The sequence below is a fragment of the Pleurodeles waltl genome, chromosome 3_1, assembly GCF_031143425.1.
Source record: "Pleurodeles waltl isolate 20211129_DDA chromosome 3_1, aPleWal1.hap1.20221129, whole genome shotgun sequence".
Classification (NCBI taxonomy): domain Eukaryota; kingdom Metazoa; phylum Chordata; class Amphibia; order Caudata; family Salamandridae; genus Pleurodeles; species Pleurodeles waltl.
In genome coordinates, this window is record NC_090440.1 from 1,385,958,894 (window position 1) to 1,386,030,982 (window position 72,089).

Consider the following 72,089-nt stretch of genomic DNA (forward strand, 5'->3'; position numbering starts at 1 on the left):
GAGATCTCTCTGGTCTCTGACTTAACCATGCCAAATCCTATGCATTCTACTACAAATAACAAACTAGGGGCAATGTGTTATCACTGGGTGCATCTGATATCTCAATCGCCTTCCATAGCTTTTGTTACCTGGAGTACAGATCTACCTAGCCTGGGCTGATTTAATAGACGGTAATTTAATTAGATAACTATATTCCCATTTTACGGACCTGATATGGGGCATGGGGAGGCATAGAGTGACCGTTCCCAGGCTGCAATTCCCCCCGGAAAGGGGTGGTATGGGTGCACCTGATTTTTGGGACTATTGTTATGCAGCTCAACTACAATCATTAGCTTACTGGCAGGCAGGTTTCCATTTAATTAAAATAAATTATACTCCTCAAATGCTACGGCAGGGTAGATTACACACGCTACTGTTACCAGGGGTACCACATGCTGCTCACTTACCATTGCTCTTAAACAACGCCCTTACATACTGGAGATAAGCTCTTAAATACACAACCCCCACGGCACAGTAGGCACCAAACATGCCACTGCAGGGGTTGCCAACACCAATGGGCCTACTTACTTCCCTTGTACTTGTACCCTGGAAATCTGCTGGCACTTAAACACTAGGAGACCTATTCACCAATAGAGGATTAATGTCCCACCAAGACCTGACTCAAACTCATAATTTACCCACATCCCTCTTCTTAACACATGCAATCATTTCCCAATATATTTGGAAATACATAGCTTCCACAGGCACAGAACCTGAAATGCGCTCCTTTATCTAGGCAATAAATGAAATGGGCTCCTGGAGGTACTTAGTTAAATGGTTATACAAGAGATTATGTACATATCTACAAGTCTCCCTAACACCTCTTCGTACAATCTAGGATGGGGACCTGGGTAGAGCTCTGAATGACAAGGAATAGCACTTCTTAATGGTATATCACACTATGAGTCCCCAAAATTCTAGATTTGAATTCATTCAGTTCTCATTATTGTGCGGGGTTTATTTTATACCACAAATGTTACATAAAATCTTCCCTACGGTGTACCCCAACGGACCCAGGTGTCATATGGACCAGGCAGATCTACATCAAATAATTCGGGCTTGTCCCTCCCTCAAATCCTACTGGACTGAAATTCACAATTGCTTGATAGAATTGGTGGAGATCCCCGCCAGCCCCCATTGGAATACTATGCAACATTGTCTCCTGGGCTTATATCCTAAACAAAGTAAAACGTTGCCACATTTTATTGATTTAGTCCTTCAGTTGGCCAAACAACAAATCACTTGATGCTAGAAATCGCCCCATCCCATACAGTCGAGTGCAGCAGAAGGCCAGTCATTATGATGGAGGAATACCTTGGGCTCAGGGATTGCCCGATTGCCAGGACATGCAATGCTTATTTAGAATCATTTAATCCCCAAACAGATGACGGCCAGGGTTCGATATTCTGAACAGGGTGTTCCACTATTTACTATACCAGGTAACACACGGACATTCCCACACACACCATCTCCATGTGGCATACATTTAATAATGTCAACAGATTGATAGATCCCCTGTGTGGGCAACATCTGTGTTCTTTCCAGTGCAACATATTTTGCACTGGAAAGTAGATTTGAAATTCAACAGTTTGCACAAGTTGCATCACTTTTTTAATGTAACCCCGATGTACAGAATTAATAGAATCACTGCTTAATTTGTAACTAAAAATGTGCTGGTGCCCAAAGCTCTCATTTGAAACATGTACCTGCAGCAATTAAATGTGTAAGTACGGAATACTGAGGCAGTGTAATCCTGACGCCATCTCGGGCATCTTCAATTCATTTATAGCCACTCTCTGCTCACTCTTGCAGCTTTCTCCCGTTGTGAAACCTTTTAATTTTTCCCTTCCCCCGCCTTTCCCGTATTTGTCTTTTGCTTGGAGGAGATGCTTGTGGCAGAAGATTAAATGCCAGCCCTCAAAAATAAGTGCTGGTCCCCCGCACCAGAAGCCACAGGCTCAAAATTAAGCACTAGATAGAATTGCCCCTTTATGAAGATAATTTCCAGATGGCATGGGGGTGAGAAGGAATACCAAGGATTAGCTACTTAAGTGTCCTATCCTTTCCTGCACCTTTTTGTTTCCTATTTTACAGACTTGCAGCAAATTAACTTAGTTGAGTGGTCAGTGAATGGATTTGGTTCTACCTTCAACACGTAGTCAAGGGTGATAATGTGCCAAGAAAGCTGCATTCTGGTGAAGTTGCTTAATCAAGTTTGTGAAATTTCAAATGAGACACGACCCCTCACCCACACAATCAGTTACCTTTTGCTATTTTTTTAAATTAAAAATTGGAGAAAATAAATCATGCAACTAAAAAGTGTTTTCAAGGACAGATTGTTTTCATTATATCATCATCACAATAAAGTTGCCCCCATATTCACCTCCTCCAAATAGGTTGTCAGACAATGGTGATTCAGAACAGTTCAAACTCAAGGCTCAACGCACCCTGTTTCTGTGCACTTTTAATAATTTTTCACAACTTCTTATTGGCTGTCATTAAGTGGAATGCCCTACCAGTCACTGTTATGGACAATCGTGTTTTTGTTCAATCATGCCTGTTATGTTTTAACGGCTCTTCCGTCGAGGGATTAGTAAACGGGGAATGATGTTAATTCCCCGTGAAGGTAATCATCGATGGTAGAGTCCGTGACGTTGCTAATTACTTAATTGTTTAATTATTGGATGGTGTGAGGAACAAATACCCTTGGGAGGCTTTCCTCGTGTGTGGAGCAACGGAGTGTGTGGAGTGCATTTTTCTTCCGGTGGTGTTGTTATTCCAATACAACAGATTGGCCACGAGGGTGGCTGGCCTGTCTCGTCTTTTCTCCCCGTGGCTCTCCTGCTTCGTGCTGGAGGAGCCTTGCAGGGTTGCAGTGCCGGAGGCTACTGCCTGCCCAGCGTGTGGAGTTATTCCGGTTTGGACTGCTGCTTGAAGGATTTAGCTGCTTCTTTCTCTTGCTTCAGTGCCGGTGCCGGTGTTTTGGTCCTGCCTGGGGAGGGGTTTTGGTGCCCTCCATTGCTGGTGTCCTGGGAGGTGCAATTTTTTTGTTTTTGCTTTCCAAGGACGTGTTTCAGGACTTTTGGGGGGGCAGTGTGATTGCTGCCACTTCTTTTGGATTTTTGTGGGTGGTGTCATTATGGCATCTATCCCTGCATTGGAGCCTTTTATAATTGATGGCCCTCCATCTGCTCTTGCTGCCCGGTGGAAAGAATGGGTGGATCGTTTGGAGACTTATTTTGCTGCAACGGCTGTGGAGAATGATCGACGCCGTCCCTTGTTGTTACATCTTGGGGGTGCGGCGATTCATAAGCTGGGCCGCTCTGTGGTGGAGGAGGGTCCGCCATTTACTTATCAATCATTGAAACAGGCACTAACTGCGCATTTTGAGCCTTTGGCAAATCCCGATTACGAAAGGTGTCTTCTGCGACAAGCAAGGCAATTTACGCATGAGTCAGTGGATGCCTTTTATGCTAGGCTTAAGGAGTTAGCTCGCACTTGCACCTTGGTGGATGTGGAGGATGAAGTGCGCGCGCAGTTTATACAGGGGTGTACCTCTGTGAAGTTAAGGGAACATATATTACAAGTACCTGGGATGTCAATGGTGAATATCCTCACGTTGGGATGATCTAAAGAACTTTCCAAGGTGCATGCAGCTCACATGGAAGCAGCATTACAGACTCAGGTAAAAGTGGAACCGGTGAATGTCGTCAATACTACACCTGGGGTGAGGAGGAAGTACAAATCAAGGACTTCTACGTTGCCCCATTTTTGTTATTCTTGTGGGGGTCCTTTTCCTCATCAAGGGGTGTGTCCTGCGCAAGGCAAGACATGTTCTAATTGCCAGAAACTCAATCATTTGCGAAAGTCTGTAAATCCCTGTCCCGTTCTCGACCACAGAAATGTAAGACTGTTCAATCGGTGCAGCTGGTCGTTGTCATGGATGATGACGATTTGGATGATGATGGGAACGGTGATGGTACAGTCCATATGATACATGCACTGTAGCCTGGTGGGCATCCTAGGAAGCGAGTGCCAAGATGTTCAGTCTTACTGGCGGGTCATAAGGTTGACGCGCTAATTGATACTGGTGCTTCTATCAATGTTATAGCAACTTCAGGTTTGCAGCGTATTCCTTTTCAGCCCCATTTACGGCCTACCACAACTCAGGTTTACACATTTGGATCTGCAAAGCCTTTGCCGTTGGCGGGGGTGTTTACTACGTTATTGTCTCACGAAGGCCAGTCGATACCAGCAAAAGTGTTTGTTACCACTATGGGGTCAGACATGTTATTAAGCTGCCGGACTGCATAACAGCTTAATCTTATATTCATTGCCTTTAGTGTTCATTTGGGGACTGTGGATAACTTACTGCTGGAGTTTCAATCCTTGTTTGAAGGCATAGGTTGTTAGAAGGATCGTATGGTGCATTTACATATTGACAAATCTATACAACCCGTGGCTTTGAAGCATCGGAGGGTTGCATTCCATCTGAGACCTAAGGTGGAGGAAGAATTAAAGAAGTTGGAACTCGCTGATATTATTGAAAAGGTGGATGGACCTACACCTTGGGTGTCACCCATTGTAGTTGCGAGGAAGCCCCGTCAGCCAGGGGAGGTGAGAATCTGTGTCGATATGCACCTGCCCAATGTCGCTATTAAGCGTGTGCGGCATTTGACACCTACTGTGGATGACCTTGTTGCTGAGGTGTCAGGGTCGTAATGGTTCTCGAAGTTGGATTTAAGGGCTGGATACCATCAATTGCTATTACATCCGGATTCTAGGGACATTACAACGTTTTCGACTCATATGGGTCTTAGGCGCTATAAACGGTTACGTTTTGGGATCTCTAGTGCCGCTGAAGTTTTTCAGGATACTATACGTGGAGTGCTTGCTGGTCTGACAGGGGTCATCAATGTCAGTGATGATATTTTGGTGCATGCGCCAAGTAAAGAAGTACATTTAGTACGACTGAGGGCCATATTTCAGAGACTCCATGAAAATGGTTTGACACTCCATAAAGAGAAGTGTTAATTTTTACAATCAGAAGTGGCTTTCTTTGGATATCGGTTTTCGGGAGATGGAGTGTTGTCTGACCCAGATAAAGTTAAAGACATTCAAACTGCTTTGGTGTTCGCAGTTATTTGGGTATGCTGAATTACTGTGGGCGCTTTATTAAGAATTTGACAACCTTGACGGCCCCTTTGAGATATCTTATTAAAGCTGGTACTATTTGGTAGTGGGGGCCTGCTCAGGAAGTTGCTTTTCAGGCCACTAAATCCGCACTCTGTGAATACACCACCCTGGTTTATTTTGATCCTACTAAAGAATCGGAACTGTCGGTTGATGCTAGTCCTACAGGATTGGGAGCGGTGTTGGCCCAAAAACAGATGGATGGGGAATGGGCTCCTGTGGCACATGCCAGTAGAGCTTTAACAGACACTGAGCAACGCTATTCACAGATTGAAAAGGAGGCTATTGCCGCACATTGGGGCTGTAGACACTTTCATCTATATTTGTATGGTCAGCCATTTATTGTGTATACTGATCATAAACCTTTGATTCCGTTGTTTAATGGATCTTCATCTAAGCCACCACCACTTATTGAGAAGTGGATTTTGCAACTACAAGATTATCATTTTTTGGTGGTATTTCGTCCGGGTAGCTTGAATCCTGCTGACTATCTATCACGACATGCCAGACCTGCTACGTCCCGTGAAGTTGTAGATGCCAAGGATGTTGAGGAATATGTACGTCTGATTGTGGAACGATCTCGCCCTTTGCCTATGTCTCTTGAGGACATTCGATTAGCCACGAAAGAGGACGAGTGCTTACAGTTGGTGATATCAGCTGTAGCATCTGGACAGTGGCATTCCCTTTTGAAGAATTTGGCTCTTAGGACAACTGCAGCACGTACCATGTTGTCCTCGTTACATTAAGTTCGGCATGAACTTGTTATGTCACCTGATGGATGTTTGTTGAGAAGACACAGGCTTGTCATACCGTTAGCATTGCAACAGTCGGTTGTGGACCTGGCTCATGCCGCCCATCAAGGCATGGTGAAAACTAAGACCAGATTGAGAAGTAAGATGTGGTTCCCGGGACTGGATGATCATGTGGAGCGGGTGGTACGGCAGTGTATGATGTGTCAGGCTGTTGGTCCTGGTGAACGGCCTCCACCGATCATTACCGAGCCCATTCCTCCTGTTCCCTGGTTTAGAGCTAGTGCTGATTTTAGCAGTTTACCAGATGGTCGTCACACCTTTGTTGTGATAGATGATTTTTCAAAATATCCAGATGTGGAAATCATTGACTCTGTTACTGCAGCTCAAGTTATTCCACGGCTGGAAAAGATCATGGCCACTCATGGTCTATTGAAGGAGATTCGTACTGATAATGGCCCTCCATTTTCTAGCCAAGATTGTGCTGATTATTTGTCATTTAGAGGAATTGTACATAGGAAAACTACTCCTCGGTGGCCTCAAGCAAATGGAGAAGTGGAGAGATTTATGAGGACTTTGAATAAGTTACTGCGTATAGCCATTGCTGAAGGTCAGAATGTGGACTGTGCGGTATATTCATTTCTAAGAGAATATCGTTTGACCCCGCATAGTGTTACTGGAGAAGCACCAAGTACTATCTGCGTTAATAGACGAGTGCGGGATACCATTCCTAGTATTTTAGAACATAATGATCTGTACCAACAGGTGGGGAAAGCTTTATCACAGAGGAAGGACAGAAATGATAATATGTCACGGAAGAGGGGGGCTAAGAGACGTGACATCTCTGTTGGTGATATGGTTTTGGTAAAATGTAGAAAAGGGGGTAGTAAGTTTGTACTGCCTTTCAAGAAGGGTCCTTGGATAGTGAGTGATGTCAGAGGGACTATGATTACTGCTAAGCGGGGTCCGGAGTCAATTACCCGAAACTTTTCATTTTATAAAAAGGTATATGCTACGGATGTTTCAGTACCCATAGACATTAAATCTGGGGATCAAGATTACGATAATGTAATGTTGCAAAATTCAGAGACCAATGATACATTTCTTGATGGTAGTTTGTGTTCTGATGTTCAGGATTCTGGGGTGGTATGGTGTTGGATCATGGCTCAGGTGATCAGCTGGTTGAGGAATCTGTTACATTTGGATCTGGATTGGCTGATCAGGTTACCTCAACCCGTGGGGATGGTCCATACAATTTACGTCCTCGTCCACAGTGTTCTACTAGGTTTCGTGACTTTGTAGTGAATTGATTTTATGTTTTGTGTAGTTTTGTTTTGTTATTATTGTCTGATATATGATATATGATTTTGTACTGATTTAAAATTTTGGGTAAAGGAGGAATGTTATGTTTTAACGGCTCTTCCGTCGAGGGATTAGTAAAAGGGGAATTATGTTAATTCCCCTGTGATGGTAATCCTCGATGGTAGAGTCCGTGACGTTGCTAATTACTTAATTGTTTAATTATTGGATGGTGTGAGGAATAAATACCCTGGGGAGGCTTTCCCCAGTGTGTGGAGCAACGGAGCGTGTGGAGTGCGTTTTTCTTCTGGTGGTGTTGGTATTCCAATACAACAATGCCCAATAGGTCTACCACATACACTATGACGTACACACAGGCACAAAGGAAATTTAAACATCTCGCTCAACCTTCCTAATGCTGAAAAGATATGGATCAGGAAGGGCAGGTGCATCTATTGATGGTTACTAGTGGGAAATGAGACACAGATATTTACATTTACATGTACTTGGGTTTTACATTCTCTGAAGAAGACAAATCGTGTCACCATCCATCTAGAGTCTCTAATACCTTTCAAATAAAAGTAGAGCCATTAATCTACTCTTAATATAATTACTGATCACAAGATTATAGCCACTATCGGAAGGCAGACTCTGCCAAAATTAAATGTTGGAAGTGAATTCTAGAGCAGTTGTAGATGCAAGGCTAAAATGTTTTTCAAACATACCTCTAACCGCTTTGACATGCAATGATAAGCACAAAGATGTTGTATAAACATGCTTAGGTAAAGAACTTGTTGACAAGTAGCAATAGGGAAGCTTAGAGGAGATATCCGAAGCCTCATCTATGGGAATAAGATCAATTGAAAGATTCTAGAGATACTGCCACATTATGGGTGGCACAGGGTTTCCAAACATAGCCCTAGCGAATTCCTAAGACTGCAAGTCACCGACCGACTGCAAGGTTGCTTACTTTGTACCTGTTGTTGACAAGCATGTTTTATGCTGCATTTGTGGGGGTTCCGAACTCCAAGAGATCTCCCAAGAAAACCCTCAAACTGCAAATCAATTGCTGAGCACAATTCTTGTGCATCGCATAAAAGAAAGACCATAAACTGTTCTCTTCACCCTGCCCGACCAAGACGCTATCCCTAACCCATTTAACTTGCTGGTGAAGATATTTGTTTTATTTTTTTTTGTTCTAAAGCTGCACCCTTTTTAATGAAAGTGAAAGTTCACAGACTTGATCTAGGTTGCTTTTGCAATAATGACCTGCAACACTAAAAAAAGTGTCAACAGCAGACTAACAATGATTTTATTGCCAATCTACTGTAGCTTTTACAGAGGCTATCCAATCCTATAACGCACATTTTGATCTGCTTTTAGCTATTGTTTATTTCACTTATGTTAGACTTAGAGTTCTTGGCGTGGTTTTCCCCATAGCGTTTTGCCTTCATACCTTCTGTTTTGCTTACTTTGTTTTTGCTGACCTTAGCAGTCTGCACACTTTACCACTTTTAACTAGTACTGAAGTGTTGTGGCTCGCTCATTAAAACATGATAAAGTTGGCTTATACTCAATTGGCACATTTATTTTACGTGTAATTCCCAGGTTCTGTAAATTAAATGCTACTAGTGGGCTTATATCACTGATTGTGCCACCCAGTTAAGGAGTCTGTCATGGCAGCCTGTGTGTGCTGTTGAAGCTGTCATGTCGACCTGGCAAAATAAACATTTTGCCAGGCCCAAGCCTTTCTTTTTAATACATATAATTCACCCCTACGGTAGGCCCTGGACAGCCCAGAGGGCAGCCTGCAGTGTATATAAAACATTGGACATGTACTTTTATGTTTTACGTGTCCTGATCGTGAAAAAGTCTTACATTTGTTTTTCACTACTGCAAGGCCTACCTTGTCCATAGGATAACATTGGAGTTACTTTATTACATTTTATAAATATTAGTTACAAATGGGAACAGACACACAGTTCATGTTTGGTGCCTTTAGAATTGAAGTAAAAAATCCTCATTTATAGTGAAATCGGAATTTGAATGATCTTGAAAATGCCGCTTTTAGAAAGTTGAGATTTTCATGCCTTATCCATTTGGTGCCTGCAGTCTGTGTCTGGGTCATATGAATGGGCGCAGTTGACAGTGTGGGACTGCAACACACAATGGGGATCTTAGGGGGGACTGAATGGCCATCACTGGCACGATGGGAGGGAGGAGATGGGCCCTTCCCTACTTACACTTGAACAGACCGTACCCTGTCTCCACACAAAGGGGTGCATGTTTCCTGTAGTTAGTCTGGAGCCTGGCCCAGGAAGGCAGGGTACCTGTGCATGTCAAAGGTATGCCTCTAGGACCTTCTATCCTCCTCAAAGATGCAAATGTGTATAAACGCTGGACCTCAGACACCAACTGTTCAGAACACTTCTGGACCTGTTGATACTCTGTCAGGAAGGACTGCTGTGTTGCTGAAGGGCTTCCAGACTTCTGGACTGCTAATATGAAGGACTGCTGACCTGCTGTGCCATCCTGCTGCTTGCTGTACTCTTGCCTAGGTGAGAGGGACTGGACCCGCACCTCTTGAATTCAGAACTCAGAGTGACTCCAAGGGCTAGTTGGCTGGCCTCCTGATCTAAAGCCTTACCGACACAACAGGTTCCAACAAACTAGCACCGGCACCTGGGCTCTGCCATCTGTGAGTCTGCCATGCCAAGTGGTGCTGCCCTATTCCTGGACCCTTGGAAGTGGGCTTAAGGTGACTGCCAGCTTTTGCGGAGCTAGCAGAACTGATGCATCTCCTTTACTGAGAAATGCAAAGCTGAGCAGAACTGATTTATCCCCCCCTGCTATGTGGATTGGACGAGTCACAAAGCTCCTCCTCGCCTTGACAGGCCACTGTGCCTTTTGAACTACTGTTGCACAATGCTCCCTCGGTGAAGGCCCTCTCTTCTCTCATTGGTGGCAGCTTTAACAACAACACAGTACTCCGCATTGCAGCCTCATAGCTTCTCGGAACTGATGAGTCACGCTGACAGTGGGGCACATGCTTGACACTAGACTTTGCATTGCAAGCCCCACCAACATGATCCTCGATGATGACGCAGGCCCTCTCATCGCAGCCTTGCTGTTTCTCAGAACCAACGCATTGCTTCAACTGAGTGACACATCTTTGATGTTGATCCCCACAATGCTCTGCAAATCAGGATTTGAGCTAACTGGGTCCCTGTACCCAGCCTGTACTCCTTTGCGGTCAACCTGAACTTGTGACTTTGTCCCAGTCCAGCACGACCCGGTATCCACAGTTGGTGATTTGTGATGTTATTTTCACTTAAATATTTTTAATTGATTATCTCCAGTTCTACTGATTGGATTTCTGTTGTTTTAAACTTGTTTTATTTATTAAAAAATTCTATTTTTCTAACTTGGTGTGGGGCCTTTTTATATGGTCCTTTCACTTTATAATGTTTGAAGTGTTCCACAAATACTTTACACATTGCCTCTAAGTTAAGCCTGACTGCTCTGTGCCACAATATCAGAGGGATGAGCACAGGTTTAATTTAGGGTTGGCTTGTGTCTCACCCTGATAAGGATTTTGGTTGATGCGTTGACCAGGACTCAGACCCCAGTCAAAGAACAACCCCATTTTTTACACTATGCAGTGATGTCCCCTTTTCAGCCTTAGAAAACACTGGGTGCACGGGTCACCTAGGGCGAAACTCGTGTTTTCTGAAGTTTGACCACTTACAATGTGAAAATATTGCTCATAAATAGGGCACATTACAAAGTCTGCTTTAAGTATAATAAAACCATTAAATAAATATCCTAATTCATTCTCTAATGATTTGTACAACACATACTGTGATAATTTATACATGACACTAGGGCCCTCATTACAACCCTGGCAGTTGGTGTTAAAGCGGCGGTAATTCCGCCAACAGGCCGGCGGTAAAAAAATGGGATCACGACCACGGCGGAAACCACCAAAACAAACAGCCACTTTAACACTCTGACTGCCACGGCGGTAGCAACAAACACTGTGGCGGTAACCACCAACAGACAGGCGGAAGTCAATGTACTGCCCACCCCATCACAACCCGCCCATCCGCCAGCTTTTCCGCGATGGTACCAACTCCATCAATACGTACAGCGGAAACAGTTCTTGGAAGGGAAACCACTCACCTCTCGACAATCAAAGAAGAACCAGGACGCCATGGAGCCCGAGCTGCAAGTCCTCCCCATACTGGTCTACCTCCTCATCTCCCAGGAGTACCAACGGCGGTGGCGACAACCACAGTGAGTACTGCACCTAGTACACATGGGAGAGGGGGAGGAAAAAGAGAGTGACACACACACGCAACACGCCACCCACCCAACCCCACTGTTACCCACAACACCATACACACAAACACATGCATCTTCATTACATTTACACCACCTAATCCCCGAAAGAACGCAAGGACAAATGGAATAGAGTAAATCAGTGATATTTTAGAAATAGTCAGATATACGTAAGATTTTTAAAAACAGTATTTACAAAAATATACAATATATACAAAAGGCGGTACATTGTCCACTCAGAATGTCCGTGGGCCACTGGGCCAAAACACATAGGCCAAGCCCACACTTGACTCCTGCCTCAATACGAAGAGAACACTGCAGGGGCATCAGGTTGAAAACACACAGGCACCTCAGGGGGAGGGTGAAAGGGGGTGCACCTCAGCCAGAAGATGGTAAAACACCACTGCTCCTGGAGGGGCTCCATGACCACACCGATGTCCTGGGGAGTGCAAGGTCACAGTCTCTCAAGTGGGTGGGTTACCCACAGCGATGCCCTGGGGAGTGCAAAGCCACAGTCTCTCAAGTGGGTGGTTTGCCCACTGCTTGGTCCTGGGGAGCGCAAAGCCACAGTCTCTCAAGTGGGTGGTTTGCCCATTGCTTGGTTCTGGCGAGTGCAAAGCCACAGTCCCTCAAGTGGGAGGTTGGCCACTGCTTGGTCCTGGGAAGTGCAAGCCACAGTCTCTCGAGTGGATGCCTTCTTCCACTGGTTCTGGAGGGGGCTTTGTGCCCAGTGTGCTTCATCCTGCCAAGGACTGAGTGAGAGGATGCATATCTCCACTGGTTCTGGAGGGGGCTTTGTGCCCAGTGTGCTTCATCCTGCAAGGATAGGGTGAGTGGATGCATATCTCCACTGGTTCTGGATGGGGCTTTGTGCCCAGTGTGCTTCATCCTGCCAAGGATTGGGTGAGTGGATGCCTTCTTCCACTGGTTCTGGAGGGGTCTTTGTGCCCAGTGTGCTTCATCCTGCCAAGGATTGGGTGAGTGGATGCCTTCTTCCACTGGTTCTGGAGGGGGCTTTTTGCCCAGTGTGCTTCATCCTGCCAAGGATACAGTGAGTGGATGAATATCTCCTCTGGTTCTGGAGGGGGCTTGTGCCCAGTGTGCTTCATCCTTCCAAGGACTGGATGAGTGGATGCTTTCTTCTACTGGTTCTGGAGGGGGCTTGGTGCCTAGTGTGCTTCATCCTGCCAAGGATAGGGTGAGTGGATGCACATCTCTACTGATTCTGGAGGGGGTTTTGTGCCCAGTGATGCAACACTTGAGGTGTGGCACTGATTCATGCCTCAGACACCCAGGTGAGGGACTGTGGCAGTTCACAGTCCCTCACCTGGGTGTCTGAGGCATGAGATTTGCAGGGACCAGGTTCCATGATAGTACATGGAGGCAGGGCTAGACTCCATCCGGTGACGGCTGCAAACTGGTGGTAGTGCCAGGGCTGGTGGGGGTGCTGCCAGTGGTGGAGGGAGGCTCCAGCCCTTCTCCTGCAGCCTCGGATGGCTGCCCACTGGGGCTGCTGCTGCTGGTAGTGGTGCTACTGTCAGTGGTGCAGGTGGCAGTGCTTGCGGCAGGGCCTGCGGCGGTGCTAGCGGCGATGCAGGTGGCGGTGCTGGCCGTGGTGGTGCAGGTGCCAGTGCTGCAAATGGTGGAGGGAGAATCCAGTCCTTCTCCTGCAGCCTTGGATGGCTGCCCACTGTGGCTGCTGCTGCTGACAGTAGTGGTGCTTGTGGCGGTGCAGGTGGTGGAGCTTGCGGTGGTTCTAGCGGCGGGGCTGCTGGCAGTGCTGCCTGCGGTGCAGGTGGCGGTGCTAACGGTTGTGCTGGTACCCACCAGGCCTTCACCTGCAGCCTCGGACAGCTGAAGTGCCTTGTCTAGTATTTTCTGCCCCTTCCTCACCTTGGCAGATGGTGGTGTGACCTTGAGTCTGGTAGTTGGAGTCTTTGATTTGGCCTTGCTGGGTGGTTGTGGCTCCTTCTCCTTGCTGGATCCTGTCCCCCTCTTCACCTTGCCAGGTGGCGGAATGGTTTTGGCCTGGGAAGGGGTTGGTGGCACACTGGCTGGGCTGACGGGTGCCCCCTGTGAGCCTTTGATAGCTGCAGGAACCACAGCGGATGCCGATTTGGCGGCTGAGGTGCTGGGCTGGGTTCTGGCCACCCTGGCCCGAGGGGAAGGACAGGGGAAGGGGTAGGAAAGAGGTCAAAGTTGGCCAGGAAAAGCTTCTTAGGGACACTGGGGCTGGAAGAGGGAGAGGGTTTGGGAGTGGAGGAAGATGGAGTGGTTGTTGGAGGTGTCTATCTGCTGAGTTTGGGTGCAGCTGCATGGGCTGGATGCTGTTGTGAGGTGGATGGCTGTTCGGTGGGTAGGTGCTTACGTTTGTGTACTTTGGGGGGAGGGTTCACAGACACACTGGGAGAGGACACAGGGGACGTGTGCATAGATGTGGGGGTGGTGACCTACCAGTGAGGGGTGTGTTGTGATGGGCATTCTGGTGATGGAGGTAGTGGATGAGGATGTAGTGCATGCAGGTGTGAGTGGAGATGCTACTGGGAGGGAGGTGGATGACAAGGAGGAGCGGGACACAGTGGAGGCAGTGGATGTTGGTGTGTCTGCTTGGGGAGGGTGCTTGTGTTAGTGTCTGTAAGATGAAGTGTAGTGCTTGTGTTTTCCTGAACGACTTTCGTTTGGTGATTTGGGTTAATGCTGGTCTGAAGGTGTGCTTGGGATAGGTTGAGTTTGAGGGGATTGGGACTGGGTAGAGGAAGTTGGAGGAGGGAGGCTAGAGACAGGGGCAATGGCTGCCATCAGTGCTGAGGCCAGAGCCTTAAATGCTCTCTGTTGGGCCGCCATGCCAGAGAGAATGCCCTCCAGGTATGCATTTGTTTGTTGCAAATGCCTCTCGACACCCTGGATGGCATTCAGTATGGCTGACTTCCAACAGTGAGGGATCTCTGTTGGTCAATAGCCTCCTCACTGAGGGCAGCAGGGCTGACTGGGGCAGGGCCTGAGGTGCATGGGGCTAAGGAGATGCCCACCCTCCTGGGCACGGGAAACACGCTGAGGGGCTGCTGGGAGGGCGGTGCTGGTAGGGGGGGTGGCACCTGTACCAGTTGTTGGGGTGGGCACAGAGGTGTCCGCCAGCCCCAGGGAGCTCTCCCCGTCGTGGTGCTCCCCTCGCCCTCCGTCACACTGGTGCCTTCACCGTCAGTGGATTCGGCCTCCAGGCCCATGTGGGATGCAGCTCTCTCTGTCGCCGGTGTCTCTACTACACCGCCAGATGATGCTAATGCACACAAGGACAGGGTGACAAAACAAAAAGGGGGGGAGAGACAGAGAATACACTTGGTCAATGCCAGCAACAACACTACCGTTGGCGTAGACAACTCACAGGGAGCAGCCCTATGCACTAGGCCATGCACTACCAGTTACTAAGATAGTCACCAGCCCATGGGGTACAATGCCTAATGCCATTAGCTGCACACCTGAAACCCACAGGACCCTGCCCAGTAGTAGATGCCCACTAACACTATTGGGGGTGGGGTGCTTCAGAGCATTGCCCAACAAGGGACCTATCCTGCCATGTTCGCCCTGGCCTAGGGGCACCCACAGCCCACATCCCCCACCCAGGTAAACCTTAACGCGAGCACAGTCATGAATCTGAAACTGTACTCTCCCCCTTGTGGCTGCTGTGATGCCTTCAAGCGCCCATCCAATTCCGGATAGGCCACTACCAGGATGCGGAACATCAGGGGGGTCAGGGTACGAAGGGCACCCCTTCCTCATTGGAAGGCCAACCCCAGCTGGGTCTCCACTGTCTTCCTTGCCCAGCGCCGCAGGTCCTCCTACCATTTGTGGCAGTGGGTGCTCCGCCTGTCAAAGACCCCCAGGGTCTGCACCTCCTTGGCGATGGCACACCATATACCCTTTTTCTGATGGGCGCTGACCTGCATGGAAAAAACAGAAGAAAAGGGAATTAGTTAACCGTCTAGACCATCACACTCATGGCCCACCAGATCCCTCCCATCCCCTGACGCACATTCATTGACCACCATACATGCAGCACCCTGGCCAGGACGCCTCAGCCCCCCCCTACATGTGGCTTACACGCACAGCAATCCATACATTCATGGCCCACACATCATGCTCACAGTGTACTCACCTGTTTGTCTGGAGGACCATAGAGTAATGTGTACTGGGGTAGGACCCCATCCACCAGTTTCTCCAACTCCTCCACAGTGAAGGCAGGGGCCCTTTCCCCTGACACATGAGCCATTGTCGCTTCCAGACACAGGTCACAGCAGCACTTGCAGAATAGGTCCTCTCCTGTTGAAGGTCAGGTAGCAAGTGAGTGCACAGATAGAAAATGGCGGCCACGTCCATGGTGGTGCGTACTGTCACCACCGGTGTACATCGCCATTGGCACCTGGAACCCATAGGGCCCAATGATAACCAATGCAAAGTTGCGTGGTGGTCATCGACAGCCCACCACAATGGTGCACAACGCCAGCGGAATTACTTCATTTCCACTTGTCCCTCCTCACAGGTCAGGCACCCGCCATTTCAGGGGGGCACAGGCTATGGCACCTAACTGCGTCACAGCAGACATTGGCACAGCAACTGACTCTCAGATTCACATACAGGTTCTGTAAAGGAAATGATGCATCATTATTTCAATTGATGTGTGAATATGACCCTCTGCTCACTGTTTTCCTTCAGCCGCTGAGGATGAATATGAGATGGTGACATCCTCCAGTGTACAGACCCCTGGTGGACCTTGCGACCAAGGAGGACAGACACATTATCCTAACCTACAGACTTGATCGGGCCACAATCCAAGAACTGTGTGCCCAATTGGAGCCAGACCTGATGTCAGCTATCCGCCAGCCCACACGTATCCCCCCCCCCCTCTAGTGCAGCTCCTGTCAGTGCTCCATTTCCTGGCAAGTGGTCCCTTCAAACAACTGTGGCCATGGCATCAGGGATGTCTCAGCCAATGTTCTCCAACGGCTTGACCAGAGTGTTGTCAGCCCTGCGCAGCTACATCGTATTCCCCCCAGATGGTGGATTTGGCCACAGTGAAAGCTGACTTTTATACCCTGGAACATATCCGCAACATCATTGGTGCCATTGATGGTACACATGTAGCATTTGTCCCCCCTCCACCCTTGGAGAAATGAACAAGTGTTCAGGAATAGAAAAAGCTATCACTCCATGAATGTGCAGATAGTGTTGTTGGTGGACCAGTACATCTCCCATGTGAATTCCAAGTTTCCTGGCTCTGTGCATGACGCCTTTATCTTGAGATATAGGAGCATCCCATTTGTGATGGCTCAACTCCAGAGGCACCCGGTGTGGCTAATAGGTGAGCCCAAGGTCCCCACCGATTATAAGTTGATGTCTGGGTATGGGGTTGTCCCTAAGGGTTAGTGTGTGTCTAACAGGTATCCCTCGATCTTTGCAGGTGACTCTGGTTACCCCAACCTCTCATGGCTACTGACCCCAGTGAGGAATGCCAGGACAAGGGTATAGGAATCTTACAATGAGTCACATGGGCGAACAAGGAGGATAATTGAAAGAACCTTTGGTCTCCTGAAAGCCAGGTTCCAGTGCCTCCATCTGACAGGTGGATCCCTGTACTACTCACCCAAGAAGGTGTGCCAGATCATTGTTGCATGTTGCATGTTGCACAACCTTCCTTGAGACGCCAGGTGCATTTTCTGAAGGATGCCCCTGGAGATGGTCTTGTGGCAGCGGTGGAGCCTGTGGACAGTGAGGCAGAGGAAGAAGATGAGGACCACAGAAGTAATATAATACAGCAGTACTTCCAGTGACACACAGTTAAGACACTGTAACTTCATTTTACATTTCAGTTTTCCGTTGGACATTGTGCATGGCAGCCTGATTTCCCTATGTCTATGGCCACTTACTGTACCCTTTGGCATCTCTATTTTCAGATCTCTGTGGCCCGCTCTGGCTCCTGGTATGTTTACTGCTGCCCACTAAAGGTCATACCAATGTATTAATGACTGTACATATGACTTGCAATGTTTTCAGAATGTTGTACTAATACATAATTCAATCATTTGACAGACTCAATATTTGTATTTTTTCCAAGGGTGTTTATTTAAGTGCTCATACGTAGAGGGGGATGTACAATGGGCTGGGGTGATGGTGGAGGAATGTCCAGTTGAAGTCCAGTCTCTTGATATCACTGGTGCATTGTCCATTGGGGCATAGGAAGGCGAGTACTGGCAGTTCAAGGTGGACAGGGTGACATAGTGGGGCACAGGGGTGGCGGGGTCTTGGGAATGTTCCCTGGCTTCTGCCTGGATCACATGGACAGTTTGCAGGGTTGTTCTCCTTCTGCAGGGGGTGGGGTGCTGGTGGCCTGTTGGTCCTGTGGCGGGGCCTCCTGTCCACTAGCGCCGGCGGAGGTGGAGGGCTGTTCTTCCTGAGGCTAGTGTCAGGGGCCTGTTGTTGTGCCACTGCCTCCCTCATGGTCTTGCCCATGTCTGCCAGCACCACTGCAATGGTGACCACAATGGTGTAGATGTTTTTGAGGTCCTCCCTCATTCCCAGGTACTGTCCCACCTGCAGCCGCTGGGTCTCCTGCAACTTGTACAGTATCTGGCCCATGGTCTCCTAGGAATGGTGGTATGTTCCCAGGATGTTGGAGAGTGCTTCCTGGAGAGTCGGTTCCCTGGGCCTGTCCTCCCTCTGTCTCACAGCATTCCTCCCAGTTTCCCTGTTGTCCTATGCCTCTGTCCCCTGAACCTTGTGCCCACTGCTACTGACCCCAGGTCCCTGGTTGTCCTGTATTTGTGGGGTTGCCTGGGGTCCCTGTAGTGGTGGACACACTCCTGATTGATGTATCCTGGGGACAGTGGCATGGGCCCGCTGGGTGGGTGCTGTGCAGGTGTTTCCTGAGGGGGAGGCTATGTGGTGGGTTGGAACTGTGGCAGGGTAACCGACTGTCCAGAGGTCCCTGATGGGCCAGGTTGGTCATTGTGATCCAGGCGTGCAGAGCTGCTGTCATCACTGTGGGCCTCCTCTGGGGAGGGACTGGATGTTGGTGGCAACTCCTCTCCAGTGACACTGAGTAGGGGTCCTGTGGGGATGAAAATGCAGTGTTATTGTATCTGCATGTGCCATCTTGTGCATGGGTTTGTTTCCCTGTATTGTTGGGATAGCCCTGGCAACTTAGGCTTGTGTGCGTGGTGATTTTGTGGGCTAGGCAATTCTCTCTAATGGGCATGCTGTGGTGATGGGTGTCCATGCAGGTCTGTGATGGGGGTCCATGGATTGGTGTTATATGCAGGGCTTGTTTTTGGGATGGGTGGGTTGTGATAGTGGGGTATATGGGAGGTGGTGAAGTGAAGGGGATGGGGTAGGGGCAGGGGTCTGTGATGGCATGCATGTAGGGTGGGGGATATAGTAGTAAAGAGTTGACTTTCGAGAGTCCAGTCCTCCTGCTACTCCTGCGAGGCCCTCAGGAGGCATTGTTGCCAAGACTTGCTCCTCCCATGTTGTTAATTGTGGGGGAGGAGATGGGGTCCGCCGCCAGGCCTCTGTACAGCAACCTGGTGCCTTGCAACCACGGAACACACCTTCACCCGTAGGTCGTTCCACCTCTTCTTGATGTCATCCCTTGTTCTTGGATGCTGTCCCACGGCGTTGACACTGTCCACGATCCTCCACCATAGCTCCATCTTCCTTGCAATGGATGTCTGCTACACCTATGATCCGAATAGCTGTTGCTCTACCCGGATGATTTCCTCCACCATGACCCTTAGCTCCTCCTCTGAAAACCTGGGGTGTCTTTGGGGTGCCATGGATGTGGTGTGAGTGATATGTGTGAGGATGTGTGGGGTGATGTGGTGTGGTTTGTGCTGTGAGGTGCATGGATGGTGTATGGGTGATGGTGTTCTGTGGCTCAGATTGAGTGGGTGCTCCTGGCTTGTGTCACTCCGTTAGCAATCTTTTTTTGCTGTTGAAAGGATTGTGGGTAATGTGGGGGTGTGTTTTATAGTGGTCTGAGTGTGTGGGTGTGGTGTGTGTATGTGTGTGTCAGGTGTGTGTAGTTTGAATTGTCCAATGTGGTGTAGTTTTGTAAATGTGTGTGTATTTTGAGTGCGGCGGTGTGTACCGCCATGGTTTACAGTGCTTGAAAGACCGCTGCAGTGATTCGTGTGTCCTGATACTGTGGGCGTATTCCTGTTGGCGTAACAGTGTGGGTTTTGGTACCGCCAATTTATCACTGACCTTTGGTCTCGTGGACTTGTGTGGGTGTCTGTATTGGAACGGATTTCTCAGTGTGGGTCGTAATACCCGTAGCGGAATGTCGCTGTGGTCACAGTATGATGGTGGCCGTTAGCACAGCTGTAGGCGGCATTTACCACCAGGGTTGTAATGAGGGCTTAGGTGTCTTTGCTCTAGTAATTAGTTTACTTATTGTCTCTCTAGGGTCAAAACAATAGTCAGTCCAGAGCATACCAGCACACCCAGGAAGGTTTCTCCATTATGAAGAAGACTGTGGCAATGGGAAGAAAATGTGTCAGTTTCAAATACCCTCACTTCGGTCATGGAAGTGTGTTAGGAAGTACAGCTTAGGCATAAGGATAGAAATAGTCCATGTTCTTCAAAGAATAATTACAAATAGTACCGTTTTGTAACCGTATTTGTCCTGTGCATTTCTGTTCATGATTGATGTGCGTATTGATCGTATAGTTACTTTGCACATAACAATGTATTTAAGATCGAAGTAAGATTGAGGGCCTACTTGGTCTAGTGCCATGGTTTGTGGGTATACTCACAATCACAGCTTTGATATCGCTGAGTGATCCCTGTGACTGCCAGTATCGAGATAAAAGTCCGACAAAGTCCTTTGAGTTCACTCCCAAGAGAAAATGCTTGATACATTTCAATTCTTGATGTTGCTTAAACAGTACAGCATACGGCTAGCTCACAGTTCTGGCTGGAAGAATGAAATGACCATGAAAAACCCGTCATTCAAAGATTCTGGACCAGGGCACACTCAGTTAGTGGGTTCATTTAAATTTCCCTGATTTTCTTACAATGGATATCTTTTGTCAAGTCTAACAGGACTATTGACTGTCGATCCGGAGGATAGAACCTGATCAGACTTTAATGACAAGAAGTTGAGTAATATCGTACATTGCAGCATAGAATCGACCCCAAGATTTCCCTTAGATATTTTCTTCCATAAAAGGACCGGAAAGTTTCACACTTCCATGTTCCTATCTTTCATTCTCATCAACATTTTCGGATGTTTGCAGTATGTGCAGGACGGTTTTGTTCTTCGTAATGGCTAAAAAATCAGCATTATAAGCCTTAACTAATAGTCTTATACATATAATACTTCATCGCCCCTCCTAAAGTGTATTTCTCCAACCATACCTGGATGTCTTGCTAGCCCATACACATTTGTTTCATAGACTACAGGGCAAAAAGGGGATTGGCAGTCTCGTTCAGGCTCATGGGCAAATCTTCTAAGAGGCCACATAAAAGATTACCTAAAAGAAGTGTTGTAAGTGCAATGTAAGTGCATTGTAATGTTCCCTCTATGCTCCATAATCATGTGTGTTCTGTATATTCAAAAAAGATAGTTCAAGTGCACCCATGTATTCAGGTCCAAGCAGATACATCTTCCCCAATTTTAGTAGTGCCCTAGCCAGAGGTCCATACGGCATCTAAAGCCTTGGAGTTATAACGTTGGGAACCACTTAAAGTGACAATGCATGACAGCAAGAAGAAGTGGAGAACGATAACAGATTCTACTAAAGTTCAAAGGCTCTCTAAAGTCACCAGAGAATTTTAATATCTAACTTGCAAAACATTATGGTGATTTCTGATGCTTCATGAGTTTCTTTTATGGGGTCGGTTATGATTTTTTGTACAGACAACCATCAGAACTGCTGGCATGGTGCAGTAGTCATGGAGGTACAGTTCCAGATTCTGTGGACTTGTCTGTTGGAGGAGAGCATTTACATTACATGAGATCCTTTACATTTCATGAGTGGTAACTTTGACAATGGAGATGCCAAACAAAATGTTTTTTCTTCTAAAAAATCCTTCATAAGTCAGGAACTCCTCATCCAGTTATCCCATCATTGTAGTTCTTCTGACCTGGTCTTCAACGCCTTTAGACAGAATGGTTTTCAGGCACTCTGGTGCTCATCTATAACATACCCAGATCTTTCATGAAGGGTTGATGTGATGTGAGACTGCTGATTCATGCCTGCTTTTTGTCGTCTACCTCTTCAGATTCCATTAGAGCATTCCAGTGCATAGATGACACATAGATTTGTGGTTCCTTCAGATTCATTGAATACCTGTGTTTCTGTGATCCATACATTTAGACTGGGGAGATGTAAGCTCTCCCTTTTTAGGAAGCCAAACTACATTCTTTTCAATTGAGTCAGTGGTCTGGTCTTCATTTCGCAAAGTTTTTTCTGACCCATCGACCGATCATCTAAAATGGGCCTCTTTACTCCGTGTGCAGCCACTTCTTTTCCCGATGAAACTCCCTTACTGGTTTTGACTTTTTAGCTGAAGCAGGGCCTTGTGGACATACCTTGCTGTCACGGTGTCTTGTTAGTCTTTTGAGACTCCCTTAGTCTCTTTTGTCCTTGGGACATTAAGATAGGAGTCATCCACATAAGCCAGGCGTAGATGGGTTCCACTGGCTATTTCTAAAAACAATGTCCTCGCACAGGATACTATCTTAGCTGTCATTCAAAGTTCTGGTACGTGAGCCCACCTGATGTAAGCATAGGGGATTCTTGTTGATGGCTATTTGCAGTGCATCAACCTACACCTTCCTCGATACCTTAACAATTCATGGGTGTGCAAATATCATCGAATTGAAAAACATCCCGTTAAACTTTACTCTGAAACCTGGCTTTCAGAGCAAAATTTGGCTTGCTGGTGTCGTGTCTTCTTTAATAAACCGAGCTTACACCTCCCACAAAAAAGTCCTGAAAGATACCATTTAGAGAATTGTTCGAGCAGGAAATGTCTTTCCGGTAGACATAGTAGGGCACATTTATACTCTGTTTGCGCCGAATGTAGTTCAAAAATTTTCACATTCGGCGCAAACCTTACACCATATTTATACTATGACGCCTGACCCTGCGAACGTCAAAAATTCCTCTGTGTGCGTAATTTTCTGATTGCGGAAAACCGCCTTGCGTTAATGACATGAAAGGTAGGTGTTCCCGTCCAAAAAATTACTTTAAGGTCTGTGCGCCTTATTTATACTCCCGCGCCATTTTGACGCACAGGAGGGGGCGGGCCTTAAAAAATGGCACCCAGCCTGATGTGTGCCGTTTTTTAACGCCTAGGTGAGGGCAGGCACTAAGGGACCTGTGGGCTCATTTCCAAGGTCTCTGACCATGGAAGCAGTCCACAGGTGCCCTTACCTGCCCCCAGGGACACCCCCGCCACCCCCACCCACCCATGGAGGACACCCATGGATTGGGGGACCCATCTCAGGTAAGTACAGGTAAGTTGAGGTAAGTATTTCTTTTTTTTAAAATTAGTGGTCTAACTTGGGCCCCCCTATATGCCACTGTGCCCAATAGCCATGCCCAGGGGACAAAAGTCTCCTGGGCATGGCCATTGGGCAGGGGGGCATGACTCCTGTCTTTGCTAAGACAGGAGTAATTTCAATGGGGGATGTGGGTCAAAAAATGGTGCAAGTCGGGTTAGAGGCATGATTTTTTACTTTAACCTGACTTCTACCATTTTTTGACGCACAAGCGCCATCATTCTTTTTTTACTCTGACCAGCCCGCAGCGCCAGCTAATGTCAATCCATAAATAAGGCGCCCGTCTGGTGCATTCGAATGGCGTTCGCCGGCGTTACATATTATGACACAAATCAGCGCAGGCGCTGGTTTGCGTCAAAAAGTAAAAATATGGGCCATTCTGTGCAGAGCTGCCTCCTACTGTAGCTCTCAAGACGTGTTTACTTGGGCACACTAACTTAAAACAAGTTGTATGAAACTGTGTCAATAAATTTCACAGCTTATGCCCAACATGAAATTCAGGAACTTTGCATATTTCTCTCCATAATTCCGATTCGTCTAGGCCTATTTAGGGCCTGATTTATGAAAAATTAGCACCGCATTTGCGTCATTTTTTGACGCAAAAGCGGTGCAAACTTACAAAATATAACTGAATTTTGTAAGTTTGCGCCACTTTTGCATCAAACAATGACGCAAATGTGGTGCTAATTTTTCATAAATCAGGCCCTTAGTATGTCCTACAAGCTCCGTGTCCATTAAACTGCATCTGGCTTTGGGTTGGCAGCTTCGTAGCTGTGACAAGTTCTTCTCTTGTTTTTACTAATCCATTAAAGGTTAATAGCAATGAAGCAGAATTACTGATTCTGCCGCATATTTGCTTTAAATCATATGTTCCCTAGTAAAAGCCTCATTACTTGAACCCTTTGATGATGAAGAAGGAATGCCCAGATTATTTACAGGTAATCTTTATTACACTGAGTGCCTAAACTAAACCACCACATTCCTACCACCCTGATGTTTACCCAGAGAATATAAATAGGAACATGTTATTATAGGCATTGAAGATGATGCTAAACTTAAACAAATTAATATATTTCACGACAAAAATGTATATTTGCATTTGTAGCCAGTAAAGCGGACTCATTCCTTCACATAATAGAATGAACCTGCATTAAGAAGAAATCTTGCAAAGCATGTCTGACAAGTAGCCAAGGGCAAGTGACGCAAAAAGGTGTGCCAGGAATGCTGTCACCAGTCAAGTGGGCCTTCCTCTTCATGGCCTGCACATACCTCTGAAATGAAAAATAAGCCCATTCTACTCTTTCTTTGATGCAAAACTGTGTCATTTCCCACGTTGTGCTTTATGGTTTGGAGGCTGGGGGACGCTAGAACTAAGGTCTAAATTTTGGCACTTGCACTTAACCTGAGTAAGATACAGCATGCGCCATATAGTTATGACATCAATACATGACCCTAGTCTTGAGAGCAGACTGATGGCGATGCTGTCTCTTACGCATGCAAAGTTAGGGAGACCAGACGTCCCGGATTTTCCCGGATAGTCCCGGTTTTTAGAGGACTGTCCCGGTGTCCCGACGCTTCTCTTAATTTTGAATAAATGTCCCGGTTTTTGGGACAAAGATCAGAAATTTAAAGGAAGTACAGGTTAAAGGTTAAAGGTATGCTTTACTTTAACAGACGCCAACAAAATGTGAACTAATTAAAGTAATTTATCTGTTTCTGTCAAGCAACACAGTCCCCTGTCTGCTCCAAGTATAGGGATGGCATGGGGAGCAGAGATGTGGGTGGGGACGGGTTGTGGGTGCAGAGTGGGAGGTCAAGCCATATCTAATTTTATATATATACAGTCTTATAAATGTGTGTGTGTGTGTGTGTATATATATATATATATATATATATATATACACACATATACACACACACACACACACACACGTATAAGCACACATTCACAAGGCTACGTAAAAAAATGGACAGGCCAAATATAAATGTGAGAGTAAAGTCTTTAGTCCTTCTTTTATGTCTGACCTGTCCCGATTTTTGGTCCTCAAAATCTGGTCACCCTACCGGAAGTAAGGGCGCGAGGTGCTTCAGCACCCTCTTGCATCCTTGTTGGAGTTCAGTCCGACAATTAAGAATAAATTGGACTGCCTTCATTAGCCTTGAAGCATTTACTGGGCATTCCAGTGGAAACAGTTTCATGGCAGGCGTCTTCGTTAAGTGCTCCTAATTCTTTTGAGAGCATGTTTGGTGCATGACTGTGATAGAGCGGAACGTGGTAACAATTTACCTGCGTTCGGATGCTCTTTAGGTCGATGAATCTTTTGGCTAAGTGGGAACTCTCTGTACTCTTAATTGATCAATCACCTCTTATCGATAATCAATAACGAACGTAAGCAACACCTTGAACAACATAACACTTAACAATTAATCCAGAATACATGTCGGCGAACCCTGACCTTTCAGCCAGGAATAACCACACCAGTTTATTGCAAAGTTAGTGAATTTATTTCCCTATATTAACAAAGCTAGCACAATATAAAGGTGTCTCAACACCAAATGATAAACATAAATGAACATTAATAGCTGTCCATATCGTCGAAACAAGTGTAATCTATGTAGCATTTGAATCACAAGGCATTCGATAGTGGCAATGCAAAGCACTAATACGATAATCTGTAATGGGCTAATTGCGTACATTTAGTCAGCATAACAAGATCTCCAATTGCATCGTGTGACATATGGAATCCTCGTCTAACCTCAAATTAGCATCAGCATGTGGGACTTCATGCAAAACAATTTGGCAACATCAATTTAGAAAACTCCTAGCTAGGGCCCTTATCAAAAATCAGCAGTTGGTTACCTAAAGGAAACACAATGCAATTTTACAATTTCCTTTCATATTTACCAATTCCAATCAGCAATCAATGAAGTCTTCGTCTCACAGGTACCGTTTCTCGATCAGCATGGGACAGGACAAAGGGGCGGGGGTGAACGGGGCAATTGCCTCACGGCGGCAGGTTAAGGCTACTACTTTATGCAAAGGGACAAGTCAAAGTTAAAGTCTCTAGGGCAAGAATCATTAAAGTCTCTTTCTCTCGACTAGAGAAAGCATCAAAGTCTCTCAAAATGGCGTCGCAGCAAATTGGGTCATAGTAGCTACGAAATCAAAATGGCAGGATGTCCGAAGATAGAGAGAGCTTCCCTCTCGTGCACCTGGGTTTTATAGGCAACAGTTCAAGTCCTGTAGGGTCTCCATTGGTGGGTTCATAGGTTAGCTTCAAATTGACCAATCAAAAACGACAGTTCTCAAGCTTTTACTTAAGCATACATTATCCTTGGAGATGGGTACGCAATTTGCAACATTGTTTCTCGATTAGCTTACTCTCAGAGGCTCCATTGTCCGCACCTGCAAGCCGACCTTGAATTTAAGAGAAAATATGCCATGCTGGCACCAACTTTAAGATAAGCATGCGAGCAGTCTCTGTGGAAAAGTACAGCTTCAAGCAGAAATACACGTTTAATAGCACAGTGGAAAAATACGAACGTTTAAACCGTGAGACCAGGCAACTAGGCCAAAGCCTCCGCTAAAGTAATGCTAAGCTAAGGCATTTCAAATAAGCAAAATCGTAGCACACGTTTATGATTATGTCGAATTAGTGCATTTCTAATACACCACGTTATATAAAGCACGCGTATAAATGATGGCAAACTACTCTGAGGGCACATTTTGTCCCCGTACAATCTTTATTAATTCGGTTAATGTCACACATGATTATTTCAGCACTACGTTTATGCGTTAATAAATCAAAACCTTCATTTTCTGCTTCATCAATCCCTCCTCTGATGACTACTTGTCATCACACAAATTTAGCCCACAAATTTTATCTCATTAAAATTCTGTCAGCTCCCTTTTCCTTTTAGTTCCCCTAGTTTGCTCTTTGTATTCTTCCGCCATTCTTTTCATTATTTTCTCCTCCTTTCTTCTTTTAATTCTCTCCATAATCATTATTATTCCCCTTTTTATTCCCCAAATTCCAAATACACAAATTATCACTATTAATATCCCTTCTATTATTTTCAATAATATTCCATTCCAAATTCCCCCAATCCAATGTCCCACTGAAGCAAGTCCCTTTCCAACCTTCTCCCACACTCCTGGTTCTTTCAGTTCCTTCAAATCTGCACTTTCTTTTGTTAGATTAGCAAGCATAGTTTTAATTTTCACACTATTATCCGGTATGTAGGTGCAGCAGTGACGTGCACCAACCATTTTGCAAACACCTCCATCCTTTGCTAAAAGAATGTCTAAAGCAAGCCTATTTTGAAGAGTCATAGCTCTTTCCGCTGCAAGTTCAGCATCCATCAGGATTATAGCACCTGAAAACTTTGTCAGCATGTTATCCACGATAGTAGACAACTTCCTTATTTTGATGGAATTCAGCACAACTCCCAATGAAGGAATCATGGCTCCAAATATATCACCTACCACAGCAGCTGCGGTCTCTCTTTTCTGGATACGGTGTGATCCAGGTGTCTTTTTAATCATCGATATGTCATCTAGTTGATAAACCTTCGGAAACACTATACCCAAATAACATCTTCCCCACCATCCCTTTGGAAGACGATAATAGGCATTATGCCCACAAATGTAATACACCCCTGGAATGACAGGGTCAAGTCCGTCCATCATGAATGTCCATTTGGCCTTAAAAATAAACGTATGTTTGCATTCACTCGCTCCTACAAAAATATTGTCATAGTAAGATTCACCTCGATATATACAAAACTTCCCTACATGCCAAGCATCTAAAGCTATTTTCCCTTGTGTCTTTATAGCAGCAAAATCATAATTATCTACTGAAGTCCTCTTATGCAGTTCTTTTTCTAATTTCGCCTTCATTTGAGCCCGTCTATCATCTGTGCGATCTAAAAAACTTATTTCTACAGCAGAGACGGAGCATGTAAGGTTCTCCCTATGAGCATGAGCCGTTTCAAAAGGTTGCATTGGCTCGAAAAAATCCCTCATAATTTTGTAATCCCAATATTTTGCAGTCTCGCTTAGCTGAGCTATTATAGTAACATAAGCAAAGGTAACATCATAATTTGAGAAAAAATACTGTATGTTAGATTGACCATAAAACCTAGACATTACTAAACTACATGTAATCCCATATGTAAGAGGCATGTGGTGATAAGTCACCCCTTCCTTTACTGATGTCGGTATCTGGGTACACACATAACAATCTTTCGCATCCATAGTCTCAACATACTCTGTTAGTAAGCGATAGAAAACGTTATACGAAAGCTCTTTCTTATCATGCAAGAGCCTCTCATCCATTGCTAGTCTTTTCAATGGTGTTAGTTCAGTGACAGTAACAGGAACAATAGTAGAAGCAGTAATAGTCTCATTCTCACCTTTCCCATGCATTCCAAACACAATTGCCATTATTATTAGTACACATGTTAGTACTAAGCCTATACACACGTATTTACAATACTTCTTTCTATTGTTCTGCATAGCGTACCCAGGCATGATCTGTATAGAATCAGAGAGCTAGAAGCACCTATAAATGAAGCCACTCAGCAATTCAGTTACAAAGCTGAACGAGCACAATGTTCACACCGTCTTCTTCAAAAGGCCAGTCACTTTCCGGTTAGCAGCATCTGTCTCAATTCGGTTTTAGCAATGTCTCAGCTGGTTGTTTATCTCACGTTAGATTGCAGCAGGCAATGCCATTTACTTCCGTTTCAATCAACAGAGTCTATGAAACTTTTCTTTTCTATTTGTATCTCTCCTTCTTCTTCGTTCTCGATGCTTAGAGATACAAACTCATCAGTCCAATCATCATTGACTGCATATGCCCATTCAGGACCGGAATACCTCTTGTTTGGTATCCTTTTCCTTTTCAATTTTGCTTCTCTCTTTGATTCTGCTTCGCTGGCACTCTCCTCCTTTGCCAAGTCCTTTTCTTCACTTGACGATTGTTCCACGACAGTCACTTCCTTTCTTTTCTCTTTCACTTTTGGCCTTCCTCCTTCGTTCAAACCTTCTTTACCCTTTTCTTTTATCGGTGTGATACTTAGTCTTCTTTTTGCACCGTGTCCGTTTGATGGACCTGCGATCTTTTCTGTAGATGTTTGAGCTCTTTCGTTCTGCTCTTCTTTGTCCCCACCTCCAGGGGAATCAGTCACGTTTTCTTTTTCTTTTTCTGTATCGTCTATTTCTGGGAAAGCCCCTTTCTGTTCAGGCTTTCCTGCCTTCTCACTCTCCTCGAGCCCTCCGTCACCGTTACTTTCTTCAGGCTCTGTATCACTTTCAGCTGCTTCAGGTTCCTTGTCACCTTCAGCTGTTTCAGGCTTTTTGCTACCCTCAGCTGCTTCAGGCTCTTTGTCACCTGCAGCTTCGTCGTCGCTGTCTGAACTTTCTCCTTGGTCTTCCCCAAGTGAGTCGGACTCTTCGTTCCCCAATGATATCTCTTTTTCTCCTGCTGTTGCTTGTTCGCTTTCAGTTCGCTTTTGTTCTGTCTCAGCACTCGGCACCGTTTTATCAGGCACTGGTAGTTTCAGCGCTTCAACTTCCTCATCTGTGGGACACAACACCTTCTTTGTATGACTGGCGTGAATCCAGTTGGGAACCCCCGCGCACTTCACAGCGGTTGTTGTCGTCAGGATCACTTGGAAAGGGCCTTTCCAACGGGGTTCCAGGCACGACTTCCTCACGTGCTTCTTTATCACGACCCAGTCACCTGCTTTCAGTGTGTGTCCTGGACCTTGGATCGGTGGCAAGGTGGTCGCCTCCACCTGGTGAGAGAAAGAGCGAACTACGTCAGCCAGACCTTTGCAGTAGTCTAACACCATATCATCTGTAATATTCAAAAGCATGTTTGCGGGAACTGTAGGAAGTCTCATGGCCCTGCCCATGAGAATTTCGTGCGGAGACAATCCAGTTTTCCTATCCGGAGTGTTCCTTATTGACATCAGCACTAAGGGCAATGCGTCAGGCCATTTCAAATTTGTTGATGCACATATTTTTGCCATTCTCGATTTCAGCGTACCATTCATCTGCTCCACCAGTCCTGATGCCTCAGGACGATAGCTACAGTGCAGCTTTTGCTCAATGTTCAGTGCTTCGCAAAGTAACTTCATCACCTCGTTATTGAAGTGACTTCCCCTATCTGATTCTAAAGAGATCGGGAATCCGAAACGTGGTATTAACTCCCTCAATAATAGCTTGGCAACTGTAAGACTGTCATTTCTACGTGTGGGGTATGCCTCAATCCAATGACTAAAAATGCACACAATCACCAACACATATCTTAAACCTCCATGCACAGGCATCTCAATGAAGTCCATCTGCATTCGGCTAAAAGGACCGCTTGCCCTACCAATGTGGCTCGCGTTCACAACTGTTCCCTTTCCTGGGTTCATCTGTTGGCAAGTGACACATCGATGGCAAACTGCTTCCGCAGCTTGGCGAAATCTGGGGTTAAACCAATCAGTTTTGAACAATCTTATCATGGCATCTCTCCCTAGGTGAGCTTGCCCATGATAGAACCGCGCAAGCTGTGATAAGAGACTATTTGGCAAAACAAATTTTCCCTCATGTGAAACCCATAGCTCGTCTTGTCTTTTTATGCATTGTGATTTAATCCAGGAATCTCTTTCATCCTCTCTGACACTACTTTGTAGTGCTTTTAGTTCTTCTATTGTATCTACGACCTTCAAGGCAAATGCTTCAGCTGGTTCGAGTTCTGGTTCGCTTATTGTATTCCAATCATCCCTTAACAATATACAGTTCAAGGCACAAAATCTTGCGACTTGATCTGCATAGGCGTTTCCCAGAGACACATAGGGCCTGATTCTAACTTTGGAGGACGGTGTTAAACCGTCCCAAAAGTGGCGGATATACCACCTACCGTATTACGAGTTCCATAGGATATAATGGACTCGTAATACGGTAGGTGGTATATCCGCCACTTTTGGGACGGTTTAACACCGTCCTCCAAAGTTAGAATCAGGCCCATAGTTCTGTCCTTTCGTGTGAGCACTGCACTTTACCACTGCAACTTCAGCTGGTACTTGAATGGCATGTAACAATTCCCTTATTCTCTCCCCATTTTTCACTGGGGATCCTGAAGAAGTCAGGAAACCTCTCTGTGACCACAGTTGTCCAAAGTCATGCACAATCCCAAACCCGTATTGGCTATCAGTGTAAATGGTGACTTTCATCAATGCAGACAATTGACATGCTCTAATAAGGGCTACAAGTTCTGCTACTTGTGCAGAATAGACTCCTTGGAGCCATCCCGCTTCCAAGACCCCTGTTACAGTACATACAGCATATCCTGCTTTCAAAATTCCCACCCCATCTCTTAGACATGAACCATCAACAAAAAGAATTTGGTCATTTTCATCAAGTTTTGTATCCTTGATGTCCGGTCGGGGTTTTGTGCAAAATTCAGTCACCTGAAGGCAGTCATGCTCGACGTCTTCAGCGTTCTCAATTTCAGCATGTTCTCCAGGAAGCAAGGTAGCTGGATTCAACGTAGTGCACCTTTTCAGCTGCACATTCGGTGAGCCCAGAATAGTCGTTTCATACCTTGTGAGTCTTGCTCCAGTCATGTGCTGTGTTCGGGAGCGGGTTAAAAGTATCTCAACTGAGTGAGGGACCATGACTGTTACTGGGTGTCCCATCACTATTCCTTCACTCTGAGTGAGGCTGATACCAACTGCTGCTACGGCGCGCAAACACCCTGGGAGTGCTGCTGCAACCGGATCCAGAGTAGCTGAAAAATACGCTACTGGTCTGTTTACGCTACCATGGGCTTGAGTCAAGACAGACAAAGAACATGCATCACGTTCATGGCAAAACAATGTGAAAGGCTTTGTGTAGTCAGGCATACCTAAAGCTGGAGCCCTGCACATGCATTCCTTTAATTCGACAAAAGCATCCATCTCATCCCCTTTCAGTTCAATCTGATCCAAGGCATCCTTCTGGGTCAATTTCAGTAAAGGCTTTGCTAGAGACGAGAAGTTGGGAATCCATTGGCGACAGTATCCCACCATTCCCAAAAACTTCCTCACCTCCTTCCTTGTCTTTGGTGGACTCATTTGAAGTACACTGGTAATTCTTTCCTTCATTATTTTCCGTGACCCTTTCTCTATCTGGTGACCCAAGTATTTCACTTTCTTCTGACAGAACTGCAGTTTGGAAGGAGACACTTTATGTCCATTCTCTCCCAAATGGTTCAACAGAGCAATGGTATCGGCTGTGCAGCCACTTTCTGTCTTTGATGCAACCAGTAAGTCATCTATGTACTGTACTAGGGTTGACTCGAATGGCAACTCTAACTCTTCCAAGTCTCTCTTTAGGACCTGATTGAATATCGACGGTGACTCAGAAAACCCTTGAGGAATTCGGCACCAACTGTACACTCTGTCTAGGAATTTGAAACAAAAGAGGAATTGGCTGTCCTCATGAAGAGGCACAGAAAAGAACGCTTGTGACAAATCGATGACTGAGAACCACTCAGCCTCGCAAGGGATCTGAAACATTATCACAGCTGGATTCGGTACGACAGGGCAGCACTTTATTATGATGTCATTTATTTTTCTCAAATCCTGTACAAGTCGGACTTTCCCACTTGGCTTTATTAGTCCCATTATCGGTGAATTACATGGGCTGCTTAATACTTCTTTCAGTACTCCCTGCTTCACGAATTCGTCAATAAGTTGGGCAACTTTCATGAGGGTATCTTGTGGCATGTGGTATTGTGGGGTCTGGGGAAAGATCGCATTGGGCTTTACCATCACTTTTACTGGTTCTACTCCTTTCATCAATCCCACCTCTTTCCCTGTCATGTCCCACACTTTCTCTCCGACTGTTTCCCGTAGTTCTGCTGGGATATCTTCTTCAGTTATCATTGGTAAAAGACAAATCAGAGGATACTCTTCGTCAACTGTTTCTATCTCATCCCCTTCTACACTGTCTTCGTCTTCCCCATCATTGCTCGTCTCTATTGTTATTCCTTCATTTGAACACATGATCGAGCAACCCAATTTACACAATAGGTCTCTTCCTAACAGTGCTATCGGGCTTGAGTCACACACCACAAACTGATGTACCCCTTGATAGTTACCAATGTTGACTGGTATCGGATCTGTTATTGGGTTTGTCAGATGCCTGTTTGCTACTCCCACCACTTGAACTGTCCTCCCTGAGAGTGGCAAATTTGGTACTTCACTGCTCTTAACAGTTGAACGTGTGGCTCCCGTGTCAACCAAGAATGAAACACGATGACCCATTACTCTTCCTTCTACGTACGGACCCTTTTGATCAACTTCTAGGGATGCCGCAAGCACACAATCTCCTTCCTCTTCTGAGCTTTCATTCTCCCATACATTGTTTATTCCACTCTCACTGTGTAATGGGAACTGTTGTATTGTGCCGTTTGTGCCCATTACCTGACCCGTTACCTGTGGAGGAACCATCATTTGCTGCTGACTCATTGGTGCCAAAGGTATTTGCATTTGTTGATTAGGTACCATAGGTAACTGCTGTTGCATCGGCTGCATTTGCGTCATCTGCACACGGGGCATCTGCATCTGCTGCGGCTGCATAGGTTGTAATCCCTGCAATTGATTTATGGTCTGAAAATTTGGGTTTAGACCTCTCATTTTCGGTCCTCTCATTGTCTGAAATGCATTGACATCATTGTTTTGCTGACCAACACCTACACCTGCACCTGCACCTTCCTGCACCACCATTGGGCACTCGCGTTTCCAATGACCTACGTTTCCGCACGCGTGACACGGCATCACTTTCTTCATTGCCTGCACACCTGTCACAACAGTGTTCAAATCCGGACCATTATTCACAAAACCTCCTCTACCTCTGCCTCTGCCCTGTGGCTGAAACGCCATGTTTCCTTGCGACTGCGGCTGCTGTTGCTGAAACACCATGCCTCCCTGCAACTGCGGCTGCTGTTGCGGTACCTGCTGTTGGAACCCTTGCATCCCTGGCAACCCTTGCAGTCCCTGCAGACCTTGCAAGCCTGTCTGAGCCGCCTTAAGCTGCATCATCATCACCTTCTCTTTCAGCTTTTTCTGTTTCACCTCAATTTCGTCGCTACAGTATTTCGCATAAGTCAAGACTTCATCAATCGGTTTCGACTGCCAGCAGATCAAATGTGATTTTATCATCTGACTTATATCTGGTCTCAGCCCTTCCACAAATCTGAACACAAAATGAAGCATATCTTTCGCCTCTATTGCTTCTGTGCCACTGTAATTCTTGAACGCCTTCAACAATCTCTCATAGTAACTATGAATCGATTCTTTAGCCTCTTGGGCAGTTCGATCAATTTTCTGCCAATCCACATTTTTCGAGGCAACTTTCGTCTTCAAATGTTCAATCACCTTATAGTACAGACACATCACCATAGGTGATGGTGCACCCGTCTCCCTGTCTCTCTCTGGTTCACTTGTCGGCCAACCTACAGCTCTTTTGCAATCCTCCCACAAATCTGCCGGAACCACAATCTCGAATAAAGTGTTCAGGTCTTCCCAGAGACATTTGGCAAGCTTTACAAACCTATCAGTCTGTTGATACCATTCAATCGGCTTCTCCCTCAGTTTGGGAAAATCATTCGTAAAAGACTGAATATCACTCCTGTGCCATGGTACATGTACTAACTTTCCCCCTGCTGTCTCCCTCATTGGTAACATAGTTACTGTATCACTGCTCTGTGGTCTTTTCTCATTGTGTTCTGTGGCACTGTCCCTCCTCTTATCCTTCCTCTTTACCCATCTGCTTTCCCATTTGTCTAAACACCTCCACACTTGGGCACTCTGCAACAATTCTCTAAGGTGTGCCTTCATGCCTGCTGATCTCATGTGTTCAAAATCTGTGGTCCCAAAATCCAACCTATAGCTCCTGCTCAAATGTTTCGTCTTGCCTATGTCAATCCCGTTCCTGTCTGCTACTTCCTGCAAACTTTTATGTACCTTGTTTACCTCTTTCGTGATCTTTGGACATAGATACCTCAATTCCTCTTCCGTGTAGGATTCTAACCTGTTCACACCCATATTCCCTTCCACCAATTCTTGTGCTTCCATGTTCAGCCTCATCCTGCTCAAGTAATCGTCTTCTTTCCCACTGTCTGAACTTTGTGTGGAATTTAAACTGTTGAACCACTGTGTCAGCTGTTGCGCATTTACCCCCATCAGTGTAGCATTCACATTGACTGCCATCGATGGTTGTGGCAACTTTTCAGTATTCGATGTTAAAGGTATTATCAGTGGGGGGCTCGACCTCACCAGTGTTGATGGAGCGCATACGGGACTAAACTCCATCAAGGACCCAGATCCAGTTGGCTGAGCCGCTATCGGAGTTATCCCTGGAATGTTTTCTATGCACCTTCTTTCTGTCCCATTCTGCAGTATCTGTCCCTGACTGCTCATACCTAAGTTGGGCTGACTATACAAGGGTACCACTGGACCTACAGTAATGGGCAGTGATATTGCATCTGGATTCTGTCCATTTCCCATGTTCTGAGGCATGTTCATCCCCATTTTATGGGCCATCATTGCCGGCATGCCCACCTGACTCCCCGTCATTTGAGCATGAACACTTCCTCCCTGCATTTGCTTTTGAGGCATCATAAACTGAGTTGATTCAGCTTGTGCCATTGTTGGGTTGTAACCATTCTGTACGCCCCTTACGGTTGGATCTAGAATCATTCCTCCACTGTTATCACTGCTGTAGTACCCTGACATCTGCGGCTGATAGTGTTCTGCTGGTTTCAACACGGGCACATCTGGATACATTCTCCTGATCTGCGGTATCTGTGGGGTGAGCAGTAGGCTCGGATCCTTAGATCCCGATGGTGCTCCTGTATTCTGCGTTTCCCTGTTCTGTACCGACGCCGGAGGGGCAGAACTGGTACTTGGACCTTGTCCATTCTCTGCATAAGGTGGTGGACGGTCGTTCAGCAACTCCATTATCAATTCCTCATCCTCTAGCTCCTCTTCTTTTCTCAACTTTTCCTCGTCCTCTCTGTCCTTGGAACACTTCCTGTCTGTCTTACAGGTAGCTTTCTTACCTGTCTCCTCTTCATCTTTAGTAATTGCGGGGAACAATTTTATTCCCTGCAATACGTCTGACCTCCACACCTTCTGTGCATTATCCCACCTAGCATCCGCTAGTGTCTTTTCTACCTTCCTCATCCTTGTTTCAAACTTGTTTTTCTGTTGCTGCCTAGCCATGAGTTCCCATATTGCTAGAGCCTCAAACTGTGCTGGCCTTGGAGGTACTTTCATGTCATACATCGTAAATCTCAAATTCTCTAGGACCCTTATATTGAATGTCCCATGTATCGGGAATGCTACACTCCCATGATTCTCTGTCCACTTGTGCCATTGCTTTAGCCAAAGACACGGAGCTACCCCTTTTTCCTCCATTACAATGTAAGCTGGTGTACCCTCGGGCGGCGTCTCCTCTCCTACGCTCGCTTTAATGTAAGTCTCCCCCTTCATCGCACTCCTAAATGCTTTAAGGAATTTCATTTTCTCGTCTTTTAATTCACAAAGTTTATAATCAATAGATCACTGTTATTCCACAAGATTTGTAATCAATAGGTGACTTTAATTCCCGGAATACTCTTCACCTGCCTTTCCCCTTCCAATCGAGTGCCACGGACTGCGTCCAATCCGTGCGCGACCCTTCTCTCCAACCAACCTATCCCAGCGCGGCTCTTAGTGACGTCACACTCACACACACTGCGGCTGACAAAGCCTCGCGGCTAATCCTCCTTCACTCAGTTCCTCCCGTAACAGCTTTTGCATGTATCGCGAGCTACCAAAAACTAAGACAGATCTGTCGGTTTACTACAGGAAGGGTAACACAATCGCTTCAGGACCTTAGGGACTTTTCACTAACCTCGACCACTATTCGATCTCTTTCACCAGCCTCGGCCGCTATTCCGTCTTTCTCAATCCCCACATTCGTAAGCAAATCTGACCCGCAGACCTACTCTCAACTTGTCAATGATCTATTCTAGTGCACTTAGAATCTTGTCAAAGCCCGAAGTCGAAGTTCCTATCACTCCCTAACACACGTACCCACTCGTTGACCACGCCCGATCAACCTACTAAACCGCCCAGACCACAACATGGATCAACATACTCCGGAGTCTCTTGACCTCGCAGGGCCCGTCTCAACAACAACAACCACGTGGACCTTTTTATGCACAAAGCGCCAGACGCACATGAAGTTCGACGACTTCCCTACTCTCACACTCGGAGCCGCACCTCCGCTAACTCTACGAAGTTCGACGACTTCTCTACTTCTACACTCGGAGACGCACCTCCGCTATCCTTAAAAAAAACCTTGCAACCTTTTCACACACCCTGCGGCAATAAGCTGTGCAAGCGCAAAACCCTAACTTCACTCATACCATCACTAGTACCGCCAACGCTGTTTCCACATCTCCTTTCTCTCCATTCGCAAGTTCCGAGATCCCGGGAAAGTCGCGGTCGACCTAGCCCATCATCATCTTGTCAATCAGTTTTTTCCAGGAAAATCTAATTCAACTTTTCGAATGGGGTCTCAAAATGCGTAACCGTTAATTCGACACCATGTACTCTAATGGTACAGGGTCCCAAAAGACGAAACCGTCCTCTGCTACCATCTACTGATAGAGCGGAACGTGGTAACAATTTACCTGCGTTCGGATGCTCTTTAGGTCGATGAATCTTTTGGCTAAGTGGGAACTCTCTGTACTCTTAATTGATCAATCACCTCTTATCGATAATCAATAACGAACGTAAGCAACACCTTGAACAACATAACACTTAACAATTAATCCAGAATACATGTCGGCGAACCCTGACCTTTCAGCCAGGAATAACCACACCAGTTTATTGCAAAGTTAGTGAATTTATTTCCCTATATTAACAAAGCTAGCACAATATAAAGGTGTCTCAACACCAAATGATAAACATAAATGAACATTAATAGCTGTCCATATCGTCGAAACAAGTGTAATCTATGTAGCATTTGAATCACAAGGCATTCGATAGTGGCAATGCAAAGCACTAATACGATAATCTGTAATGGGCTAATTGCGTACATTTAGTCAGCATAACAAGATCTCCAATTGCATCGTGTGACATATGGAATCCTCGTCTAACCTCAAATTAGCATCAGCATGTGGGACTTCATGCAAAACAATTTGGCAACATCAATTTAGAAAACTCCTAGCTAGGGCCCTTATCAAAAATCAGCAGTTGGTTACCTAAAGGAAACACAATGCAATTTTACAATTTCCTTTCATATTTACCAATTCCAATCAGCAATCAATGAAGTCTTCGTCTCACAGGTACCGTTTCTCGATCAGCATGGGACAGGACAAAGGGGCGGGGGTGAACGGGGCAATTGCCTCACGGCGGCAGGTTAAGGCTACTACTTTATGCAAAGGGACAAGTCAAAGTTAAAGTCTCTAGGGCAAGAATCATTAAAGTCTCTTTCTCTCGACTAGAGAAAGCATCAAAGTCTCTCAAAATGGCGTCGCAGCAAATTGGGTCATAGTAGCTACGAAATCAAAATGGCAGGATGTCCGAAGATAGAGAGAGCTTCCCTCTCGTGCACCTGGGTTTTATAGGCAACAGTTCAAGTCCTGTAGGGTCTCCATTGGTGGGTTCATAGGTTAGCTTCAAATTGACCAATCAAAAACGACAGTTCTCAAGCTTTTACTTAAGCATACATTATCCTTGGAGATGGGTACGCAATTTGCAACATTGTTTCTCGATTAGCTTACTCTCAGAGGTTCCATTGTCCGCACCTGCAAGCCGACCTTGAATTTAAGAGAAAATATGCCATGCTGGCACCAACTTTAAGATAAGCATGCGAGCAGTCTCTGTGGAAAAGTACAGCTTCAAGCAGAAATACACGTTTAATAGCACAGTTGAAAAATACGAACGTTTAAACCGTGAGACCAGGCAACTAGGCCAAAGCCTCCGCTAAAGTAATGCTAAGCTAAGGCATTTCAAATAAGCAAAATCGTAGCACACGTTTATGATTATGTCGAATTAGTGCATTTCTAATACACCACGTTATATAAAGCACGCGTATAAATGATGGCAAACTACTCTGAGGGCACATTTTGTCCCCGTACAATCTTTATTAATTCGGTTAATGTCACACATGATTATTTCAGCACTACGTTTATGCGTTCATAAATCAAAACCTTCATTTTCTGCTTCATCAACTGCATGTTTTCGGTATTTTGTCATTTTAACTAGTGACACCCTTGCTAAGTACAGATGAAAAAAAGTCACAATATTCCAGAGGTTTTGTAATGCATAACCGAATACCGGCATATGCTGGTTTTGCAAAGTAATGTACACATTTCTCAAAATATATTCCAGAAGTATGCAAGGCACAGTAAGCAACTTAAGTCAGGTGATGTTGATGGGCAGCACCCCAGCCCGGAAATTGTTTCAGCGCCACTTGTATGGCCTAGAATGAGAGCAACACTGGGTTTTTTCGTTCATAGTCCAGCCCAGAAAGGCTCCTTATGAAAGATAGTGATATTATTCCATATAGCAGGTCACTCATCCTTTGGCTCCAGTGAGGAACACAAGCAACAGATAGCATAGCCTTCCTGAGATAGCTGAGAAAGTTAACCACTAAAAGCATTGTTGAACTCAACCAATGAGAACAGTCTGGTGTGCCCCCCAATACATGGTAATAATGCATACAATCTTGTTGATAAATCATTTGAAACTTTTAGTTCGAAGTATTTCACATGGACAGTTTATTTCAAGATTGGTTATTGTCTATGCCTTTTACATTCAGTTTGAACGTTTGAAAAATAATGAATTAGAAACGTATATTTTGTTATCCGTTTAGACCTCGCCTATAGTCGACCGTGCCATTACTGTGTCTTGAGTCATTTCTCCGCCTTGGACGATTTACTATTCTGTATGCAACCCAAGCAATATTAGACGTTAGAGCCAAGTTTTGATACTGGTGCCAACTGTATTAATTAAAGTTTCTCAAAGTAAATATTTTGCAGATAAAATTTTTCAACCTAAAGCCTCAAATTCAAGCGCCTAGTTAAATTTTAACCTCTGTTTGCATGGTTTAAAAGTTTATTATTAACATCCGACTGACTGAATTTTCTCTCCCAAAAACGTTTGGCAGCTTAAACCTACTATAATTTACCGGGTGAGAAATGTCCAGTAAATACTAGGGCAAGTTCAGTACATTTCTGTTTTTAATAGGTAAAACCCATATTTCTATATAGCATTTGATAATATTAACTCCACATGTATTGTTATTTATTGGGTATGATAACAGAAACACCAGTTATGCAGGGCTCGTGAATGAGGCCTAAATGGTTTGATCTCTGTGCCTTATATGAGATTCTAAAGTTGCCATGACATTATGGCTAGATATAAATGTAATTGCAAATTAAGAATGTTGTTCACAGGCGCCTTGTGGCACAGGCCTTCACGGCCTGACTGGAAATAAAATTAAGCCCTGGCAAATCTGTCCCACACTGCAGGAGGCGTCAACAAGAATGGAGCTATGAATTTGAAGGTTTTCTTTGTTGTGCCACGGCTGCCCCTCCTGCCCTCAAGATATGACCCGTGCCTGCATCCTACCAGAACGTTGATAGAGCAGCCAAGTGGCCTGTCTGGCACTGCAGGTCTTATTGTGTAGTCAAACATGCTAGCAGACACTCTGTATCTATGCTGACCCAGACAATACCTCACACCAAACATACATTGTGCCAATAATATCACATTAGACAAGTGAATCAAAAATCACAAAAATGGCATGCTGCAAACCACTCCAAACAACGCTCCAAAAAGGCCACATTGAGGGAAAATTCTGAATGAGATGACAGTAGCGCATGGAAAAAGCAACTGGGAAACATGGCTTGCTAGTGCCTGGTGAGTTTATGCCTGTAAATGGAACCAAAGAGCTATTTACTCTTTTAAATCTGACAATGGTGTAGGCATGTAGAAAAAGGCATGACAGGGACATCAACTAAAGCTTTGTTGTTTGATAATTGAGTAAGGCGATGGATTCAAGGGGATCAGTGATGCGGAAATTATTTGGCAAGGTTAAAATACAAAAGAATGGTTGGGAAGCATTGTTAGAAAGGGGTACAGTCACCTAGACCCTCACTTCTTTTCTGAAGACCCTCGTGGTGACGGCTGCCAACAGACTGCCGCAGAGGCGGCAATCTGCCCGCCAGATTATGACTATGACACATAAACACAAAACTGACAGAAATCAGCCACAGCAACAATTCCGCCAGACCCAATGGAGGCGAAAAACAGTCGGACCCACCATTCTCCGTGCTACGCCTGCAATACACTGCCCTTCAAATTATGAACCACGAATCACCACAGCCGACACTCAATGGTGGTCATCCATTGGCGGCGCAGACCACCATGGTCGATTTGGCCACTACACACCAACAGAAGCGAACATTGGCCAGATTGAAAAAACCCACACATGACACTTATACACACACCATACACACCTACCAGCAGCACTATAAAACACACACCCACACAACCCACAAGTCTTTGTAAACTCGACAGTTCTGCTACACGTTGCCAGCACATACATTGACAGAACTGCACACACACACACACACCACAACCACCTATACACCCATCGCGCATCACACACCACACTCCATACCTCAACACCTAACACCCTCTGCATAACACACACACTACACAATAGGCATGTCCCCACAAAAGAATCCCCATTTCACTGATGAAGAGTTGCGGTCATGGAGGAAGAAATCACCAGGGTAGAGCCACAGATGTTCGGTGCACAGGTCCAGCAGATATCCATTTCCAGAAAGATGGAGCTATGGCGGAGGATCGTGGACGAGGTGAACTCCCTGGGCACCTATCCATGCACAAGGGAGGACATTCAAAAGAGGTGGAAAGACCTACGGGGGAAGGTGCATGCAGTGGCCTCCAGTCACCACGTTGCCATAATGAAGACTGGCGGTGGACCTCCAACTCCTCCCCCACAGTTGACAGCATGGAAGGAGAAAGTCTTGGCTATCCTGCATCAAGAGGGCTTTATTGGAATCATCGGAGGGCTGAACACTGGTAAGTCACCGTTACCACCTCAACACCACCGATACCTGCATGGCATGTCACCCCCTCACTCTGACTCCCTTCACCCCACTCCATCCCATACAGAGAACCACCCTCAACTGTGTACCCCTGGATGCCTTACCTACTGCAAGCCCACCCCTCCCAGCTCTGCATGCACACACAACAGTAATGCATGGACAGCATGTAGCACAACCAATGCCACAATACATCACCATTCACTAACCAGAGGTTGAAGGACAACACCCATCCCATACAGAAATCCAGAAATGCTGAATATGTAACTGACAATGACTGTAACAGATCTTATCCATGCCAACAGGTACCCCAGCCGATGTCAGCGGCGAGCATGTGCCACGGCAACCCAGTCCTCCACCAGAAGAAGCCCTCAGTGATTACATCAACTTTGGATTTCTCGATCTGGATGATCTCCCTGGCCCATCTGGGACCACTTGTCAGCCGGACACCACAGCTAACACCCAGTCCACCACAGGGCCCCACCATCGGACTCCAAAACCACCCAATGTCCACAAACCTCTGTCCCCAAGACACGGCAATCAACAGTATGCTCACCTATACACGGACCCGAGTGAACACCACACAGGCAAGATGATGAAGGTCCTGGTGTCAGTGGGAGTGGGCACACAGTTCAGGGGACACAGGCACAGGGTCCAAGTGCCAGTGGAAGATTAGCTTAGCACCAAGAGGGGGCCCAACCCAGGGAACCGACTGCCAAGGAGGCACAGGCACATGTCCTGGGAGCCTACCAGAAATCCCAGGACAAACCAGTGGCTGCAGGGGGAACACCACCAGGAGGTCATGCAGCAGTTGCAGGGCTTAAATTCCAACATGGCCTCCATTGCAGGGGTGCTGGGGGACATGGTGAACATCATGCATAAGTACACAAGACACCAGAGGGCCCCTTCCACTAGCCAATGTACTCATCAGCCTTACACATCTGCTGCAGCAAGTGGACAGGAGGACTGGCCACAAGACTCACAGGCCACCAGAACCCCTCCCTCTGCAGCAGAAGAACCACCCTGCAAATGTTCCCTGCGACCCAGACAGACACCAGAGACTTCAGCCAAGACCCAAACCACCGCCAGGAAATGAGACCTTTCTGAATGTCTCCCTTGTGTGCCACTGAGACACCATGTTCCTTTTGGACTGCCATTGCTCCTTTTCCTATGGCCCCATGGATACTGGACCTGTGCTGCAAGCCAACTGGGCCACTACACTGAAGTTTTGGTCCACCATCACCCTGCTCTATTACACTATCCCTTTGTCACTTTAATAAACACACCTGAACACAACTTACGTTTTTGTGCTTTAATTACAATAATATGCAATGTCTTGACCTGTATTATCCTGTGCAAATGTCATGTAAAGTGTGAATCCATCCAATGGACAGTCAGTTGGGGGACACATAACCAGTGTGAGAGCATGCTACAAGTCACCATCCACCAAACAGTGTGAAAGCAGTCTGTAGTCATCACATTAGTTCACAGTTGTGACCACACCAACATCTGCAAAAAGGGAAACCATAAGTGACAGTCAATTGAGAAGTAAAGGAAGTAGAGCAACATGAACCCCTGTAACATAACAGCCTACATTCAGCTGGTCATTTCTACTCAGTAATTTGCCCAGCAATTGACTCAATAACACAATACGTGAGGAAAAACAATTAATTTCAGGCCCTCACACAAGATACCACAGTATCAGCTATGCCATGTTGTCAGCATTCCAATCCCTCCTTCGGACCACCTGGTCTGAGCCACACTCTCAGGGGAATTAAGTCACAGATTGGTTGTGTAAGCATATTCTAAGTCACATGACATTCATAGCAATATCTGCCATGTAATGTATGGGATGAGGACACAGTTTGAAGTGGGCATGTATTTGAGAAAGCTAAACTACTGACACATTGCATGGGCTGAATAAGCTTCTATAACATCACAATAACAGTGGCACGACTGAACACAGATGGAACAGTGTAAGGTCACATAAGGCATACATTTGTGCTTGGCACAACACAGCAGCCACACAGCACTTAACAGTAATGGAGGTATGAACAGAAGTACAGTCTTACCTGAGTGTCATTGGAAGTACTGCTGTATCAGATGTGTTCTGTTGTCCACATCCTCCTCCTCTCCCTCCTGATCACTGTCTTCAGTGTCCTCTGCTGCCACAGGTGCACTGTCTCCCCCCTCCTGCAGGAATGGCACATTGCGTCCGAGGGCCAAATTGTGCAGCATGCAGCAGGCCACCACCATCTGGCAGACCTAACGAGGGGTGTAGAGTAGGGATCCACCAGATACATGGAGGCACCTGTATCTAGCTTTCAGTAGTCCAAATGTCCTTTCTATTACCCTTCTGGTATGACCATGTGCTTCATTGTACCGATTATCTGGCCCTGTCCTCGGATTCCTCACTGGTGTCAACAGTCGGGATAGGTTTGGGTAGCCATAGTAACCTGGAAGTAGTGAGAGACACACATTACTCATGTACAATAGCACAGAGTACAACTTCAGGTGGCATACAGTGACATACATTGGGTGAAACCTCAAGCCCACCTATGAGCCACACTCTCTCTCTCTGTAGTCAAGCCATCACCTGTGGGACGTGGCTATTCCTCAAAACATAGGCATCATCCACAGATCCAGGAAACTTGCCAGTAACGTGGGAGATGTATTGATCTGCAAGGCACACAATCTGGACATTTCTTGTATGGTAACTCTTCCTATTTCTGTAGACCTTCTCATTTGTCATGGGAGGGACCAAGGCAATATGGGTCCCGTCAATGGCCCCAATCACATGTGGTATGTGTCCCATGGTGTAGAATGCAGCCTTCATAGTGGGCAAATTATCACTGTGGGGGAGTGAGATATAGCTGCTCATGTGTTTCAGCAAGGCAGACAAAACTCTACTCAGCACATGTGAAAACATTGGCTGTGAGATTCCTGCAGCCAAGCCCACAGTCTCCTGCAAAGAACTATGGGCCAGGAAGTGGAGCACTGACAGTACCTGTACCGCAGTGGGTATTTCTGTAGTGCTACAAATAGCAGGAATCAAATATGGCTCCAATTGTTGACACAGTTCAGTAATTATGGCCCTGTCCAGACGATAGGTAATTATAATGTGCCATTCCTCTAGTGTAGCTAAGTCGACTAGGGGTCTGTACACGGGTGCTTGCCTTCTACTCTTCCACCACAGTGGTTGGTATCTAGGTAAACCAAATATCAGAAGTGTTTGACTACAGGAAGGATGGACACACATTATCACAGTACAAAGAGCATCCAATTTACCCAAACAGTGAGTGGAATTTGCACTGGTATCCTCTACATGCAAACGGACTTTCTCAAAATTACCAATACTTTTCATTAGCCATTGTGTCACACAGATGTAGTCGGAGTTGTGTGTCGTGATTAGTAGCATTCCATTTGAAATGTTCTGTCAACTACTCATCTGCATGCAGTGCACTAGTATGAGATCTAATTTGAGTGCCAGAGTCTACAACCAACCAAAGTATTTGGCGGACTAGAAGTGCCTTGGTGTATACCATCGGTACCTATGACGCACAATAAATTTACCACCATGAGTACCAGCATCAGGAAATGACAACCACCTGTCCTATATGCAGGGACAGGTAGAAGTGACCTCATTCCGCCGGCGTTTGGCATCATGGCGGTAGGCCGTCCGCACTGCCGTGCAACTCCTCATTGGTTAATATGGAAATCAGTGGAGCACAGGAACCAATGATGATCACCACTGGTGGTGACGGGGTTCCCTGGCGCAGAAGTGGCCCCCATTTTCTCTATCCCACTTCACTTGATTCCTGACTCTGAACACATCAACACCTCCACTGTGTGTGCTGCTGTGTCCTGTTTCTGGAACCCACGATGGCCCGTGCAACAGGGGATAGTGCCCCAGCCTTCTCATCTGAGGAACTCCAGAGGCTTGTGGATGTGATCCTTCCCTTGAATGGACAGTTGTATTTGCCTCCAGATCAACAGGTGAACCCCTTTTGGGTACTTTGGATGCAACATGGCTGTATGTAGATGTATGTATATGCTGTCAGTGTGTCATTTGGGGACTGTATTTTTGCTGCATGCAATGTGTAAGCAGGGGTACGGGTAATGTGTGAGGTTGATGTGGGATCTATGCAGTATGTAAGCCATTGCTTTAACTGAATGTAGTGTGTAGTTCATGGTGTCCTTTTGCCTGTGTTCCCTATGCAGGTCAGCGCCCATGAGAAGAAAGGGTTATGGTGTGCCACCACCAAGAACGTGTGGACCCTGGGGGGACATATCCGGCGGAGCACCCACTGCAGAAAGAGGTGGGAGGACCTGCGACACTGGGCCCGGAAGACTGCGGAGGCCCAGCTGGGGATGTCCTCTCAATGAGGGAGGGTGCCCGTGGGACCCTGACTCCCCTAATGGCCTGCATACTGCTGGACTTGGATGGGTGCTTGAGGGCAGCACAGCAGCCACAAGGGGGTGAGTACACATAGTGTGGAATTCTTTCTTGTTGCTTGCCATGTTGTATGGGTGCAAGGTTCTAGCCAGTGGATGGCCCAATGTGCCCAATTAGCTAATCTTGTAGAGTTCTGCTTAGCAATGTAGAGTGGTATGTACATTTGGTATTGGCAAGTAGCTGGCATACAATGGCAGACACGGTTTAGTAAGTCCCAGTATGTGTGCAAATGGTGGTGACTAAGTTCATTTCTTCTATTCTACCCAAGCAATGGTTTATTATGTGGTTCATACTGCACAGTGTTAGTCCCAGTGAGACATTGTGATGTGTATGCCATATATGCTGTTGTTTCTGAAATTGACCCTGTGCTCCCTTTCTTTCTCCCCCATCCTCTCTCCTTTTCTCATCTAGTCCTTGTGTGCATCAGCATCATCTGGTGAAGGAGCAGGGGCACCAGTGAGTGGGGGAGCTGTAGCCCATGGGACCCAGGAGGCAGAGTCCACCGACGCCGAGGGGACCAGTGGGTTGGAGGGCAAAGGAAGCACCATGGGGGAGACAGGAGCTGATACTACTGACTCACTACTGACTCTGATTCCTCCTCCGATGGAAGCTCCCTGGTGGTGGCGTACCCCTTTGGGACCATTCCAGCTACATTATCTTCTGCCACCCCCGTACCAGCACCTTCCTCCCAGAAGCCCCCCACCTAGTCGCCCGTACCAAGCTTACTCAGGAGAGTGGGCATCTCCTTTGCCCCAGGCACCTCAGGTTCTGCCCCAGTCAGCTCTGCTGCCCTCACTGAGGAGGCTATTGACCTCCTGAGATCCATCTCTGTAGGGCAGTCAACAATAGTGAATGCCATCCAGGGTCTGGCATCCCAGATGCAGCAATGTAATGCCTACCTGGAGGGCATTCACGGTGGCGTGGCTGCCCTACAGAGATCATTTTAGGCTCTGGCCTCCTCTTTGATGGAAGCCAGTCTTCCTGGTTCTTCTGCCCCCCCCCCCTCCTCCAACTACCTGTTCCCAATTCCAAAGCCCTCTCCCCCCACCTATTCCAAGCACACAATCAGGCCAGCATGCACCCAAGACAACAGACAGGGCTTGAAAATACAAGCACAAACACCACAGATCACACCACAAGAATACACACATCCAACACACACAGAAGCACACACAACAACAGCCACTGCCTCAACTGTCTTTCCCTCCTCTTCCTCCCACACAGTAACATTAGCACTCACACCTGCAAGCACTGCATCCTCAGTCCCAGATCCTGTCACCTGTACAGCCTTGCCCACTATCACCACAACAGCAGACTCGCAGACTAGCACCCCATTCACCACATGCGCAGTCACCACCACCACCACCACCATCACAACCACAAGCAGCACACCCACCTCACTTGCAGACACCACCACAACATACATATGTAGGAAAGTACCATCTTGCCTGGCATGTTACCCCCATTTTTCACTGTATATATGTTGTTTTAGTTGTATGTGTCACTGGGACCCTGGTAACCCAGGGCCCCAGTGCTCATAAGTGTGCCTGAATGTGTTACCTGTGTAGTGACTAACTGTCTCACTGAGGCTCTGCTAATCAGAACCTCAGTGGTTATGCTCTCTCATTTCTTTCCAAATTGTCACTAACAGGCTAGTGACCATTTTTACCAATTCACATTGGCTTACTGGAACACCCTTATAATTCCCTAGTATATGGTAATGAGGTACCCAGGGTATTGGGGTTCCTGGAGATCCCTATGGGCTGCAGCATTTCTTTTGCCACCCATAGGGAGCTCTGACAATTCTTACACAGGCCTGCCACTGCAGCCTGAGTGAAACAACGTCCACGTTATTTCACAGCCATTTTACACTGCACTTAAGTAACTTATAAGTCACCTATATGTCTAACCTTTACCTGGTAAAGGTTAGGTGCAAAGTTACTTAGTGTGAGGGCACCCTGGCACTAGCCAAGGTGCCCCCACATTGTTCAGAGCCAATTCCCTGAACTTTGTGAGTGCGGGGACACCATTACACGCGTGCACTACATATAGGTCACTACCTATATGTAGCTTCACCATGGTAACTCCGAATATGGCCATGTAACATGTCTATGATCATGGAATTGCCCCCTCTATGCCATCCTGGCATAGTTGGCACAATCCCATGATCCCAGTGGTCTGTAGCACAGACCCTGGTACTGCCAAACTGCCCTTCCTGGGGTTTCACTGCAGCTGCTGCTGCTGCCAACCCCTCAGACAGGCATCTGCCCTCCTGGGGTCCAGCCAGGCCTGGCCCAGGATGGCAGAACAAAGAACTTCCTCTGAGAGAGGGTGTGACACCCTCTCTCTTTGGAAAATGGTGTGAAGGCAGGGGAGGAGTAGCCTCCCCCAGCCTCTGGAAATGCTTTGTTGGGCACAGAGGTGCCCAATTCTGCATAAGCCAGTCTACACCGGTTCAGGGGACCCCTTAGCCCTGCTCTGGCGCGAAACTGGACAAAGGAAAGGGGAGTGAGCACTCCCCTGACCTGCACCTCCCCTGGGAGGTGTCCAGAGCTCCTCCAGTGTGCTCCAGACCTCTGCCATCTTGGAAACAGAGGTGCTGCTGGCACACTGGACTGCTCTGAGTGGCCAGTGCCACCAGGTGACGTCAGAGACTCCTTCTGATAGGCTCCTTCAGGTGTTAGTAGCCTATCCTCTCTCCTAGGTAGCCAAACCCTCTTTTCTGGCTATTTAGGGTCTCTGTCTCTGGGGAAACTTTTGATAACGAATGCATGAGCTCAGCCGAGTTCCTCTGCATCTCTCTCTTCACCTTCTGATAAGGAATCGACTGCTGACCGCGCTGGAAGCCTGCAAACCTGCAACATAGTAGCAAAGACGACTACTGCAACTCTGTAACGCTGATCCTGCCGCCTTCTCGACTGTTTTCCTGCTTGTGCATGCTGTGGGGGTAGTCTGCCTCCTCTCTGCACCAGAAGCTCCGAAGAAATCTCCCGTGGGTCGACGGAATCTTCCCCCTGCAACCGCAGGCACCAAAAAGCTGCATTACCGGTCCCTTGGGTCTCCTCTCAGCACGACGAGCGAGGTCCCTCGAATCCAGAGACTCTGTCCAAGTGACCCCCACAGTCCAGTGACTCTTCAGTCCAAGTTTGGTGGAGGTAAGTCCTTGCCTCACCTCGCTGGGCTGCATTGCTGGGAACCGTGACTTTGCAGCTACTCCGGCCCCTGTGCACTTCCGGCGGAAATCCTTTGTGCACAGCCAAGCCTGGGTCCACGGCACTCTAACCTGCATTGCACGACTTTCTAAGTTGGTCTCCGGCGACGTGGGACTCCTTTGTGCAACTTCGGCGAGCACCGTTTCACGCATCCTCGTAGTGCCTGTTTCTGGCACTTCTCTGGGTGCTATCGGCTTGAGAGAGGGCTCCTTGTCTTACGCGACGTCCTCTCTCTCTGCTGGTTCAATTTTCGACCTCCTGGTCCCTCCTGGGCCTCAGCAGCGTCCAAAAACGTTAACCGCACGATTTGCAGCTAGCAAGGCTTGTTGGCGTTCTTTCGGCGGGAAAACACTTCTGCACGACTCTCCACAGCGAGCGGGATTCGTCCACCAAAGGGGAAGTCTCTAGCCCTTTTCGTTCCTGCAGAAACCTCAGCTTCTTCTGTCCAGTAGAAGCTTCTTTGCACCCGCAGCTGGCATTTCCTGGGCATCTGCCCATCTCCGACTTGCTTGTGACTTTTGGACTTGGTCCCCTTGTTCCACAGGTACCCTAGATTGGAAATCCACAGTTGTTGCATTGCTGGTTTGTGTCTTTCCTGCATTATTCCTCTAACACGACTTATTTGTCCTTAGGGGAACTTTAGTGCACTTTGCACTCACTTTTCAGGGTCTTGGGGAGGGTTATTTTTCTAACTCTCACTATTTTCTAATAGTCCCAGCGACCCTCTACAAGGTCACATAGGTTTGGGGTCCATTTGTGGTTCGCATTCCACTTTTGGAGTATATGGTTTGTGTTGCCCCTATCCCTATGTTTCCCCATTGCATCCTATTGTAACTATACATTGTTTGCACTGTTTTCTAAGACTATACTGCATATTTTTGCTATTGTGTATATATATCTTGTGTATATTTCCTATCCTCTCACTGAGGGTACACTCTAAGATACTTTGGCATATTGTCATAAAAATAAAGTACCTTTATTTTTAGTATAACTGTGTATTGTGTTTTCTTATGATATTGTGCATATGACACTAGGTGGTACTGTAGTAGCTTTGCACGTCTCCTAGTTCAGCCTAAGCTGCTCTGCGAAGCTACCATTATCTATCAGCCTAAGCTGCTAGACACCCTATACACTAATAAGGGATAACTGGGCCTGGTGCAAGGTGCAAGTACCCCTTGGTACTCACTACAAGCCAGTCCAGCCTCCTACATTGGTTGTGCAGCGGTGGGATAAGTGCTTTGAGACTACTTACCACTCTTGTCATTGTACTTTTCATAAGAGAAAAATATACAAAACAAGGTCAGTGTATATACACATAGCCAAAAAGTTTTGCATTTCCTCTTTTCACTCTTTTCTAAGTGCTGAAAAGTACTTCTAACTTTCTAAAAAGTTCTAAAAAGTTTTAAAAGTTTTTTTCTCTGTCTTTCTAAAAGCTCTGACAAACTTTTTTTTTTTTTCTTTTACTATCACTTTAACTCTCTCTAAAAATGCCTGGCACAGGCCAAAATGTTGATCTGTCCAAACTTGCATATGATCACCTTAGCTGGAAAGGAGCAAGGAGTCTCTGCATAGAGAGAGGTTTGAGTGTAGGGAAGAATCCTTCCTTAGAACTGTTAATTAACATGCTTAGAGTACAGGATAAGGCCATAAGTGCCCAATCTGTTGAAAAAGTAGCTAATGGTTCTCAATCTGATCCAGGGACTCCCCCATGAAAAGATTCAGGAAAGAAACTTCCTAGCCTGCCCATTACTAGACAGTCTAGCATAGTTGGTAATGATGATGAGCCACACCATATAAATAGTGTTGTCTCACATCATAGCAAAAGCATTTATTCTCACCATACTGGTAGTGATGTTTCTGTTAGCCAAGCTGTTAGGGTGGCTTCTGTAAGGGACAGGTCTCCTTCTGTCCATTCTCACCATACTTCTGTTTCAAGGCATGTCCCTCCCACCCACCCTGATGACAGATTGTTAGAAAGGGAGCTCAATAGATGGACAGTGGAACAAACCAGACTGAAGCTCAAGAAGCAACAGCTGGATTTGGATAGACAGACTTTAGAAGTAGAGAAGGAGAGACAGAAACTGGGTTTAGAAACCCATGGTGGCAGCAGCAGTATTCCCCATAGTCATCCTGTAAAAGAGCATGATTCCAGGAATCTGCACAAGATAGTTCCCCCTTACAAGGAGGGGGATGACATTAACAAGTGGTTTGCTGCACTTGAGAGGGCCTGTGTTGTACAGGATGTCCCTCAAAGGCAGTGGGCTGCTATCCTATGGCTATCATTTAGTGGAAAAGGTAGGGATAGGCTCCTTACTGTGAAAGAAAATGATGCTAATAATTTCCAAGTTCTTAAGAATGCACTCCTGGATGGTTATGGCTTAACCACTGAACAGTACAGGATAAAGTTCAGAGAGACTAAAAAGGAGTCTTCACAAGACTGGGTTGATTTCATTGACCATTCAGTGAAGGCCTTGGAGGGGTGGTTACATGGCAGTAAGGTTACTGACTTTGAAAGCCTGTATAACTTGATCCTGAGAGAGCATATTCTTAATAATTGTGTGTCTGATTTGTTGCACCAGTACTTGGTGGACTCTGATCTGACCTCTCCCCAAGAATTGGGAAAGAAGGCAGACAAATGGGTCAGAACAAGGGTGAACAGAAAAGTTCATACAGGGGGTGACAAAGATGGCAACAAAAAGAAGGATGGTAAGTCTTCTGACAAGGGTGGGGACAAATCTAAAAATGAGTCTTCATCAGGCCCACAAAAACACTCTGGTGGGGGTGGTGGGCCCAAATCCTCTTTTAATCAGAACAAGGAAAAGAAACCATGGTGCTATTTGTGTAAAATAAAAGGCCATTGGACAACAGATCCCAGTTGTCCAAAGAAAGGCACCAAGCCTCCTACCACTACAACCCCTACTGCTACACCTAGTGTCCCTACTAATAGCAGTGGTGGTGGGAGCAAACCTACTAATAGCCAATCCAAGGGAGTAGCTGGGCTCACTATTGGTAACTTAGTTGGGGTTGGCCTTGTTAGGGAGGCCACAGAGGCTGTGTTAGTCTCTGAGGGGGCTATTGATTTAGCCACCTTAGTTGCTTGTCCCCTTAATATGGATAAGTACAAGCAGCTACCCCTAATAAATGGTGTTGAGGTTCAGGCCTACAGGGACACTGGTGCCAGTGTGACTATGGTCATAGAGAAACTGGTAGCTTCAGATTTACCTGTAGACTGTCTATTAGGGAATGATTTGGAGACATCAGCTTGGTCAGATGTGGAGTTGGAGGCCCATGCAGCAATGCTGGGTATCCCAGGGCATATTTTTGCTTTGACAAGGGCTCAGGCCAAAAAGCAAAAAGGACAGGGAAGCTTGCATCCTGGAACAATGGACCAAGTGCTCCCTAAAGCTAGGGCTAGTAGAAGCAAACCACTTCCTACTATCCCTCCCTCTACAGTGGATTCAACTTCTGAGGAAGAAGAATTCCCTCCCTGTGCAGAACCTACACCAGAGGAGCTGGAAGCAGACACTGCTGAGCTTTTGGGTGAAGGGGGGCCTGCCAGAGAGGAGCTGAGTGTGGCACAGCAAACCTGTCCCACATTAGAGGGTCTCAGACAGCAAGCTGTCAAACAGGCTAATGGGGATGTCAGTGACTCTCACAGAGTTTACTGGGAGGACAACCTCTTGTACACTGAGCATAGGGATCCTAAACCTGGAGCTGCCAGGAGATTAGTGATTCCTCAGGGGTACAGAAAGTTCCTCCTAACCCTGGCACATGACATTCCCCTAGCTGGGCACCTGGGTCAAGTGAAAACTTGGGACAGACTGGTTCCATTGTTTCATTGGCCTAGGATGTCTGAGGACACAAAGGAATTTTGTAAGTCCTGTGAAACCTGTCAAGCCAGTGGCAAGACAGGTGGCACACCAAAGGCACCCCTTATTCCACTGCCTGTGGTTGGGATTTCCCTTTGAAAGGGTAGGGGTTGACATAGTTGGCCCCCTTGACCCTCCTACTGCTTCAGGCAATAGATTTATCTTGGTGGTAGTGGACCATGCCACAAGATATCCTGAAGCTATTCCTTTAAGGACCACTACAGCACCTGCAGTGGCAAAGGCCATCCTGGGAATATTTTCCAGGGTGGGCTTCCCAAAGGAAGTAGTATCAGACAGGGGAAGCAATTTCATGTCTGCATACTTAAAGGCCATGTGGAAGGAGTGTGGTGTAACGTACAAGTTCACAACACCCTATCATCCACAAACAAATGGACTGGTGGAGAGATTTAATAAAACTCTCAAAGGCATGATTATGGGTCTCCCTGAAAAACTCCGCAGGAGATGGGATATCCTTCTACCATGCCTCCTTTTTGCCTACAGGGAGGTACCCCAGAAAGGAGTGGGCTTCAGCCCCTTTGAACTTCTTTTTGGACACCCTGTTAGGGGTCCACTCACACTTGTAAAGGAGGGTTGGGAACAACCTTTAAAAGCTCCTAAGCAGGATATTGTGGATTATGTACTTGGCCTCAGATCAAGGATGGCTGAGTACATGAAAAAGGCCAGCAAAAACCTTCAGGCCAGCCAAGAGCTCCAGAAGCAATGGCATGATCAGAAGGCTGTTTTGGTTCAGTACCAACCAGGGCAGAAAGTGTGGGTCTTGGAGCCTGTGGCCCCAAGAGCACTCCAAGATAAATGGAGTGGACCCCACACAATTGTTGAAAAGAAGGGAGAAGTCACCTATTTAGTTGACTTAGGCACTGCCAGGAGTCCCCTTAGGGTGCTCCATGTCAACCGCCTGAAACCCTACTATGACAGGGCTGATCTCACCCTGCTCATGGCAACTGATGAGGGACAGGAAGAAGACAGTGATCCTCTACCTGATCTCTTCTCTTCCACAGAACAAGATGCTCTTGTGGAAGGTGTAGTTTTGGCTGATTGTCTTACTGCTGAGCAGAAAGATAATTGCATAAATCTCCTAGATCAATTCTCTGAACTCTTCTCTACTGTGCCAGGTACCACTTCTTGGTGTGAGCACACTATAGATACTGGAGACAGTTTACCTGTCAAAAGTAAGATCTATAGGCAGCCTGACCATGTCAGGGACTGCATAAAGCAAGAGGTCCAGAAAATGTTAGAACTAGGAGTGGTTGAACACTCTGACAGTCCATGGGCTTCTCCTGTGGTACTGGTACCAAAACCACATTCCAAAGATGGAAAGAAGGAAATGCGTTTTTGTGTAGACTATAGAGGTCTCAACTTGGTAACCAAAACTGATGCTCACCCTATACCCAGGGCAGATGAGCTCATAGATACACTGGCATCTGCCAAGTATCTAAGCACTTTTGACTTGACTGCAGGGTATTGGCAGATCAAATTGTCAGAAGATGCTAAACCTAAGACTGCATTTTCAACCATTGGAGGACATTACCAGTTTACTGTAATGCCTTTTGGTTTGAAAAATGCACCTGCCACTTTTCAGAGGTTGGTGAACACAGTCCTGCAAGGGCTGGAAGCTTTCAGTGCAGCATATTTGGACGATATAGCTGTCTTTAGCTCCAGCTGGGATGATCACCTGGTCCACCTATGGAAAGTTTTGGAGGCCCTGCAAAAGGCAGGCCTCACTATCAAGGCTTCAAAGTGCCAGATAGGGCAGGGTAAGGTGGTTTATCTGGGACACCTTGTTGGTGGGGAACAGATTGCACCACTTCAGGGGAAAATCCAAACAATTATTGATTGGGTTCCCCTTACCACTCAGACTCAGGTGAGAGCCTTCCTAGGCCTCACTGGGTATTACAGGAGGTTCATTAAGAACTATGGCTCCATTGCAGCCCCTCTTAATGACCTCACATCCAAGAAAATGCCTAAAAAGGTATTATGGACAGCAAACTGTCAGAAAGCTTTTGAGGAGCTGAAGCAGGCCATGTGCTCTGCACCTGTCCTGAAAAGCCCTTGTTACTCAAAAAAATTCTATGTCCAAACTGATGCATCTGAATTAGGAGTAGGGGCAGTCCTATCACAACTTAATTCTGAGGGCCAGGATCAACCTGTTGCTTTTATTAGTAGGAGGTTGACCCCTAGAGAAAAGCGTTGGTCTGCCATTGAGAGGGAGGCCTTTGCTGTGGTCTGGGCTCTGAAGAAGTTGAGGCCATACCTGTTTGGCACTCACTTCATTGTTCAGACAGACCACAAACCTCTACTTTGGCTAAAACAAATGAAAGGTGAAAATCCTAAATTGTTGAGGTGGTCCATATCCCTACAGGGAATGGACTATACAGTGGAACATAGACCTGGGAGTAGCCACTCCAATGCAGATGGACTCTCCAGATATTTCCACTTAGACAATGAAGACTCATCAGGTCATGGCTAGTCTTATTGTCCTTCGTTTGGGGGGGGGGTTGTGTAGGAAAGTACCATCTTGCCTGGCATGTTACCCCCATTTTTCACTGTATATATGTTGTTTTAGTTGTATGTGTCACTGGGACCCTGGTAACCCAGGGCCCCAGTGCTCATAAGTGTGCCTGAATGTGTTACCTGTGTAGTGACTAACTGTCTCACTGAGGCTCTGCTAATCAGAACCTCAGTGGTTATGCTCTCTCATTTCTTTCCAAATTGTCACTAACAGGCTAGTGACCATTTTTACCAATTCACATTGGCTTACTGGAACACCCTTATAATTCCCTAGTATATGGTACTGAGGTACCCAGGGTATTGGGGTTCCAGGAGATCCCTATGGGCTGCAGCATTTCTTTTGCCACCCATAGGGAGCTCTGACAATTCTTACACAGGCCTGCCACTGCAGCCTGAGTGAAATAACGTCCACGTTATTTCACAGCCATTTTACACTGCACTTAAGTAACTTATAAGTCACCTATATGTCTAACCTTTACCTGGTAAAGGTTAGGTGCAAAGTTACTTAGTGTGAGGGCACCCTGGCACTAGCCAAGGTGCCCCCACATTGTTCAGAGCCAATTCCCTGAACTTTGTGAGTGCGGGGACACCATTACACGCGTGCACTACATATAGGTCACTACCTATATGTAGCTTCACAATGGTAACTCCGAATATGGCCATGTAACATGTCTATGATCATGGAATTGCCCCCTCCTGCCATCCTGGCATAGTTGGCACAATCCCATGATCCCAGTGGTCTGTAGCACAGACCCTGGTACTGCCAAACTGCCCTTCCTGGGGTTTCACTGCAGCTGCTGCTGCTGCCAACCCCTCAGACAGGCATCTGCCCTCCTGGGGTCCAGCCAGGCCTGGCCCAGGATGGCAGAACAAAGAACTTCCTCTGAGAGAGGGTGTGACACCCTCTCCCTTTGGAAAATGGTGTGAAGGCAGGGGAGGAGTAGCCTCCCCCAGCCTCTGGAAATGCTTTGTTGGGCACAGAGGTGCCCAATTCTGCATAAGCCAGTCTACACCGGTTCAGGGGACCCCTTAGCCCTGCTCTGGCGCGAAACTGGACAAAGGAAAGGGGAGTGACCACTCCCCTGACCTACACCTCCCCTGGGAGGTGTCCAGAGCTCCTCCAGTGTGCTCCAGACCTCTGCCATCTTGGAAACAGAGGTGCTGCTGGCACACTGGACTGCTCTGAGTGGCCAGTGCCACCAGGTGACGTCAGAGACTCCTTCTGATAGGCTCCTTCAGGTGTTAGTAGCCTATCCTCTCTCCTAGGTAGCCAAACCCTCTTTTCTGGCTATTTAGGGTCTCTGTCTCTGGGGAAACGTTAGATAACGAATGCATGAGCTCAGCCGAGTTCCTCTGCATCTCTCTCTTCACCTTCTGATAAGGAATCGACTGCTGACCGCGCTGGAAGCCTGCAAACCTGCAAACCTGCAACATAGTAGCAAAGACGACTACTGCAACTCTGTAACGCTGATCCTGCCGCCTTCTCGACTGTTTTCCTGCTTGTGCATGCTGTGGGAGTAGTCTGCCTCCTCTCTGCACCAGAAGCTCCGAAGAAATCTCCCGTGGGTCGACGGAATCTTCCCCCTGCAACCGCAGGCACCAAAAAGCTGCATTACCGGTCCCTTGGGTCTCCTCTCAGCACGACGAGCGAGGTCCCTCGAATCCAGCGACTCTGTCCAAGTGACCCCCACAGTCCAGTGACTCTTCAGTCCAAGTTTGGTGGAGGTAAGTCCTTGCCTCACCTCGCTGGGCTGCATTGCTGGGAACCGTGACTTTGCAGCTACTCCGGCCCCTGTGCACTTCCGGTGGAAATCCTTTTTGCACAGCCAAGCCTGGGTCCACGGCACTCTAACCTGCATTGCACGACTTTCTAAGTTGGTCTCCGGCGACGTGGGACTCCTTTGTGCAACTTCGGCAAGCACCGTTTCACGCATCCTTGTAGTGCCTGTTTCTGGCACTTTTCCGGGTGCTATTGGCTTCAGAGAGGGCTCCTTGTCTTGCTCGACGTCCCCTCTCTCTGCTGGTCCAATTTGCGACCTCCTGGTCCCTCCTGGGCCTCAGCAGCGTCCAAAAACGCTAACTGCACAATTTGCAACTAGCAAGGCTTGTTGGCGTTCTTTCGGCGGGAAAACACTTCTTCACGACTCTCCACAGCGAGAGAGATCCGTCCACCAAAGGGGAAGTCTCTAGCCCTTTTCGTTCCTGCAGAAACCTCAGCTTCTTCTGTCCAGTAGAAGCTTCTTTGCACCCGCAGCTGGCATTTCCTGGGCATCTGCCCATCTCCGACTTGCTTGTGACTTTTGGACTTGGTCCCCTTGTTCCACAGGTACCCTAGATTGGAAATCCACAGTTGTTGCATTGCTGGTTTGTGTCTTTCCTGCATTATTCCTCTAACACAACTTCTTTGTCCTTAGGGGAACTTTAGTGCACTTTGCACTCACTTTTCAGGGTCTTGGGGAGGGTTATTTTTCTAACTCTCACTATTTTCTAATAGTCCCAGCGACCCTCTACAAGGTCACATAGGTTTGGGGTCCATTCGTGGTTCGCATTCCACTTTTGGAGTATATGGTTTGTGTTGCCCCTTTCCCTATGTTTCCCCATTGCATCCTATTGTAACTATACATTGTTTGCACTTTTTTCTAAGACTATACTGCATATTTTTGCTATTGTGTATATATATCTTGTGTATATTTCCTATCCTCTCACTGAGGGTACACTCTAAGATACTTTGGCATATTGTCATAAAAATAAAGTACCTTTATTTTTAGTATAACTGTGTATTGTGTTTTCTTATGATATTGTGCATATGACACTAGGTGGTACTGTAGTAGCTTCACACGTCTCCTAGTTCAGCCTAAGCTGCTCTGCTAAGCTACCATTATCTATCAGCCTAAGCTGCTAGACACCCTATACACTAATAAGGGATAACTGGGCCTGGTGCAAGGTGCAAGTACCCCTTGGTACTCACTACAAGCCAGTCCAGCCTCCTACAACATGCACACAACCTGTTTGCCCTCTCCCACACTGTCTGCTCACCTGCTCCAAAAACTCATAAATGCTCCCAGTCAGACACTCACCAGCCATCCACCGCACACACTCACACTGTACATGCACCTTCAATCCAGTACAGCACACCTACTCCTCCTACTTCCACTCCCTCTACCTCCACTCTCAAACGTGTTCCCACAACCCACGCCACTGTACCAAAAAACTTTTCCTTGCCTGCCTTGACTTCTTCCCTCTTCCTCCCCCACCCCATCTTGTCTGTAAAAGGAAGGTCCTGCTCCCCAGCCCAGTACCTCCAGCTCCCAGACCTCTCGGGCCAACCGGGCATTTTCCATGTCCCTCCCCCTGCATCAAAACCTCACATTAAAGGGCACAAGACTGCCACTCCGACCCCCCGCTCCAAGCCCACAAAACAGAAGAGCAAAGGCCCGCCCCCTCCCATACTTAAATCCAAGGACCCCCTCCCAAGAAAACCCCCACACAATACCACTTCCCTGCCCCCTGAGGTGCCTGCTTTACATTATGATGTCCCTGCCTAGTTGAGTGACTTGGGCTGTCAGAGGTCAAGTTGGTCCTTGTTCGTTGCCTTGTGGGTTGTATGTGACATCGGACTGGCCAATGGCCCTTTATGTATGGTTGCCTCATTTGTTGTGGGCGCTATTCCCACCCGAATACAGTGGTTGGACCAAAGGTTTTTGTCCTGGCTTTCTTTACTTCTGGCTTATGTTGCTGTTGGATTTATTGGCAGATTGTTCTCGGTGTGTGGTATGTGTGTATGGTGTGTGTTATGCGTGTGGGTGTGTCACTCTCCCCTCCCTCCCTTGTGTGCTAAGCAGCTGTACTCACCATCGTCGACAGCTTTGCTGCTCCTAGACTGCCAACGCATGGTACAGCATCGGCAGAGCTTCCAGTTCGGGTTCCATGGTGGCCGCAGTGAGTGTCTCCTTTTAAATGATTCGTTTCCGCCAGGCTTTACATGGCGGTGGTCCCGCCCTAGAAATCCTGGCGGTCTGCTATGTCATAATATGGTGGGCGGGGAATGGTGTTCCGCCAGCCTGAATATGGCAACCGCCGTGGTGGGTGGCCGGACCGCACTGGCGGTTCAGGTGGTACATTGACTGTATATGGCAGGGATCAACGCCGTGGTCATAATTTGGCGGTGTTCACTGCCAGCCTGTTGATGTTACTACCGCCATCGCCGGTGTGGCATTCAGCTGACCGCCAATGTCATAATGATGGCCCTAGTCCCTTTCATCAACTTACAAACAATTCCAATCAACCGCAGTCCTACTACTGTGACAGTTGAAGAGCTAGCTTGTAAAGGATGGTGAAATGGATGAACGTCTGTATTGTATATTCAACACACAAACACACACTTGCCTTTCTATGTGCTTGCAATAAACTGTATCAATAGACCTGACATAAATGGCTGAACGTATATGGATCACATCAACAAAAGGTAAAACGTTTGATTTGATGAAATCTCTTCTTCAAGCCTGGCAAGACTAGAGTGATCATGGACCCCAATCCATAACTCGGCCCTCAAGGGAGTCATGTTACCAGAAGTGCCTTCTTCCCCGTGTAAGTCCTCTCCTGCATTTTTGTGCCATTAGGTTTTCCACAGCTGGTCCATGCTACCATATCTGCCATGAAGGGTATGATGACGACCGTGGCTAGAGTGTGGTAGGGAAAGGCAGATTGTACAAACACAAAGTGAATGGCTTGATATGTCCCAAATATGGTATGATAGGACAGTGCTGGGTGGAAGTCCTTGAGGGGTGACGAGTGGCAGATTGTACAAACACCCAGAGTAAGACTGTATTGCTGCCTTTTCGGACATTGCATGTGAGTGGTGGATCGAATATTATCGAGAGAAGTAGCAAGTGTAGACACTACAAGGAAGACAGATCTCTGCATCGAAGGGCATGGAATGTGTGCAGTGTTATAGAGAGTGGAGCATGTCTAGACACCCAATTGAAGACTGGATTACTGTGATGCACGGGTGTTAGACCTGTCAGCTCTTGGCATGTTTTTCCCTGTCTCCATGGCTGCCGACTTCCTGCTTTTCATCCTATGCTGAACATCATTTTTGGTGGCTTTAGGACTCTGGCCACTTGACCACTGCTGACCAGTGATAAAGTGCATGTGCTCTCTGTCAAAATCGTATTGGTGATTGGTTTATCCACAGTTGCTATATTTGATTTGCTAGTAAGCCCCTAGTATAGTGTACCATATGTGCCCAGTGCCTGTGAATCAAATGCTACCAGTGAGCCAGCAGCCCTGTTTGTGCCACCCACATTGTAGTCCTGTAAACATGTCTCAGACCTGCCACTGCATTGTCTGTGTATACAGTCTTAAACTGCCATTTCAATATGTCAAGTGCACCCACTGACCAGGCTCAAACCTTCCCTTTTACTACATGTACATCACCCCTAAGGTAGGCCCAAGGCAACCTCATGGACATGTACTGGTGTATTTTACATGTCCTGTCTGTAAATTCAATTATCACTATTGCAAGGCCTATCTCTCCCATACGGTAACATGGGGATTGCCTTGAAATATCTTTTAAGTGTAACTTCCCATTGGGAGCAGATAGAAATGTTGAGTTTGGGGGCTTTGAACTCACAATGAAAAAAACAAATTTTAGTGAAGCTGGTTTTTTAAATTGTAAGTTTGAAAATGGCACTTTTAGAAAGTGGGCATTTTCTTTCTTAACAATTCGGTGCCTTTGCCTGTCTGTGGAATACACATCCTGGACAGGATGACAGTTGGCCTGTTTGAGAATTCACTCTGGACAGTCATGCAAAGGGGCCTAAGGTGTGTCTTGCATATCCTGATAGATCTTCCTGGACTAGAGTGGTGGGAGGAGATGACATTTGCTGAATAGGGCTGTGCCTGTCCTTACACAAAACAGTCTCCAACCTCCTGGAGTGTGTCTGGGGCTGGAGAAAGAAAGCCAGGGTCTTGTGCACTACAAATACTTTTGCTTTGAAGTTTGCCTACTTCAAAGGCAGAATTGAGAACTCAACTTTAGAACAATTCTGTACTGAGGACATTCTTCCAAGATGAAGAGCTGGATGCTGTAGAAGGGACTGCCACTCTGCCTATTGTCTTGTTGTGCTAGCCTGCTGCCTGCTACTTCTGTCCTGGGATTGAAAAGAAGGAACTTTGCTTTCAACATCCTGCTTTCCCAGTTCTCCAAGGGCTTCAACTGAGCTTGCCTCCTGTTAGAAGTCTCTAGGACATCAAAGACTTCATCAGCTAGTGCCTGGGCTCTTCTGCTGAAGGTCTTGACTTGCTAAGTGGTGCCAACTCCAGTCCCTGAGCCCTTGGAAGTGTAAGCTGGTGACCTGAAGAAGAAAATCCAAGCACTGATGCATTGTGACAGAAAAATCAATGCAACTCCTGTCCTGTGGCTGAAAAATCAATGTACTGCATATCTCGTGACTGCAGAATTGACGCAGTGGCTGTTTCATCGTGGCTCCATCAACACAGCACGTCAGGATTTTCCAAGCCTCGTCCTGAGGGCAACATTTGCTCACTGACCCCACACTGTAGTAAGGAACCGAGGCTGTGTGTCTGGAAATCAACGCTTCACCTTTCCTGTGAGGAAAGAATTGATGCATGACCTCTCCTGCCACTAAGAAACAAACGTATCACCTCTCCTGTGAGGAAAGAATTGATGCATCACCTCCCCTGCACAGTAAGGAACCAACGCTTTGCTTTACTTTTCAGTGGCTCAACTCCCTTGCGGCTAGCATCGTCTTTGTTTTTGAGCCACCCCAGGTACTTTGTGCTAAAAAGATACAATGACTGATTCCTATGGTTTATGTCTCATTTCAACTTTTAAAAAGTGATATCTTTACTTATGTATGTTTTAATTTTGGTGTTTTGGTCTTGTTTTACTCAGATAAATATAGGCTATATTTCTGAAACTGGTGTAGGGTGCTTTTCTGTTTTTTTCACTGTGTGTGTCTACACATACTTTACCCATTGCCTCCGAGATAAGCTTTGACTGTTCCTGCCAAGCTATCAAGGGGGTAAGCAGGGGTTATTTCAGCTGTGTGACTTCCTTACCCTGATTAGAGTGAGGGTCCCTACTTGGACAGTGTGCTAACCACTGCCAACTAGAGATCCCATTTGTGATCAGCGGTGAGGATAGCACTTGTATTTGTACTTTACTTAAAGTGATTGGTGTACACTACTTCCACGTGGCAGACCTTTACACCCCAAACATATTGGGTTGATATTTCTTTTTTTTGCAAATTTTGAGTTTGATTTACACTCATGTCTCGGGCTGGTAAGCCATCAGTGGGAGCTGCATAGCTGGTGGTTAAGCAGGAGAGTTGGATACCTATTTGATGCCTCAGCTCAAAAAGGTATGCAAGGAGCTCAAATGTCCTATTAAAGACCTCAGTAAAAAAGAGGAGCTGCACAAAGTGCTGAGGGCCTGGTTGGCAGCAAGGAGGCCGATGAGCAGACAAGGGAGGGACATGCCATTGTGGAGGGAAGGAGCAAAACCTGCAGGATTATTTTGTGAAGAATCAGGATTTGCCTGAGGGAAGGCAACTTTCAGGGCAAGCAGCAGTGTTTTCTCGAGTGGTCTGACCCCAGGTGAGCTGGAGGACAGACGGGAGGCTAGGAGGCTCAAAATGGAGCTGAAGAAGCTCAAGCTGAAGCATGAGATGGAGCTTCAGATGGAATTAAGCAGGTTCAAAAGAGTGGCAGAGAAATAGAAAATTGCCATAGAGGAGAAGAAAATGCTTTTAGCTTGAGAGCTGAGCTTGGAGGAGCTGGATCTAAAGAGCAGATCCAGTACAGATGGTGGCAGCAGTTCTCCAGTGTGGTCTGAGGGGAAGGTACATATACCCAAGAGTATAGTAAAGGGCTTTCTTGTTGGGGATGACATATATCAGTGGTTCAGGGTCTATGAGAGGGCACTAAGGATGTACAAGGTCCCGGGGAAAGATTGTGGGGCAGGCCTGTGGAAGTATTTCTCACTGAAGGGGAGGGACACCTTGTTGACCTTAGAAGTGGAGACTCAGATGAGGTATCATGCAATCAAGGATGCCCTGGCCAGGTGGTATGGTCTCACCCCAGAGAGTTACAGGGTAAAGTTTAGGGAGAGCACTAACCTTCAGTCTCAAACTTGGGTTGAGTATGTTGATTCTTTCTGCTGAGGACTGGATGATGGGGTGAAAGGCAGCAAGGTAACAGACTATCCGAGGCTGTATAATTTGATTGCATGGGAGCACTTGTCTTGTCGTTGTTTTCCAGAGCTGCACCAGCACTTGATTGACAGTAAGCGTACTGACCCCAGGAAGCTTGCCAAGGAGGCAGACCGCAGGCTCAGCATCAGGGCCCAAAAGCAGCTATAGGTCGGAGACTCAGGCAAGGCTGGGCAGGTTTCCCAACTGAAGTAGAAGGGTTGACAAGGTTAAAAGTAAGGAGTTTTTAAAAGGGCCCCAAACCAGTTCCGAGGGTAAGGATTCCTAACCCCTATTGAAAAAAAAAGTTGGTTCCCTTCAGAAAAGACTGCAGGGAAGGAACCCCTGAAGTGTTTCACCTGTAGCCAGGAAAGGCATTTCAGGGAGAGTCCCAAGAGGACACAGCCCCCCACTGGTAGCAAATATTGGGGGGGGCAAGTGTAGCGCTTGGGAAAGAGCTGGCCCTGGTTAGTGGTGGGGGGCCAGCTGAGTTAACCCTAGTCTCCCTGGGTGAGGTGGTCCAGAGAACACTCATGCATGACAACACTTAGAAGCACAGGCAGTATGTGGCCATCAATGGGAGGCGACTGGAGGCTCTGAGAGACACAGAAGCATTTATGACAACCATCCGCTGTCATCTGGTGTCTGAAGAGCAGGTCATTCCTAATGTGGTCCACCAGGTTGTAGCAGTAGAGAACAGTGAGTGTCAATGTTTGGTATCTCAGGTTCCCTTTGAATGGGGGAGTCTCAGGTTCCTTGAGGGTAGCTATGAATCCATCCATGCCTGTTGACTGTTGTTCCGGCCTGGATAATGCCCCCTGGAAAGAGGTGGAGCTCAGATCACACTTGGAGATGTTACAATTGTCCGAGTGGGTGTGAATGACCACATGGGCAATGGCCACCAAAGAGGGTGATCAGAAGGAACTGAAACAGTGGCCCAGGTGCCTACCAGGAGGAGGAGAGGAAAAGGGCATAAGAAACCTGCTCCTGAGATTCCCAAAATCCGGGAGAAGGCTGAGCCTGACAGAAAGGTCCCTGAACCTACAGGGGAAGAAGTGGGTGAACTGGGGGACCTGCTTGAGCTGACCCATTGGCAGCGGGAAGGAGGCCCCACCAGGGAGGAGTTCCGCACAGAGCAGAAGGTGTGTCCCACTTCTAAGGGCCTTCAGAAGCGGGCCCAGGCCCAAGCAGCTGGTGACACATCTGGATCTCACCTGATCTATTGTGAGAATGATCTGTATATCGAGCCTGAGGTCACTGAGCCTGGGGCAGCCCATGTGCTGGTGGTACCTCAGTGTTTCAGAGCCTTCCTACTGGCTCTGGCTCATGATGTGCCACTAGCAGATAACTTGGGACAGGACAAGACATTTGACAGGCCTGTCACCCACTTGTAGTGGCCCCAAATGAGGAAGCATTCTCCAGGACCTGTCAAACCTGTCAGGTGAGTGGAAAATCTGGGTAGAGGTACAAGGCTCCTCTTCAACAGGTCCCTGTCGTGAGGCAGGTGGGCATTGACATTGTGGGGCCTCTGGATTTCAAGTCACCCATGGCCAACAGATTTATCCTGGTCTTGGTGGACCATGCCACCCAGTGTCTGGAAGCTATCCCTCTGAGGACAGTGGCTGCATCTTCTGGTGTCAGGGCACTTATGGAGATCTTTACCTATGTGGGTTTCTCCAAGGAAGTTGTACCAATTTCATGTTGTTGTACATGGAAGGTGTGTGGTGTTACCTACAAGTTCAGCACGTCTTACCACCCTAAAGCAATGGGTTGGTTGAAATGTTCAAGTGTACCCTGAAGGGCATAATTATGGGTCTTTCAGAACCCATGCGGCATAAGTCAGAAGTTCTGTTTCCATGCCTGTTGTTCACGTACAGAGAGGTACCACAGAAGGGGTGGCTTCGGCCCTTTTGAACTTATTTATAGGCACCCTGTGAGACGGCCTCTCTGCTTGATGAAGGAAGGCTGGGAGTAAGCTCCTAAGAAGCCACCCCAGGATGTATTCAGTGACATGCTGGCCTTCAGGAGCCAGACAGCCCACTTCCAGAAACTCTCCCAGGAAAATCTGTAAGCCAGTAGTGAGGGCATAAAACTCTGGTATGACCATAATACCATTCTGGTTGAGATTCAGCCTGGCCAGAAAGTGTGGGTGATGACCCTAGTAGAGCCCCATGCTGTCAGCTACCTGGTGTACATGCAGACTCCTAGGAATCCTTTGAGGGTTCTGCATGCGAACCGCCTGAAGCCGCACTTCGAGAGGTCTGACTTGACCATGCTTTTGGTCACAGGCGAGGGGGTGGAAGAGGAGAGTGAACCTCTCCCCAACCTCCTGTCTTCCACAGAACACAATGGGTCAGTGGAGGGTGTGAACCTCTCCCCTACACTGAGCCTAGAGCACTAGAGGGACTGTTGCCAGTTACTTGGACAGTTTGCCTCTATGTTCTCCCTTACGGGAGTCACCCAATGGTGTACTCATGACATTGACACTGGGGACAGCCTACCTGTTAAGCACATGTCTTACAGGGGGACTGATGGAGTCAGGAGAACAGCATCAAAGAGGAAGTCTCTAAGATTCAGGATTTAGGAGTGATTGGGCACTCCAACAGTCCTTGGTCCAGCCCAGTGGTTCTGGTCCCCAAGGCTGCTCCACCTGGTATCACACCCGAACTGAAGCTTTGCGTTGACTATCAGGGAATCAATGTGATCATTTAGACTGACCCACACCCCATGCCCCAAGCTGATGAGCTCATCAACTGGTTGGAAGCTGCCAAGTTCCACAGCACATTTAGGCCCTCGTTACAACCGTGGTGGTAAATGCCGCCTACTACCGTGCTGATAGCCGTCAACATACCGTGCCCAAGGCGGTATTCCGCCACGGGTATTATGACCCACACTGAGAATTTCACCACGATACAGACACCCACACAAGTCCGCCACACCAAAGGTCAGTGATAAACTGGCGATAGCAAAACCCACACCGTTACGCAAACAGGAATACGCCCACAGTATCACAACCCACGAATCACCGCTGCGGTCTTTCAACTGCGGTAAACCATTGGCGGTATACACCGCTGTGCTCAAAATATAAACACACTAACAGAACTAGACCACATTTGACAATTCAAAATACACCAACCTGACACACATACACACACCACACCCACACCACTATAAAACACACACCCACATTACCCACAATACCCACAACACCTTACAGCGAAATAAAAGATAGCAAGCATAGAGAGACAAGCCAGGAGCACCCACTCAATCAGAGGCACAGAACACCATCACCCATACACCATCCACACACCTCACACCCCAACACAGCACCCCACACATCACCCCACACATCACCCCACACATCCTCACACATACCACTTGCACCACATCTATGGCACCCCAAAGACACCCCAGGTTTTCTGAGGAGGAGCTAAGGGTCATGGTGGAGGAAATTATCTGGGTAGAGCCACAGCTATTCGGATCACAGGTGCAGCAGACGTCCATTGCAAGGAAGATGGAGCTATGGTGGAGAATCGTGGACAGGGTCAACGCCGTGGGACAGCACCCCAGAACAAGGGATGACATCAGGAAGAGGTGGAACAACCTACGGGGGAAGGTGCATTCAGTGGTTGCAAGACACTAGGTACCAGTACAGAGGCCTGGTGGTGGACCCCCACCTCATCCCCCACAACTAACAACATGGAAGGAGCAATTCTTGGTGATCATGCATTCTCAGGGCCTCGCAGGAGTAGCAGGAGGACTGGACTCTGGTAAGTCAAATCTTAACTACTTTATCCCCCACCCTACCTGCATGCCATCACAAACTCCTACCCCTACCCTCACCCCCATCACTCCACCACCTCACATATACCTCACTAACACAACCCACCCATCCCAATACCAAGCCCTGCATGCTACACCAATGCATGGACACCCATCACAGACCTGCATGGACACCCATCACCACAGCATGCCTAGTAGAGAGGCTCACCCAGCCCACAAAATCACCACAAGGCCAAGCTGACAGGGAAATCACAATTATACAGGGAAACACACCCATGCACAAGATGGCACATGCAGACACATTAACAATGCATTTGCATCCCTACAGGACCCATACTCCACGTCACCGGAGAGGAGATGCCAGTCACATCCAGTTCCCCCCCTGAAGCGACCCACAGTGACGACAGCAGCTCTGCACGCCTGGATCAGGATGACCAACCTGCCCCATCCGGAACCTCTGGACAGTCAGTTCCCCTGTCACAGTCCCAACCCACCACAGAGCCTCCCCCCTCAGGAAACACCAGCACAGCACCCACTCAGCGGGCCCATGCCACAGTCCCCAGGAAACATCAATCAGCAGTGTGTCCACCACTACAGGGACCCCAGGCAACCCCACAAACCCAGGACGATCAGGGACCTGGAGTCAGTGGGCACACGATTCCGGGGACAGAGGCACAGGACAACAGGGAAGCTGGGAGGACTGCTGTGCGACAGAGAGAGGATAGGCCCAGGGAACCCACTCTCCACGAGGCACTCTCCAACATCCTGGGAGCATTCAACCATTCCCAGGAGACCATGGGCCAGATACTGTCCAAGTTGCAGGAGACCCAGCGGCTGCAGGTGGGACAGTACCTGGGGATCAGGGATGACCTAACAAAAATCTACACCATCCTGGTCACCATTGCAGGGGTGCTGGCTGACATGGGCAAGACCATGAGGGGTGCAGTGGCACAACAATGGGTGCCTGACACTAGCCAAACCGAGGAACAGCCTACCACCTCCGCCGGCGCTAGTGGACAGGAGGGCAGCCACAGGACCAACAGGCACCAGCACCCCACCTGCTGCAGAAGGAGAACCACTCTGCAAACGGTCCCTGCGATTCAGACAGAAGCCAGAGAACATTGCCAAGACCCCTGCCAGGAAATAAGACTCTCCTGATTGTCACCCTTATGTCCCACAATATCACCCTGTTCACCTTGAACTGCCATTACTCCCCTTCCTATGCCCCATTGGACAATGCACCTGTGATACTAAGAGAATGGACTCTACCCTGGACTTTCCTCCACCATCAGCCCAGCCCCTTGCACATCCCCCTCTACTTATGAGCACCTAAATAAACACCCTTGGAACAAATACAAATCTGGAGTCTGTCAAATGATTCACAAATGTATTAGTAGAACATTATCAAAGCATTGCAACTCAAATGTACAGTGAAATATACTTTAGGATGACCTTGGGTGGGCAGCAGTACACATAGCGGGAGCCACAGTGGGGCACAGAGATCTGAAAATAGAGATGACAAAGAGTACAGTCAGTGGCCATAGACATAGGGAAAGAGGCTGCCTTGTACAATATTCAACAGATAACTGAAATGTAAAGTGAAGTTACAGTGTCTTACCTGTGTGTCACTGGAAGTACTGCTGAATTATATTGGTTCTGTTGTCAACATATTCTTCCTCTGCCTCCTCTTCCTCACTGTCCACAGGCTCCACCGCTGCCACAAGACCATCTCCAGGCACATCCTCCTGCAGAAAAGGCACCTGGCGTCTCAAGGCCAGGTTGTGCAACATGCAACGATTATCTGGCACATCTTCTGGTTGAGTAGTACAGGGATCCACCTGTCAGATGGGGGCACCGGAACCTGGCATTCAGGGGGCCAATGGTCCGTTCTATAATCCTCCTTGTACACCCATGTGCCTCATTCTAACGTTTCTCTGCCCTTGTCCTGGCATTCCTCACTGGGGTCAGTAGCCATGAGAGGTTCGGATAACCAGAGTTACCAGCAAATGTCAAGGGATATCTGTTAGCCACACACTCACCCTTGGGGACAACCCCATAACCGTACACCAAATTGTACTGGGTGGTGACCTTTGGCTCACCTATAAGCCACACCCGGTGCCTCTGGAGTTGGCCCATCACATATGGGATGCTGCTATTCCTCAAGATAAAGGCGTCATGCAGAGAGCCAGGATATTTGGCATTCGCATGGGAGATGTACTGGTCAGCCAAACACACCATGTGCACATTGATAGAGTGATAGCTTTTCTATTCCTGTAAACCTGTTCATTTCTCCAGGGGGAGGGGGGAAAATGCCACATGTGTACCATCAATGGCACCAGTGATGTTGGGGATCTGTCCCAGGGCATAAAAGACAGCCTTCACTGTGGCTAAATCCTCCACCTGGGGGAACACCATGTAGCTGCGCATGTGTTTCAGCAGGGCAGACAACACTCTGGTCAACATGTTAGAGAACATTGGCTGAGACATCCCTGATGCCATGGCCACTGTTGTTTGGAAGGAAACAATTGCCTGGAAATGGAGCACTGACAGGACCTGCACTAGAGGGGGGATTCCTGTGGGCTGGCGGATAGCTGACATCAGGTCTGCCTCCAATTGGGCACAAAGTTCTTGGATTGTGGCACTATCAAGTCCGTAGGTAATGATAATGTGTCTGTGCTCCATTGTCGCAAGGTCCACCAGGAGTCTGTATACTGGAGGATTCTGCCATCTCATATTCTACCTGAGCGGTTGAAGCCTACGGAAGAGAACGGTGAGCAGAGGGTCATATTCACACATCTATTGCACTAATGATAAATTGTTTACTTTACAGAAACAAAATGTGATTCCGACAATCAGTTGCCGTGGCAATGTCTGCTGTGACGCAGTTAGGTGCCATGCCCTGTGGCCCCCTGAAATAGCAGATGCCTGACCTGTGAGGAGGGATAGTGGAAATTAGGTAATTGCGCTGGTGTTGTGTGCCGTTGCGGTAGACGGTGGATGACTGCAGCGCAAAATCGCATTGGTTATCATTGGGCCCTATGGGTTCCGGAACCAATGGTGATGTACGCCGGCAGTGACAGTACGCACCGCCGCAGACATCACCGCCATTTTCTATCTGTTCACTCACTTGCTACCTGACCTTCAACAGGAGAGGACCTACACTGCAAGTGCTGCTGTGACCTGTGTCTGGAAGCGACAATGGCTCATGTGTCTGGGGAAAGGGCCACTGCCTTCACTGCAGAGGAGTTGGAGAAACTGGTGGATGGGGTCCTACCCCAGTCCATGTTACTCTATGGTCCTCCAGACAAACAGGTGAGTACACTGTGAGCATGATGTGTGGGCCATGAATGTAGGGATTGCTGTGTGTGTAAGCCACATGTAGGGAGTGGGGCAGAGTGCACCAGCACTACCACCAGTTGCAACCTTAGTCACCGCAGGGTGGAGTCTGGCCCTGCCTCCATGGACTGTCATGCTACCTGGTCCCTGCAAATCTTGTGCCTCAGACACCCAGGTGAGGGAATGTGAACTGCCACACCCCAAGTGCTTCATCACTGGGCACAAGGCCCCCTCCAGAACCAGTGGAGATATGCATCCACTCATCCTTTCCTTGGCAGGATGAAGCACTCCTGGCCAGAGTGCAGCATGTATGGTGGGGAATGTATGTGCGCCAG